General features: G+C 45.2%; 1 protein-coding gene across 1 annotated transcript; it reads left to right on the top strand.

Annotated features, from left to right (window-relative positions):
* Nucleotides 1–17,877: 17,877 nt before the first annotated feature.
* Nucleotides 17,878–67,214, top strand: KTN1 (kinectin 1; the record flags this gene model as incomplete). The annotated part of the gene is made up of 43 exons (XM_079537495.1): nt 17,878–18,400; nt 20,167–20,304; nt 22,418–22,585; nt 24,999–25,129; nt 26,578–26,694; nt 29,047–29,187; nt 31,422–31,528; nt 33,031–33,163; nt 34,109–34,196; nt 34,495–34,661; nt 35,064–35,132; nt 35,944–35,981; nt 36,521–36,611; nt 36,914–36,982; nt 37,709–37,746; nt 37,850–37,940; nt 39,622–39,690; nt 40,825–40,859; nt 40,993–41,083; nt 41,857–41,925; nt 42,775–42,812; nt 43,462–43,552; nt 43,720–43,788; nt 45,342–45,379; nt 46,065–46,155; nt 46,264–46,341; nt 46,900–46,937; nt 48,047–48,137; nt 48,236–48,304; nt 48,732–48,769; nt 49,706–49,796; nt 51,685–51,771; nt 53,715–53,804; nt 54,734–54,814; nt 55,537–55,626; nt 55,711–55,803; nt 56,820–56,891; nt 57,406–57,489; nt 57,687–57,770; nt 60,222–60,305; nt 61,698–61,790; nt 66,527–66,650; nt 67,177–67,214. The coding sequence occupies 43 exons, from the start codon at nt 17,878–17,880 to the stop codon at nt 67,212–67,214; spliced, it is 4,125 nt and encodes a 1,374-aa protein (XP_079393621.1).
* Nucleotides 67,215–70,330: the final 3,116 nt, after the last annotated feature.

Genomic DNA, 70,330 nt, shown 5'->3' with positions numbered 1-70,330 from the left:
TTAGTGTGTAGGAAACATCTGTGTTGTGAGTGCTGCTTGTAATATAACTGCTTTTGGGGTAAACTTGATCAGTTTAGTCTACGCCGACACCTCAGGAAAGCTGCTCCAGAGCCTCCTGTAGGTCTCAGAACAATTGCTGTGCTGCCAGCCTAATGCAGTTTATGGCTGGTTTGTATAATTTGTGTTTGTTCTAGCAGTGCCATTTGGTTTAAGCAGTTGTTTTCCCTCCCTGAGGCAATTAGAAGGAGCAGTTGTATCCCCTCAGAGCTGCTTGCTCTGATAGGGTAAATGAGTCAAAGTCTTTATGTTCCTTCCTATCCTCTCATCAATATTCTTCTTGTTTCCTTCCTGATAAAAATCTTTTACCCATCAAAAGCTTTTTACTAGAAAGGGAGTTTGATACATCTGTATTTAGTTCTTAAGCACCCCGCTCAGCTGTGTTGGCAAATCAAGCATGGTTGGACTATTCTTAACAAAAGGAGAGGTTTGGGGGCCTGCTCCCTGTCGTAAGCTCCCAAACATTCTGGTGTTCCTCGGGTGATGATTTCGGGCTGATGACACAGGGGCTAAATCTGTGCCAGGCAGATCACTTCTTGTCAATGACTGTGCACCAACTGCACAGATGATAGATTGGAGTGCTGCCTGATTGTGACTTGCAGGACAGTCTGTTTCTCCTCTTGTCATTATATGAGATGGCCAAACAGATAGAACGCAGGATGTCTTTAACTATATATGTATTTGTATTGTAGAAGCTGAAAATTCTTTCCCTGTTTGCAAGTCTCAACTCCAGCTGGCTGCAGAGAGATGGCTGCTTCTGAGTGTTGAAAACTTAGCAGCTCTTGCCAGGGTGAAGCCTTCAAAGTAATGTTTTATAAAATGTGGACTTGTTGACACTTCTTGAAGGTTGCCTCTGCTCTCTGACTTGGGAATGCTGTGCCTTCTGTGAGCATTGGCTGAGAGCAATGGGATGTTTGCTCCACAGCGCTTAATTGTATCTTTTATTTCCAGTTAGTTTGGAGTGGGAGCAGTGATGGTTGCATTGATACGTGCCTGTGCTGAGCCAGGCTGCTGCAGCCTGCAGCCCATGCGGTCAGGATCTGCAATTCCTCTGCAAGGTTTTTCACACAGGAGCAGGAGCAACTTGTGGCCGTTGAGCTGCCTGCGCCTCAGCTTTGTCCTCCCTTGGTTGCCACACTGCTGCCTGTGCGCAGGAGCGCTGCTCTTTAATTAGATTATGTTAGAATGAATAAGTGAATTTGAATAAATGAGCTTATGGAGGCACTCTCGGGTCAGCTTAGGCCCTAAAAATAGGTGCCGGGCACAGGACAGGCTTGGTGCAGTGTCTGTCAGTACAACGACATTGAATGGAGATCGCCTGTGAATGCAGAAATTCTGCTGTCTTTCTGGCCAGGATGCTCCGGCGCCTCGTTGGTATGAGAAATGTCAGAACGTGCTCAAATGTGGGCGTTCTTTAATGGCAGCTTGGTGGGATGCTGGAAGGGGAAATAACGGCTGTGGAAACTGTACTAATCCGAGGTGCTGAAGAATGCAAATCTCATGATCCTTTTTAATGCTTCCCATCTAGCTGAAAAGGTGATTTTTAGTAAGGCTTTTAGATGCTGCTGAAACAGGGGAAAAAGAGAAAAGGTCTCTGTTAGAAGTATGTACGTGAGAGCTCTGGGAGGCTCCTTCTGGCTCTTCCTAACACAAATATGAAGAATATTGTTTCTATGTGATGCAAAGAAGTAGCTCAGGAATGTTGAGCCTTCGGTTTTGCTGTGCAGCGTCTGGGGGATGGGAGGGAAGGAGGAGCAGGAAGGATGAGATTTTTGGGTTAATCACAAGCAAAAGAACTACTTTCTTTGCAGTTCTCCCCCTTGTTTTATGTAACGTGCTTTGTTTTTGTTAGTGCTTCATGTCCTACCTCGCTTATCAACGTTCACAGCTCTAAATTCCTCTTGCTGAGCAAAATTAGCTGCAGTTTGTTCCTCTTGTCTTTCAAAGACTTACGTGGAAGAGGAGCAGCGTTCTCACTTTTCAAGTTGAACTTCATCTCAGCTTGCTCTGAGGCTGCATAATAACTCAGAGAAAGTGTCTGTAAATTAGCAGCGTTGGCAAGCTACTCATTTTCCTGCCTTAATGATCCCTATTACAAATAGCACTGTTCTCCACCAGCGGTACCAGCAAACTGTTGCTCTCACTGTCAGCTGCACAGGACTTTCACATCCCATGCAAGCAAAACAGTAAACTCTGCAAAGTGACACTTATCACAGGGTTCTCCCAGCAGTGGAGGCAAAGTGCTGCTGCAAAGTCCAAGCGTTCACAGTGATCTTATCTTTAGGCAAGGTCCCAGTACTGGAAGCAGTGTGCAGGCTGGCACCTTCCTGTGCCAGACTGCTGACCCTGCTGTCTGCTCTGCACTGTGCTGGCTGGAGCTGCTCAGGGCTGGGTGATGCTGCAGATGACTCTGGAGCCCAGGCACGTTGCTACCTGCTGCCCTTCTGAGGGAAACAGCTCTGTGCTGTGGAATCGAGGATCTGGAACAGAGCTGCTGGTTTTCTTCAGGTTGAACGATGAGTTGAGCATCAGGGAAAGCTTTTTTGCTGTGTCAGAAGAGGTGTTTTAGTGTTGCTCAGCAAAACGTGACTCCTCATTTTTGGGCTACACGTATTAATTGAATGGCTGACCTCAGGCTGACTGATGTCCAGCTCATGCAGCGTTTACGAATGACCCAGGAGAATGAAGCTTTGGGATTACGTGGGTGTTGAAGGCTTTTAAGGATGGTGTATTTATGCCCATGATTCACGATGCTTCCAAACGTGATCCAGCTCCCATCCTGCAGAGGGGAAGTCCCTCGGTCCGGTGTCTGTAAGCTCTCACTGAGCTGTGTCACAGCTACAGCAATATCAACCCAGCCTGGTTATTTTGGGCTCCTCATTCTCTTACATCCAGATTCCGATCCCCACCACGAACATTTCTTACAGCAGAAATGCTGGCTTCATTCTCCATTGCTCCTGGTTACTTTCTCCTACGTGGACTTAAAATGGCAGGTGGGATATTCTAGGGCAGAGGCAAATTCTAGCACATCCTGCTCCTGCCACTGCGTGCAAACGTGTCTTAGGTCTGCCTGCATCCTGTGTGAAGGAAGCTGCTCAGCCTGGGAGATGAAAGCATCTCCTCCTTGAGCTGTCTGGTGGTGGAGGCTGTGCCATGCACGATTCCAGTGCTGTCTCTCCCTGAGGGGTGTTGCAAGGAGACTGCTGCTGGCAGGGGCACTGGGAAGGACTTGTAATCCATTTGCAAGTGCGTAGCTGTCGAGGCAGATGATGACTAAGCTATTGCACAAGGTTCAGCTCTTTGGGGAGAGTGCCAGGATTGGGACAAATCATGACTGACTGATAAGAGAGCCTGTAATGTCAGGCAGCTGATAACTGTGTTGTTCCTGGTTTAATCTGACCACTGCCTACGACTATTTTTATTTTTATTTCCCCTCAGCCTGTTCACTGGGGAGTTCTGAGTTGAAAATCTTCATTCAGTGAGGCCAAAACTGGCGCAGCCCGGTTCGTGGGAGGAAGTGAGCAGTTCCCAAGCTCTCAAGGCGAGTGCCCGGTGGCAGAAGTATTTCAGGGCTGTGACTCAGCTGCACTCCTCTCTCTGGGTCGGGTGGATTTCTTCCTGCTGGGAATCCAAACCTGCCCACTGCAGCTCTGTCTGAGCGCCCTGGCACACTCAGGGAGGTTGGAGGTTCCTGCCTTCCTGTGTAACAGAAGGGAAAGTAAGGTTAGTGCCTGTGATTTTACATGTGGTGGAGTCCCATTTTCGGAAGGAAGCCCTGTGAGCAGGGATGTGGACCATGTTGCAGTATCACTTCTGCCCTTCTCGGTCTCATCAGCAGGCACAAGGATTACAGCAGGTTACGCACAGCCTTTCAAAGGGCACTTTCAGTTCTGAGTTGAGCAGTGCTGTGGCAGAGGGGCTTTTCCTCCTGGGGCTGGAAGGGAACTTCTCTGCCTCATTAAACCCAGGGAGGAGGGCTCAGCCCATCCTCCTGGCTGACCAGGAGGTGTCTGTGGTTCTCAGTGGGGGTGATGTTGGGAAGCTGCTAGCAAATGGAGCATGTGAGTGAACGTTGTATCCCAGCTCACACCTACTGACCTTTGCTTGGGTAAATACCTGTCAGGAGTATGTGCAGCTTATACTGAGATGAATTGATTAAAAACTGATGCTTTTTCAACATTACCCATGCTGCCTCATTTTTGTATGGCAAAGATCCACCAGAGCTTCACTTCTCCATATTCAGACTGACTGGAGAAGAGTTCTTGGCCCAATGTTTGCTGGGAAAGTGTCCTTGCCAATGACAAGCATTGCCCAAAAGAGAGACAGAGGCAGTATCTCAAAGCCTTGGAAACTGCTGGGCTTCAGGGAGGATTTGTGGAGTGTGTTAGGATTTCTGCTTGCTAGGCACTACCTTCAGTCCTCGCTTGTTACCTTCCTTTAAGGTCACTTCCATATCCACAACCCTTGCTACACTGCTGCTAGGATTGGGTTGCGTGCTAAATTTAGTAAACCTCTTTACAGCTTAGTGTGCATGTGTGTATATGTAAAAACACATTTATTTTTGTTTGAAGTAGCTTTTAATGGGTTAGAGCCTGGTACAAAATGCACAACGGCGCGAGGCTTTCCCTGCATGGGTGGGAGCTCACAGGGTGGTTATAGGGTGATAGGTTGGCTCCCGTCTCCTCCTTGATGCACTTACACACGTGGATTGGTGGGAGGGTTGCTGAGGCATGATTACAGCTTGCCTGTGTGGGCTGCAGGCTGAGCCATGCACCGAGTGCCAGCTGATGGGTTCTGCTTCAAAAGTTGTAAAAGCCAATGAAAATTCTGGATGAGGTGTTTTCATGCCTCAGCCCCCTGGTTTCCTCTGTTTTTTTTCTTTTTTTTTTTTTTTTTTTCCCCTCCATTCTTCCAAAGGAAGAATTTCATGGCTGTGTGTCTGGCATGCCTATTTCTTAATTGATTTCTTAATCCCCCCTCTCCATTTCAGGCTGCGGCAGCAATAGGGGTGTAACCAAAGTTGGAGGCAATTAAGTTTGCATCTGTGTGGTTGCTGTGAAATATTTATTAAATCCTTGCATGCCAAAAGAGGAGCAGACTGTGGGGCAGTAAAGCAAGGAGAGCGAGAACCCACAGAAGCATGAAGGAAATGACCTAAATTACTCTGCATTTCTTTTGCTGAGCATACTAGGGTTTTTTTTTTTTCTTCATTATTTAAAGCAACCTGGCATGTTCTTAAGCCTACATGTTCATGGAAGCTGTAGTTCACATCTGAGCATGCTGATCAGTTCTGCTGATTGCTTTGGAGTGTTATGAGACTGTTTGTAGGGGACGTTTCCAGGGTGTTGGGGTATTGATTTGAGCTCAGATCTCTGATAATGACGATGAAATGCAGCTTTGTGATCACTCTTAGTCCTTATGGTCACAAGTGGAGGAAATCAGCAAACCTGTGGAGATGCACTGTGAACTCATCTGCTGTGGTTCTTGTTTGCTGGTAAGCCCCCAGTGCTAGGCTGCATCATGCAGTGAACTGGTGTGGGTACTGGGAACAGTATGCTAATGCTCAGAGCAATGCCAGCATTGCTCATCTATGGAATCAACACCCATAGGGGGAAGATGGTCAAAGGGAGCTTCACAGCATGGCTCAGCCATAATTAAAGGGCATGAGGAAGGTGTGGAGGAGCCTTTCCTCTGGTGCTGGAGGGCAGCTGACTGCTCTGCTGCAGATCTTTAAGACCGTGTGCTGGAATGCTGTGCTGCTTCCTGCATGCATTGCTGTGCAGGAGTGATCTGAGAGCTAACAGAATGGTGTCTTGGTGCAGCTGTAGCAGTGAGGTGCCTGCAGTAGCATGGTAGGTGTTTGGGCTGAGTGATGATGTGAGCCTGCAGTGCCACCCTTTGATAAATGGATTGCCTCCTGTCTTGAAGGAGAAACCCCAGTGCTTCACTGTCTCAGTAGAGAAATCACCCCAGTTCAGCAGCAGTTCCTTAAGCTTCACATTGCTTTGAAATAGAGTTGAAAGTTCCACCTTATAATGCAATTTACACGTTGAATTACGCTGGAGTAATTTGTATGCTGCTGATGCTGTGTGTAAGGATTGCTTGTAAAGCTTTTTGTTCCCCGACCATTCTGAAGCTTTTAACTAATATTTTCTAAGAGTATCAGCAGCTTAGCTGTGCCAGTGCTATCCTGTGCTGGGTAATGCCGTGCTTCAGGATACGTGTGGAAGGAGAGCTGTGCTGGGGAGCAGCTAACCTGGCTGAGAAGTGAGTCTTGGTGATGGGATGCTTTGGTGCAGATGTCTGCTGGCTCAGAAAGTCAAAGCAGCAGTGTTGTGGCAAACCCATCATCAGCTGCTGTGGTACAGATTCTGTCCTCAGTGTGCTTTGACCCATCCTCTGTATTTGAAGGAGTTTATGAATACAGCACGGGGTTTTGATCTTGCAATTGATTTTAGATGTAACGTGCAATTTGTAATAAAATCCAGCCCGCTCTTGCAGGTGTCGTTATTAACAATGTAACCAGGAATTAAAACTCACTGATTGCTGCTAGCAAAGGACTGCTGGAGGCCTCTTGTCACAGCACATCCCCTGCAATCCTGGGCTCTGCTTTGCCTCTGGCTGAGCTGGGAGCAGGAGGCTGCTGTGGGACCTGTGACGTAAAGGCTGCAGGCAATGCTGCTGCCACACCGAGCAGCTCGTTGCCTTGATGACTGAAAGCATATTTCCAACTTGCAGTTAAAAATGGCTAACAACAGGCCACAGATGCATTTGTTCCCATGCCAGCATTGTTCTCTGGCTTCAGCCCCACCCTGCGAGGTAAGAGTGGAGGAAGCTGGCGGCTGGGTATGGCACTGGGGGAGCTTGGAGCAGGGAGAGCAAGCAATGCCAGCCCAGGTTGTATGAATCCTACTGCAGTTTTGTGTCTTCCTCAACCATGGCTGTGGGATGTGGTACTGAAGGCAAAAATAGCTGTGCTGATGGAGGGCTTCCCCAGCTGTGTGCAGCAGTGCGAGGCTGAGGGACTCGCAGCCCCTAGTTTGGAAGCTGTGCTCTGCGTGTTGATGGTGCCTCTATTTAGATGCCTCTGCCAACTTGCAGGAGCTCTGACTTCTGTATCTCAAGTCTGCATTCCTCCCATCACCGAAGCCTAAGCTGAGCCTGCTCTTCTAAAGTCATGGGGTTGAGAACTGACTGCGTCCCCCTGACTTTTAAACTCTTGGCATGTCTGACAACTTATTACCATTCTGTGAACTTTGGTTGTTCAAGTGCTGGTAGTTTCTTTTTTCCCCCACTTTTTTCAACTTGCTCTGTGTGTTGTGAAGGGTGAAAAATGCTGGTTTCACCTGCCTGTTGAGCTGAAGAATTACCAGGACTTGAGCTGAAACATTATCAAGGGTTAGCCTGGGCGTAAGGTGTAGCAGTTGTGTTTCATTGCTGCCTCCTGATGCATTGATGTAGCTAGATCTACACCACATTTACAGTAACTTTGATGCAGCAATCACACCTTGTTTCTCTTTAGAGACAACTGAAATCCCTCAGCTGCTGAGATATTAACCTGTGCCTTGTCTCGAAACTTCAGGTAGTGAGAAGAAACCACTTGAAAGCGTCTCAGACAGATAGGATTTGCAATCGCTTAAAGGATTTGATTTCCCCAGATGAATTAACAACTCTCCTTTAACCTGTTGCTTGTTCCCAAGGCATGGCAATCGCGTTTCCCTCTAGGAACTCACATGGAGCATCTCTCTGCTGTGCCTTTTCCTTTTGTCCTCTGCTGTTCAACAAAGGGATCGTTGAGTTGCAGAAAGGTTAACGAAGTACTTTGTTTTCTTTTTGTCAGTGGTCCAGTCTCTTTGTATAGCAGACTGAACAGAAATAATGGGAAAATCTTGCTGGTGGAGTGACCGAGGTTGTCATTTTGCAACACTGGGATAAAGACCTGCGTAAGCTTTGGGATTCCAGCAGCCTGTAGGGTGGTGATTGCAAAGCCCATTGCAAGAACGTTCAGTGTTAGTTTCTCTGCTGCTTTTGCGTTTAATAGTGTCAGAGCTATGGGGATCTGAACTGTTACAGTACAGCAGTGGCTTCATTTAGAATGGTTTTATTACAATGAGCCTTCTGGGGCTTGGCAAGAAGGGGGAATTGTAGTCCTTAATTACTAAGTAGAGGAAAAACTGCAATCGGACAGACAGGCAGCAGACCAGCAGTGTTTGTGCTGTGCCATCCCAGTGCATAAATGACCAGGGCAGGCTGTTACTGCACTAATTGGCTCTGATCCCTTTGAGGAAGGGCTTGGAAAGCTCTCATTTTGGGTTATCACAAGGGTTCTTTGGGCTCCTGCCCTGTTGTGCTGAGCAGATCTATTCCCATGTATGCCCCTGAGAGCCTCCAGTGGGGGCACAGAGTGCAGGGAGCACAGGATGAAAGTTGTATGTTCTGAGCATATATACATGCAAAGCCTCGGGCTGCTTGGAGGGAGATGGAAGAAAACACGTAACTCCTTGCCTAGACTCAGTCTCTTTTTTTTTTCCCCCCTCCTTTGAGCAGCTGAGGCTACGTGGTGGCTGGCATACGTATGGAAGTGCATTCCCCTGTTGGGAATGTTAAAAATAAGCACTACAATTTTCCCTTTCCACATACCAAAATATATTAATGCGCTGTTGCTTTGATTAGTCATTTCCTTTTCCTTTGTTCTTCTTGCAGCAGGGTAGGGGACTGCAGGCACATGCTTCAGTTCAGAAATTGAATGCTAAAACGATTCTCCTGGGCTCATACCTGCCTTGGCAGAGGATGACTTCTGCTGTCATCCACTAAATACGCATTTATGTCTTGGTGAAGTTGCTTTTATGGTATTCGTACTAAAAATATCTTTGCCTGATTAATTTTCTTTATAGGGGAAAGAAATTCTAATAGGAACAAAGTTAATGCTTTTACTATGAGCGTAATAAAGCCTTGCAAGAAAACGTTGGTGACGTATTATAGGAAAACTTCCATGTTCTCTCACTTATGCTGAGGCTCCATCTGCCTTTTACCCCATTACCTGTGCTCCCCAGTTCCATGCAAGACCTTGATTGTGGTGGAGCTTTGCAGTGTGACATTGCTGGGGTGTGCACAGCCTGGCTGTGGGACTGCTTGGTTGGGTGGGGAGGGCCAAAGGTTAATTGGTTCTGCTGGAGAGAGTGCAGTGCTCAGCAGCCCTGCAGGGTCAGAGCCTCTATGTGGCTCCATCAGCACCTCTGCTTGTGGGTCCTATGGGGTGAGTGGCAGGTTGGGAACAGCACTTCTTGTGTTGGAGGAAAAGCCTGTGAGTGTGCTGACACGTCTGACTGCAATGGATGAGGGTTGAGTTAGGTTGTAATTAGGGGAATCAAGCAATAAATGAGAACTGTTCCTGTTGTGCTTGGGTTGGGGCAATCCCAGGTATGTATATCCCAGGAGAGCTCCTTGGCTTTCTGAGGGATTCCTTGAGTTGTGCAGGGCCCCCAGCATGGCAGGGATGTGGAGCTGTTGGAGCAGGTCCAGTGAAGGGCAGGAAGATGCTCAGATGGCTGCAGCACCTCTCCTACAAAGACAGGCTGAGGGAGCTGGGGGTATTCAGCCTGGAGGAGAGAAGGCTGTGGGGTGACCTCCTTGCAGCCTTCCAGTACCTAAAGGCAGCTTATATACAGAAGAGTGACCTTCAGTATGGTCTGATAGTGCTAGGATGAGGTGTTGTGGCTTTAAATTAAGAGGGGAGCTTGAAGGGAGGTGTGAAGAGGAAACTCTTCAACCAGGGGACAGTGAGGCCCTGGCACTGCTGCCCAGAGCTGTGGGTGCCCCATCCCTGGAGGTGCCTGAGGCTGTGGGGCTGTGCAGGGCCCTTGATTTGTTCACTGCTTCTGCAGTGGGCAGGTAACACACCTGGGGCTTCTCCTTCACTACTTGCACTCTCCTATATAAAAACTTGTTATTTTTTTCTTCACTTTTCTAAGTGAGCCTCCCAGTTCTTGGATTCCATTCATATTTTCACAGCAATCTGCAGAGACATTTTAAAAGGAAAAAAAAAAAGCTGAGCTGAAGACCTTTTCCACTTTTGCTTCTGCCTCCTTATTTTACATTGATTTTTTCTAAATATAAGCAGGGTATATAATGCAAGAATGTATATTTAGGTAAACTTACTGTAAGTGCTGGAAAAGGGAAGAGCTTTCTCTCAAGTTTTTTTCTCTGCAGGTTGCTGTGAGAGCACAAGTGGAATTTGGGTACCATAGAGCTGCTGCTTGTACCTGCTTTCCCCTTTTCCCCTGTGCTTGCAGAGGCTGAATTGGACGTGGAAGTAAAATGAACGTAGCAGCCTCAAATTGCTCAAGAGAGGATCTTAGGGTTTGTGTTTGTTTTTTTTAGCTTGGAATTTGAGCCTTATTTGTGACCAGAGTGAGCAGCATCATGGCTACAAGTGCTGCAGAGCTTGTTTGATCCAAGTAGAGCTCCCAGAGCCCAGCCAGGTAGGTGTGGGTGGCTCAGATGAAATACACTCTTGCTGGTACAACTTAGTGCTGTGTCAGAAGAGGATTAAAATGCATGGGTGTTAGATTGCCTGATAGCCTCCCAGCTGAGAGCTGCGTGGTTTTGGCAGAAGCGAGGGATGATGATGTTTGCATTGTGTCAGCAGATGGAGGAGGGGATGAGGAGGATGCAAGGAGAGGCCAGGTTCACCAACCTGCAGCTGCAGGGCTGTGAGCAATGGAGGTGAGTGAGCTGATGGGTATTTATACAACAGACTGGGCAGATGTCAGAAGGCCTTTGTTGAGGTGCATAATGGCTTAAAATTTGTGTAAATGGCTTTTGTGTGTAGTAAACCTGAGCTATTCTGGACTGTTGCATCAGCTTGGCTCGTACAAACCTCTGCTAACTTCTCCAACAGCTGATCAAAATAGCAGAACAGGCAGGGCTTGCTTCTCCTTCTCATCCAGATGCAGGGCACACAGATTTCAGGTGCTGACCTGAGAGTCCTGCCTTAAATCTGTGCCTGGCTCATCTTGCTAGAGGCCCCGTGATGCTGAGGATTTGCTCTTCAGGCTGGTAAAGTAAACTTTGCTTTGGCCATTAATCTGGTAGCTCAGTCTCTTATTTTCAATAGGTAATCCAGCTCTGATATGGCCGGGAAAGAGAAGGTAATATGGCACGAGAGAGAATGTAAACCCAGGTTTGTGTTGCTTGTAGAGCTAAAGCTAAGGCTTAACTCGATGTTGGATTTGTTGTGCTGGAACAGGCTGCCCAGAAAGCTGTGGGTGCATCTTTGGAGGTGCTCAAGACTGGAGCCCTGGGCAGCCTGAGTTGGTGGGGGACAACCAGCTGATGGCAGGAGATGGGGCTGGGGGGCTGTAAGGTCCTTTCCTACCTAAGCCATTCTGTGCAGCTGAGAGGTGCAGCTGGCTCAGTGTGCTTGCTGGCAGGTCTGTGGCAGCAGAGTTGCTCCTCTTATCATTGCTGTTAGTGTCACTGGCTGTGCAATTAAACTGCACAATCTGTGGCAATGCAAGTGACAGCAAACGAGAGAGATACAGCTGGGGATATTTTGGCTCTTTGGAGCTTCTGTGGTAGTGACCTTGGCTGTATTGCTGCCCAGCGTGGGACACAGCAAAACCTCAAACTGACATTAATGTTGTGTGTTAGGAGATGGAATTTCAAGGGAGAACGTGCAGCCTGGTGGGCTGAGAACGTGTTCCTTCAGTCCTGATGGCACCCCTATCAGCTGCTGATTTTTATCCCAAATCATCCCTTTGTACAAGTTGCAAGAAAACTTCTCTTTCTTAAGATTTTTTTCAGCCCTGAGTGATAACGGTGTCTATGTACTGATGTCAGCAACCCCTGAAAGCTTCACCAAAGGGGTCTGGGTGGGATTGGGGTGCTGGGACAGGAGGATTGCCAGCCCCGCAGTGTGTGTTTCTGTCTCCTTGTCAACATAAGGTTGCTCGCTCTGCTTTTGCTGAAGTTAGTTCCAAGCTGGGATGTATCTCATCAGCTGCAGGGCTGCCACTGCATTTTTCTTTTTCCAAGGTGTTGATTCTAAAGCTGTATTTAAAAAGGGTGGGAAGAAAATAAAAAGGCTTTGGTTGAAGTTACTCTTTTCTGGAATTTAATAAATCGTGTGTTTCTGTTAACTAACATCGAGCAGCTGAGAGCAGGCAGAGCCCAACAGATGGTACAAACAGCGGCACGTTTGGAATGGAAAATATTTACCTAGAGGGTATTTGAAGCACTGAGATCGTGCTCTGCAAATGGCTTAATTGTATCAGTGTAATCAAGCGAAGAAGGGAAAGATTTATTGACAAGTCTTCTCCTCTTGCTGTTAACAGTTGGGAGGGGGTTTTGAGCACTGTTGAGCTGCACTTCAATAGATCTCCTTCGCAGGTAGGAGTTACTTTAATACTCGAATGGCTTGGTGTGTAAATACTGGTGACTAAAGCTTTCCTCTGGCTGTGTAAGTCAAGCTGTCAGGGCTGTATTTAAATGAAACCCTCCAAACTTGCACTGCTGCTTGTTGTGCTCTGCGCCAGCTCTGGGTTTTGAGAGGACTTCTGCCAACAGACTGTCAAGTGTAGCTCTTGGATGCAGGGTTTAATATGAAAAAAGTGCTTGGACTTTGCCATCTGGATCAAAGCTGCAGGTCAGTTTAGATCTCTGAGTTTTCTGGGTTATGGCTGATTTATTTTTTCTTTTTTGCACTCCTTTCAACTGTGCAGCTTAAAAGGCAACCTGAAAGAAGGTGGTGTGAGCTTACTGGGAGCTGTGCCTTTCACACAGGTGGTAGGTGAGATGTATGTGTAACATCTTAGTCTGCTGCCTTTAAAATGGCATTCGGGTTTGGTCTTTTCCTCCCTCTGTTCCTGTGCTCCATTCCTCAGTCTGCTCCTCTGCAAAGCAGAGTGGTTTTGGGAGCGTGTAACCCTGGAACAGGGAGGTGGAGGACATGGCATTGCAAAGGCTCATTATCTGCTGAAATTAGTCAGGTGTTAACGAGCTTGGAGCAAGTTTGATGGACTGAAATCCCTGCCTGCTGTGATGGCCTGGCTTTCACTGCTGCCTGCTGTAGTGTCACGTTTCAGGAGCTCTCCTGGTTTCAGTGTGGTGTCTTGGTGCACAAAGAACAGGTTGTTTTTTATGTGATGTTATAGGACTGCTGTAAATAAATAAAAACACCCACCCCTGCCAAGAGAAACCCTTATGTTCTAACTCTGCAATTCAGTAGCAATGCTGACATGAAATGAATCATCTCTGGGGTTTCAGGCAGCACTTCTCCTGTGGTCTTGAGCCTTGGGGTAGATGATGTTCAGATATTACCTGAGTTGTTTGCCCCTGCTGTATGGATGAGGAGCTGAACCTTGTTGCATTTTGTTCCCTGTGTCAAATCAGGCTGAAGTTCCTTTTTCCAGCGCCCGTGTTACTTGCAGAACTCTGTGGGAGGATGAGTTTGGGAATGAAGCTGTTTTTTGGGATAATCCTCTTTGCAGCTGGCTAATATGAAGTGTGCTTGCTAACCGTGCGTGGATTAAAGGGAAACAGTGTTAGAGCGTTATCTCTGAGGAATTTACACAATGCAGCTGCTCCTCAGACTTCTTGCTGTGCTCCTGGTGACTCTTGAATGTGAGGAGTTTTACTGTGTCCTCTTGCCAGGCAGATGACTGACTTCAGTGTTGTATGCTGAGTGATGAGCATAGGAAAGCTACTTTCTGTGGTGGGCTGGGTGTCCTCTGTGCATCACGTCTTAAATCTCTGTTACAGGTCTCACAAAGCTGCTGCTGAGAAAATGCCTGGGGAGAAACCCCAGTTAAAGGAACTGCTGCCTTAGCTAAGATGTGTGTGTATCTTAAATAGCTTAGCATTCAAGCTGGGACAGGAGGTTAGGTTGGATGTTAGGAGGAAGTTTTTCAGCCAGAGGGTGGTGAGGCACTGGCACAGATTGCCCAAGGAGGCTGTGGATGCCCCATCCCTGCAGGCATTCAAGGCCAGGCTGGATGTGGCTCTGGGCAGCCTGGGCTGCTGGTTGGTGACCTGCACACAGCAGGGGGTTGGAGCTGGATGAGCACTGTGCTCCTTTGCAACCCATGCCGTTCTATGAGATGGTTCTATATTGTCCCCCCGTGTTTAATGTTATCTTTTTAGAAGCACAAATCTCTGCAGATGACATGCATCTCGAGACCCAGGCGTTGGTGGGAGCAGTGCTCGTAACGTGCTGGGGCTAAGCTACGGGTGACTCATTAGCCAGATGGAACGTAATTTATTTCTGTCTTCCCAAGTAAGTTAATCCCCTGGACCTAAACTGAATGAATATCCCTGTGAAATGCGGTGTCGGTGCCGAGTGAAACCTGAGAGTTAAATGCTGAAAGCAGAGGGTGTGTTATGAAATCCATGCCAGAGTTAACTAGCAGAGGAAGTCAGGTGCAAGCAAACACTGTGCTGGAGCTCAGGAGTAGTTTCTGCAGTGTGGGCTCTGTTCAGGGGAACAAAAGTGCAATCTTTTGTGAAATGCTGGATGGGAGCAGTAACAGAGTCTGTGTGCAGACTGGGACAGATGCTGTTTGTTCCCCTGTCCCAGAATGAGTGCTGCGTGGGCACGGGCTGACCTGCTCCATCATTTGTGCCCTATGCTCTTCCAGGTTTGGTTTAAAACACAGATGAGTGTTTAATGAGTGAATAACCTTAAGATTTAAAGCAACTCGAGGTTTCTGTGCCACTTCTCACCTCCACTGAGGGTGTGTGTGGAACCTGTGTCTTGACATCTTTGGAGCTTATGTGTGGAGGTTTTGAGGTTGTGCAGCATTCACTTTTTCCAGGTTTAACAGGAAGAACTTCTGTCCTGTTTCTCTTATTACAATATAGGATTTTTTTTCCCCTACTGATTCCTTCTGCTTCTTCCTAGGTGGCTTGTTGAGAAATATGGAAGTATAAGTGGGAATGGAGATGTTGATTTAGTGATTGGTGATTGTTGGAGGACAGCTGGCAGCTTTGCAAGGCAAACCCCTGCCCATTTATCCATAGTCACCTTGCAAAGACCTCTTGGTGAGGAGCAGGTGGTAAAGGATGTGGCTTTGGCAGCCTGCCTATGAGCCAGTATTGGTGTGCTCCAGGAGGTGATGCTTAAGAGGTTGGGTTGGAAAGGACCTTAAAGCCCACCTAGTCCCACCCCCTGCCATGAGCTGGATAACTCCCACTGGATCAGGCTGCCCAGGGTCCCATCCCCCTGGCTTTGGGCACCTCCAGGGATAGTGTGCAATTGCCTTGCTTACTCCAGGCTGGGAAGGGGAATTGGGTCTTGTTTGTTCCAGGAGGTCACATCTTTAGCTTATACTTGGTGCTCACTTTGGGCTCAGAAAAAATACAGAAGAGGTGTTAGTGTGACTGTTTAACTAATCAAGAAGATTTGGGGCTTTCCCAGCTGCGTACACACCTGTTTGGCAAATAAAACTTCACTTTTCTGGGAACAAACGTGCTTTAATTACAATTTCCAAAGCATTGTTGGTGACTGGATAAAGCATGTAGACCATCAGACTCACCTTCATTTCCTTAATAGTGTGCTGCAGCATCTTTTGGGGTTGGTGCAGCTGGGGACCTGAGTTAGCCAAGTGTCTGGGCTTTAGCATGCCAGTGTGTTGCAGCTGAGCCTGAATTAAGCTTCTGGCTTCTCTGGTCTCAGAATGATGACCATCACCTACTTACCCTTTGTTCCTCAGAGGCGGTGAGGCTCTGGCACTGCTGCCCTGTGATCTGTGGTTGCCCATCCCTGGAGATGCCCAAGGCCATGGATGGGGCTTTGAGCAGTCTGAGCTGGTGAGAGGTGTCCCTGCCCATGGCAGGGCTTGGGGCTGCACGAGCTGTAAGGTCCCTTCCCTCCTAATCCATCCCATGGTTCTTTCATCCTTGGTCCTGCCTTGCTGACCGCTATCACCATGGCCAGCCGTGTGCTTGTGTATTGATGAGACAGAGGTGGCATGTTCTGGGCTCTTTGTGGTTAGGTACTGAAATTGTGGCAGTAATGTACGGTAATGATCAACTTAATTACACTTGTGAAAAATCTGCTTAATCACATATTTACTTCAGGGATTAGTTTCTCCCATGCACATTCAATATTGACTTTGGTGGAGGCAGATTTTTCAAGATCTGTTTCCTTCAAGTGATAACTATTGTTGTAGCACTTAATGCGGAAGGCTTGTTCTATCAAATGCAGCTAACCATTCCAAAAGCTCCCTCTTAGTTTCATGCATCTGATCTCTTTCTCCCACTTGTGCAGCCCTTGTGAAACTCTGTCCTGGCTGCAGTTCCAGATGCAAACCTTTTCATCAAGCTCTGCGCGCTCAGGGAGCAAAATACACAAACTGGGAGGAGACTTAGCGTTAAGACAACTGGTGAACAATTAGAGTATTGAAGCGTTAGCTGTTTATTTTGATAACTTAATAGCTAAATTAGAGTTCCCACTCCTTGCTTTCTGTGCTGTTCAATGCACTGTACAAATATATTATCACAGCAACTCTGTTCAAAAACAATTGCTGTCACTAGAGAGCAGGGCTCAGTGTGGCCCATCTGCTCCCTATGAGGAGCTGCAGGCTGCCATGAGGCCTCCCCTCAACCTCTGCACTGGACCAGCAAACCTGGGAACCCCAGGTGCTCCTCACACTTCTTCCCCTCCAGACCCTTCCCCATCTTTATAGCTCTAAAAGGGGCTTTTGCTGGGGACCTCCGCATGTATTGGCAGTGCTAGGGCGTGCTGCAGTTGGGTGACAGAGGTTGGTTGTAGGGCACACAACTTGGGTTAGATTCCTTCAGACCCCAGTAGGTTTTTAGAATCCTAGAATGGCCTGGGTTGCAAAGGAGCACAACGCTCATCCAGCTCCAACCCCCTGCTGTGTGCAGGTCGCCAACCAGCAGCCCAGGCTGCCCAGAGCCACATCCAGCCTGGCCTTGAATGCCTGCAGGGATGGGGCATCCACAGCCTCCTTGGGCAACCTGTGCCAGTGCCTCACCACCCTCTACGTGAAAAAGTGTTGGAATGCCATTGTGAGGTCTCCCTGGAGCCTTCTCTTCTCCAAGCTAAACAATCTTCTCCTATGTCTGCTCATATCATGGAGGTTGTATGCTGTTACATGTGCAAAATAAGTAACTTCCTGCTTTCCTACGGATGTGTGGAATTTTTTGTGGGCTTAAAGCTGGGTTTTAGACTTTGAAAAGCAGTTATGGGGAAGAAAAGAAACCTGATCATGTTTGACTACAGATTACATCTGTCTCCCTTCTCCTCATTCCACTGCTGAAACTTTCATAAATCTGAGAGCGAAAATTGGAACTTAGCTCCCACTTACCATGACAACCTTAATTCAGGATGCTTGACTTAGGTGAAGAAAAATTTATTTAAAAAGAATCAGTGTTGCTCAGCATCTGTGAGTCCTTGTTTCACAGCCTCTGAAACTGTGATCTCCTGTGTTTCTGATATCAAAAGCTTTAATGTAATAAAGTGCATTTGGGAAGGGAGGTAAGGAAGATGGGTAAATGTGAGAACTGCTCTACTTTGAGATCACCAGCCTTACAACCTGCAGTGCCTTCCTATACAGGCTAATAGCTTTAAAGGAAGCGCTAAATGATTACAGAAGTTATTCATCATTGATACAGTTTGACAACGTCATCAAAAGCTGCTTTTCAGATTTTTCTGAAACAATATCAAAGTGTCATTTGTTGTTGTAATTGGCGGGGGGGGGGGGGGGAAAAGTCTTGAGGAATACATTGTGAAAAACTAATTCTTGTTTCATTTTGCCTTGCAGATTTTTTTTTTAAATATAGCTAAGGAAAAGCACAATGGAGTTTTACGAGTCTACCTACTTCATCATCCTCATTCCTTCTGTGGTTATTACAGTCATCTTTCTCTTCTTCTGGCTGTTCATGAAAGAAACATTATATGATGAAGTCCTTGCGAAGCAGAAAAGGGACCTAAAGTTTCCACCTACCAAGAGCGATAAAAAGAAGACAGAGAAGAAGAAGAACAAGAAGAAAGAAGCTCAGAATGGGAACATCCACGAATCTGACTCTGAAAGCACGCCTCGGGACTTCAAGCTCTCTGATGCCCTGGGTACAGATGAAGAGCACGTTGGTCCTGTTCCCCTGAGTGCGACTGAGGCATCTGCTGGCATCAGAGAACGGAAGAAGAAGGAGAAGAAGCAGAAGGCAGCTCAAGATGATCACGTAACTAAGGAGTCGGAAGGATCCAAGTCTTCAGGCAAGAAAGTAGAACCAGTCCCTGTTACAAAACAGCCCACTCCACCATCTGAATCAGCAGCATCTAAGAAGAAGCCTGGGCAGAAGAAGCAGAAAAATGGCATGTGTACCTTACGTTGCATACGCTTCTTGCACAGAACGCCACAACTGTGCTCTGCTTCTTGCAAGGCCACAGAGTGTCTCTCTCAGAACTGTTCTGCCTGATCTCTGTGGGGCGAAGCTCACTTCTAACTTTTTCCTTTTGATGAGCTATTGCTTTTTTTCCCGTTTTTCATCTGGCAGCAATGCTCCGGGTTTCCTTCTCCCATCCCTGCTTTCTTCCACTACAGGCTGTTGAGGGAAACAGTGTAGCATGCATCTCTCCTTTCCTCTGTGGCTTGACTACTTTGCTCTCAAGCTGTTGAAATTCTGATTAACTCAAAAGTCATTAAGTGTTTGCTCTGTGCATTCTGATGTCAAGCTATGGAAAAAAAGTGGAGTCCTAAGAGCATTTGCTCTGATAAGTCAGGACCTCTAGGGCAACCCCATACTAGAGTGTGCAAAATAAATCACTGTTTAAGTGCAGGCTTAATGTACAAAAAGATCTTTGGTGGTTGATTTGTGGAAAGAAGCACTTAAAATCATAGAATCACAGGATGACCTGGCTTGAAAAGGACCACAGTGATCATCTAGTTTCAACCCCCCTGCCGTGGGCAGGTTGCCAACCACCAGACCAGGCTGCCCAGAGCCACATCCATCCTGGGATGCAGGCTGCTTCCCACTTCTTACACCTTCCTAACCAAATGGAATGGATGTTAAACTCCCCCCCAGATTAGCCATTGCAACTGAGCAGTGGAAGCATCCAACTTAGAACAGGTGGAGAGTTGTAGTCTGAGCTGTTTGTGACCGTTTTGATCGTATGCTCAGCAGAAGTCAGCATGTCTCTGTGTAGGTGTCCATAAATGGAAGATGAGAAAAATGAGAGTGCTCAGAAATAAGTGAGAAATGAAGTATTTGCAGACAGTGTAACTGGTAATATGACAGGCTTGCTACGGGGAGTGAAGAAAAAAAAGTGACATTGCTGCTTGATGTGGTGATGTATTTTTTCTTTTTTTCTGAACAAGACCCACCCACTATCAGCAAAAAAAAAAAAAAAAAATCTTGTTTTTGGGAGCTTTCCAAAAATCTCTGTGGCGTGGTTCAAATGTGGTCTGCAACCACTGCTCTGAGGGCTGCCACAACTCTCCCCCCCCGGTGATGGGATCTAACACCATAGCCCTGTGCTGTGTCTGCTCTGCTGAGTGTACCATACAGCACCTACTGTTCAAAAGAGATGAAAAACAAAACAAAAAAAACCCAGATCCAACAACAAAACAACAAAAAACCCAACCCTCTCTGTTGAAATAACTCTTAAAAAGAACAGTTCCCTAACATGAAACACTTTATTTTCTGCTTCTCACAGTCCTGGTAGCTGTTGGAGTGTGTGTGTGTAACGTGCACGAGTGTGTTGATGGAATGGGGGGAGGGAATACTTCTTGCAGATAAGAAACTAACCCAGGTAACACGTGCTGTGTGCTCTGTTGCAGCATAACCTGCATTTGTTAAATCACTACTTTTCATTACCTGTGTTCTGCAGGTAAAAATTCCTGTCTGTCAGACCACTCAGTGCTATGGCCCTTGACTCTGCTAAAACCTTTCTTTTGCTCTGGGGTCTTATCTGATATGGGAAGTGTATGTGCTTGGGGGTGTGTTAACAGGTATCTGTGTGTAACTTTGCGTTCTCACTTAAAATACATGAGTTTCTTTTATTCTGGGAGTGATTTAGATCCACTCATTTAAAAGTAATAATGAAGAGTGTAAGGAAGAGCATGTTGTCTCACTTGTCTGTTACAGATGATCAAGATACTAAGACTGATTCTGTTGCATCTCCTGCCAAAAAGCAAGAACCTGTGCTGCTCCACCAGGAGATAAAACAAGAAAATGTATCGGGAAAGAAGAAAGTCTCTGCAAAGAAGCAGAAAGTTGATAATGGTGAGAATACTGAGGGTTTCTTATCAGTTCAGACACATCTGACTATTAAACCTTTTTTTGTCTGTACTTTTGGGAAAGAAACTGTAGAAGAATATCTTTTTTTTTTAATTAGAAAAAGTAGGAATTTCAGGTAGGAAAGATCTTGATATACAGTTCTTTGTTTTATGAACCTCTGGTACCATTGAATATGAGATAACACTGATTTTTTGGGGGGTTTTAGATCCAAACATCCACGGTAGAATTGAGGAGTAATATACTGATGCAGGGAGTAAGCTGAACAGGCTGTAAGCTGCTCTGAGCAAGGCACGTCTGCATGGCTGCAGTCATCTGCCCCAAACAAGACAGCAGTTATTTTACTCAGTTGCATTGACCACGTTCCTCTCTTACTGTCCTTTTGTTAGCTAGCTGTTGCTCCAACATAAACTGCTCATCACTGCTGTCAAGGCCTTTACTGTTCGTCATCTTTCGCTCTCTGCCAAGATGCTGTTTCTCGTCTCCTCTTGGCTCAGTCTGCCTCTGTATTCCAGCCTTTTACAATGAGTGCTGTTGTGTCTGTGGCATTTGGGAAGAGCGTGACCATGAAGTTCTCTGAGGCCACCTTGTTAGCTTCTCAAAACTGTTCTTCACTGGGACAGCTCTGAAGAAGCTGGCGGCTGGTGAGCAGCTCCTGGTGTGAGCAGCAGCACTCGCTGTGCTTCCTGTGTTTTGGTCAGGTTATCAGGGTGTGGATCATAGAATTGTTAAGGTCTAACACTAAGGTCCACTAAGATCATCAGTTCAACCATCAGCTTATCTCCAGCACACCCACCAGGCCACGTCCCTTGTGGATGTTGACTCCAGTCAGACTGACAGCACTGAGTGTCTTGCAGCTATTAGTTGGGCTTTTTAAAAGGAAGGGGTTGAAACACAGAGGGGAAGATAATAAGGAGAAACCTGAAAAAGTTGAGGATGCTAACAGGATTGGGAGGTGGATATTTCTGTTGGAGGGGGCCTCTCCTCACTCCTGTGCTTGTTGTGTGTGTGCAGGTGTTTGCTTGCTGCTTAAGAGGGGAGATACTTACAGGTTACACTGAAGGTTTGGCTGCTTTTTAAGGAGGAAAATAAGGCAGATGGAATGTGAAAGCATTTTCTAACTATCTCTCTGGCTGTCAGGAAGGCACGTTGGTGTTGTGCTGATGCCTGAAAACTTGTATCCCATCTATTTCCTTCTCTCCCCAGCCCACTGCATGGCCTCTGATCTCCATCAGCCCTTCGACTGGGCTGAGGGGATCTGTGAACCTCCTCACCACAGTGTGGCTCTGTGCAGAATGTCTTGTGTGCTGCAGGAAGCGTGCCCTGGGCAAACCCCAAGTCCAGCTCTGTTGCTGGCTGCTTCCATCATTCCTCATCTGTTGCTCTTCCTCTCCCCTTCTCTACTCTTTGTCTCAGCAGAGCAGACTGAGCAGCTCTTTGGGCAGGGGTTTTCTCACTGCATTCATACAGTGCTGTGTGCGTGGGGACTGAGGTCAGTCAGTACCTCAGGGTGTCTGAATGCTAATGGTGCCTGGAGCCTGCTCTGACAGATGAGATATCCTCATTAGGTACAGCTGAGTCTGCGTGGGAAATAAGCCTGATTGCTGCCCCTAACACACATTCTTCCTAAATGGTTGAGGTCGCTGGTGATGTAATGTGGGTGCAAGTGTTGGCAGTAAGGTACTGCATTAGGTAGCATTTAGCAGAGCAGGAGCAAAAGACATCAACGTGCTCATGTTTCAGGGTGCTGCCCCAGGCAAACCAGTCTCATGGATGCTATGTGCAGCTCTAATGAGAAAGTGAAGTGAAAGTCAAAATGTTGAGGTTCTTCTCTGCTACTTCTTATCATGCTGTAAAAACACCTTTGAAAATGTGAGTTTAATTGGAGTTATTTAATAACTGTGAATTAGAGACCTTTATTTAATGAACTTACCTAAAGAGGTTTAATGAGTTAAGCTGTGATGGATAATAGCACATAACTAAGTAACTACTGAGGTTAAATATGTGGTAATCCAACTCACTGAGGTGTTATGCTCCTTTTCCATATGTTGAAGTTAATTATTAAAAAGCTTTAACTTGTTCTGTGGACTTCTGCTTGCAGTTTTGGTGGATGAGCCTCTTATTCAGCCCACTACCTACATTCCTTTGATGGATAACTCTGATTCTGGTGCTTTGGAAAAGAGAGAAGTGGTGGAAATAGCAAAACAAAACATGAATGAAGGGATCCAGAAGAGCGGTGGCAAGAAAATGAAGAATGAAACTGATAAAGGTAAGAAGCTGATGATGTGGTTTGCTTTGTTCACACTTCTAGGCAGTCAGTGCCCAGGGAGTGAGTGTGCTTTCTGTGAGGAGAGAAATCCTTTCTTCCCAGCAAAACAGAAAGGATTTGAAGAGAATGTTTGTGGCTGCAGGACGCTGTTTGTTCTTGTCTGTGTTCACTTCTCTACTGTTTTTGGCACGGCTGAAAGGGCTTTGCTCCATCTGAATCCTTTTAATGCTGACTGTAGGCTTTTGTGTCCTCACAGTGAGCAAATGGATGATCACAGACCACACAGATGCACATGAGAGAGTGTGCTAGAATTTCTCAGAGCTTTCCCCCCACCTCCTGAGCTGTTATTCAGCAATTTGTTTTTCATGCTTGATAATTTCTGCTAGGGGCTCAGTATCGCCAGCGTTCTGTTTCCTGTTCCTAGTTATACAGCATAGTTCAGGCATCTTTAACAGTGTTGGAATCCAGAGCAAGAGGTTTCCCTGTGTGCTCTTGGGGCCTGCCTGAGCTGGGAGTGCAGGCTGTGTGCTTTCATGCTATTCTGAAGCTACTTTGGGCCAACCAGCCAGCAGATACCTGAGTGCAACACAGAAAGCAAATTGCCTATGTGAGTCTCTTGGTTTCCAGCAAGATGCTGAACTTTCCTTTCAGTGTGCTTGGAATTGGCAGAGGAGCAGGGGGGGCTTCCTTCATACTCTGCTGGGGAAGACTGATGCGACTCCTGAGCATCATGTCCCACTGAGGCTTCATGTAGGTCATGGATGTGCTCAAAGCACGACAGGCTTGCTGAGACCCTTAAATCTGTGGGCAGAAGAAGCCAAATGGCTGGGCAGTGGTTCCCTGTTCGGGCTTGTTCAGAGGACAGACTCTGCATTGCCTGCCTAGTGACTCACCACCGTTTCTGGTTTTAGACCTGTATTCAAAAATGCACACTTTGAAGTCTTCTTGGCAACTCTGTGGTACCTGAGTTGGATTCCCACTTGCCTGAGGCTCCTCTTGTGCTTCCAACTCAATGGCTGTGTATTATTGCTGTAGGGCATCAGAGCCTCCCCTGTGCACCAGTCCCTTCTCGTTTCCTTTGCAAGCCGTAACCCTTCTATGTGAGCTTCTAATTCTTCTGTGTCAGCTGGGATTTGCTCTCCCAATATAGAAATCTTCTTGTATTCTAACTGTAAGCTTCTTGCAAGGGCAAGGCTCTTCCTGTGTTCAGGGAGCACAGGGCTTGGTCTGGTCCAAGCCCAGTAGACCTTCAGCAAGCCAGACTCTGGTCTCAGGATGTTGGTATCTTCCTGGTAAAAGCATCACTGATGATGTCAGTGCATTGATGACATGATTTGAAGTCTGTGGCCAAGGCCAAGTTGGGTTTAGGACAAGGACGAGTTGTGCTGGAATTCCTCAGGGCTTCCCTCACAGCTCTCTGGACTGTTACTCAGTTATCTGTTTTCACGCTCGATAATTTTTTTCTATGGTCTTAATATTGCCAGAATTTAGTTCCCTATTTTTCATTCATATTTTATTCTCTTCTGGGGTTTGGGTTTGCCTTGTGGTTTGATATTACGTCCAGAGCTGTGGTGAGAAAGCTGGACCATGCTCCATTATCTTAGGGGCACTTTCTGAACCAAGCAACCTTTTTAAGTTTTTACTTTCTTTTTACTCCCCTCCAGTCTCTTGGCATACTTCTCTATGGTAGGGATATTGGGTGCCTCAGACTTGTGCTTCCATTTCCTTAAGTTAGGGGGCCACCTAATGACTTACTTGTGCAGCCTGTTTTTCTAATGAAAAATGCTTTTGTTTCTGTAAGAGCATGGCAGATCTGGAGTGCACTTGCTTTGTTTGTGTCTTTTTGAACACTTACAGAATCAGTGATGAAGATGGATCTCACTGATTTATCTCCCTGCTGCTGAATTCCTGCAGCAGTTCATTTCCAAACTTAGACCGATGGAATATCTTTCTGATTCCATGTATTGTAATCAGAAATGTGCCACGTAAATTCATTGCTCTGTCATCTGCATATTGCTTTTGGAGCGAGGCTGTCCTCTGAATTGGGAGCTCGGTTTGAATTACTGTCATAATATGCTGGGAAGAACTCTTCAAGTTTTCACATTTGTGCTATTTTTCCCCCCAGATCTGTGTTGTGCTTTGTCTTCTTGCTAGCAACACTATAAATGTTACCAACTGTACAAACAAAGTGATGGGATTTTTTTCCCCCAAAACTGTCAGCTGGCAGATTGTTATCAGATTTAAATCTGAGTTATGTTGTTTTAGCTGAATGCTCGTGACCTTTTGCTTCTTGGCATTTCAGACTGAAATTAAATATAATGCATAATGATACCCCATCACATGCTGTTTCAAGGCGAAATAAATAGTTCTGTACTGAGTCCAAAGCAAATATATCCTCCCTTCTGTGTTGCAGAGAATGCTGAAGTAAAATTTAAAGACTTTGTGATGGCCATGAAGAATATGATCTTCACTGAAGATGAGGCCCGTTGTGTGGTGGAGGTGTTGAAGGAAAAGCCTGGCGCAATTCACGACGTCTTACAAAAGGTGAATGTCTGTGGGTATGGGGGAGAGGAGGCTTTTAGATGGGTAGAAAGTGGAGGAGACACTGTCAAATGAGCTAATGGATGTTTTGTCGCTGTTTCTGCATTATGGCTTTGGAAGACTTTTTTCCAGCTGGTCTGTGCCTGCTTTTACATGCAGAAGGCAGTTGTCAGATATCTGCCATCTGCCAGGGCTGGCTAGACAGGCTGATAGCTCCTAACTGCTCATAAAGGGCAGCCATAACCATCAGTAGAAGCTATGTATTGTAGGGCTGTTGCAGCTGACGCAGTGTGTTGGCATGGGGGAAGGCTATCTGGTGACTTTAGCAGCCATCTCTCACAAATATGTAGGAAAAACTGTAATAGGAATTAAGGAAAAAAAGCAACAAACAGGACTCCCTCTTAGAAACCTTACACATTAAAGCGTTCTGGCTATTTTGAATGTGTTTCATAGGACCTTAGGATACCTCAGATTGGAAGGTCTGCGGTCCATTCTCTTGCTCAAAGCAGGGTCTGCTCCCTGGTCAGCCTGGGCTGCTCAGGACTTTATCCAGTCAGCCTTTAAACCATGAAGAACTGGGGCTGAGTAACTTCTCTGGACAACCCATTCCAATGCTTGGTGCTTCTTTACTCCCTAATTTCTGCAGTTCTGTATTAAGACAACAGAGTGATGACCACCAGTATCTTACAGTACTATCGAAGGCAATCTTCCAACCAAATTGAGAATGGGTTTGTGGGACTGCAACTCCCCTCTGCTTCTTTTACTAGCAGACTTTATTTAACACAGTCTGAATGTATATGTGTAGAAGGTTTGCCCCTTGTGGCAGTTATTTTGTTTTCTAAGGCCAGTGTACAAGTGGCAGGACAGCAGGGATCATTCCCCCTGCTTCTGTGTCCCACAGCATCTCTAAAACTTGTCATTCCCCCCGTAGAGATGTTACTGTTGTAGCTGGAGGCTCTCCTGAGTGGAAGGGGAGACCAGACCAGTGTTCCTTCTTTCCCTTGCAGTGAGCTTTCAGGAAATCAGGTGGTATTTCTACTCCAGGTTGGATTATGCCTGCTTTGAGCATGGGTGGGACCAGGCGATGTTGGCAATCTCTTCCTCTCTCATTTATCGAATGATTCAGCATGGCTGTGCTGTTTTCCTTTATTTCTTTAATGACTGCTCTTTGTTTTTCCCAGTGCCACCGAAGCAGCCATCTTCCAATGTGGGAGCTCCTTAAGAGCCCATTTATTCTCTTAATTGGTTTCAGTGCATTTGAAAATGCATTTCCTGGTCCGAAAAAACCAGCGCTGCAGGATCCATTAGCAGCAGGGCTGGGTACTCGTGGTGCCATGTACGCTGTGCACACAAACCATGTGAGGACATGAGGGGGTGTTGCTTCCTTTCAGCCTCACTCTGCTGGTGTACTTCTGGCATGTATTGACCACTCGTGTGTGCTTTTGCTGCAGGCCAGCAAGGCAGAGTCGGCTGCAGCTATGCATCAGCTGCAAGAGAAGGAGAAAATGCTCGCTGCGATGAAGGAAGAGGCAGCTGTTGCAAAGGAGCAGTGCAAGCAGCTAACCCAGGTAAATGCAAAGAAGTTTGTGTGTGCAGAGAGCTTTTGGATAATTGCAGGGGCTTGGAGAATGAGCAGCAACAAATTCTGGCCTGTTGAGGTTAGTGTAAATTAAAAGCTGGAATCTCTTATATTGGGAAGGTGTTCCAAGACTCTGTGTTAGTTTTTATGATGCTATTAGTGTGTTTGTGCAGAGCTGTTTGCCAGTAGTTTTTCCAGGTAGTTCACTTACTGGCACTTTTAAACTGAGGCCATTTTCCTCTTCAAAAGGTTATTAAGAGCAAATGCTTCTTTTTTTTTCGTGAGCATTACATGGATATAAATATAAAACACCTCTTTTCCATTGCAGCTTTAATTGAGTATACATATTCCAGTATTTGGATGCTTGCTTGCTTCTAGGCACAGTAATGATCAGCTTTCTTTGAGAAAGCTGCAGCAAGTTTGAATGCTGCTTGGCCCCTTGAGTTGCAGCACTGATGGTTTTAGACTTACAGTTGCACCACTGTCGAGATAACTTCATGAAACTACATGTTGTTTTTTTTGTATTGAATATTTCAAAGGAGATCAGTTACTGTGGAAAACTGATTTATGTCAGTGTTGTAATAAATCAGAGACTTGGCAGGGGTAGGATTCTTATGTTTTGGGTAATTTGGAAGAAGAGTGATGTTAGAATCAGGAATATTGTGGGACAGGATCTGAACAGAAGGAGTGTGAGTGCCACAGCATGAGTGTGGAGGGAAACTGATGTAGTGGAAGGGGAAAAGCCATCCACAGGGTGGTGGTTGGAAAGCAAGGCAGGGTCTGCAGAGAAGAGGGGTGGTTGTTACAGTTTTACCAGTTTTGTTAGGGGGAGGAAAGGGAAGAGGAAAAATGAACAGGCATTCCTGAAAGCTGAGAGGAAGCAGGTGAAGGCAGAGCTGCTGCAGTGCTAAGTCATCAGGGTAAGCAAAGGAAAAAACTCAACAAGCTTTTATCTTTTAATTAATACATTCCTTTGAATACACTGTTGAAAGCTGTGGAGGGACTTAAAGGTGAGGTGCAGAGATGTCCCCGGGGCTGTCAGTGCAGGTGATATCTGGAGAGGATGAATGAGAGCAAGGAGTGCCTGACCTCTGTGGTGTTGAGGGTGTGAGAGCTGGTCTTGCCAGCATCTCTGGCACTGCCTTGGTGGGGTGCATGGGCTGGTGAGGGTTGTAGATGAATGGCAGAAGTTGGTGGAGGGGTAGAAGGAAGCCAGAAAATGTCATGGTGCCTCCCTCTTGTTGTAGCCTAGCAGATGGAAGACCAATGACACTTGTGTTTGAGAAGGCTTTGTGTTAAACTATCTCCTAATGTCTTTGGTTACTCTATGAACGTATGCTTGGGAGCTTATTATGGTTTATTTTTTTTTTTATTCTGAAGAAGACAGCTTCCTGAAGCCAACTCGCTGGCTCTAAAAAGAGAGAACAGCTTTTATTGAAAATGAAATGTGGACAAAGCTTATAATTACTCTGAAGAGGTGGAAGGTATTCAGGCTAGTTATTTGGAGCACTGAAATGCTGTGGCAGGGCTCTCTGTGCTGTCGGAGAGGCTGACTGCTAATGTGGGCACTTCGGATCCCTGGAGAAGCCTCTGGCACTGTGTGGAGCTACGTTGTGTGGCATAGCTGGAGGCACTTGGAGTTCGAGTGTGCAAATACTCCTGTGATCAGAGCTGCCTGAGCCCTGCACTCAATGGTTTTGCTTTCTGCAGCAAATGCACTTATATTGCAGATTAGCAGCTCTGTGGATTTCTCAGGTGTCCAGGTTGAGTTACTGGCTAATAAATGATCCAAATTGAACTGTGTATTTTCATTTGGAAGTTATAACGTGGCATGCTGGTGGAATTCAGGCCTTATTGCTGGGTGCTAGTACCCCATCTCCTATGGCAAAACTGTTTTCAGCGTTGGCTTTGCAACCTGCTATAAAGCAATTACATGCTCTGAAATGCTTTGTAGTTTTGCTGCAATTCTTTATCTAGTTTCTTTCATTTTGCTGTACCTGGGAGGAAAATCCAAGGTACGCCCTGTGCAGTATCTGTGACTTTAATCATTAGGACTCTGTATTATCTGGCTAAACTTGATAGAAATAAGACAACAGGAGGTTGTTGTTTAAAGTGGCAAACCTCTTTTCTAATACATGTGAAATTGCTGATTTAAAATCCTCAAAAGGGTGCTGGAAGCTTGGCCAGTGTAGTACTGTAATTTGTGAGTGAATGCTGGTGCTTGCTGTAGTTTGATGTATGCTTGATATGTTCCTCATAATCATAAAACATTGTGTCTGTTGGATTCTAGAAGAGAGTGGTAGGTGATTTCTTTTCTTTTTCCTTTGGTTTCCCACCCAAGGAGCTGGTTGCAGAAAAAGAGAGGAACGGCTTGCTTACAGCGAAAATGAGGGAACGCATCAACGCGCTGGAGAAGGAGCATGGCACTTTTCAGAGTAAAATACATGTTAGCTACCAGGAATCCCAGCAGATGAAGATTAAGGTAAAAGCTTTTGTAGAATCATTAAGGCTGGAAAAGATCTCGGGGATCCCCAAGTCCAAACCACCCCACCGTGCCCATTGACCACGTCCCTCAGTGCTACCTGGCTCTTGGACACCCCCAGGGATGGTGACCCCCCCCCTCCACTCCCTGGGCAGCTGTGCCACTGCATTACTACTCTTTCTGTGAAGAGCTGTTTCCTAATATCCAACCTAAACCTTCCCTGGCACAACTTGAGGCCATCACCTCTCATCCTTCACTGTTTGGGTTGAAGTTCATATACAAACAGATCAGTGCTAAGAAACCTTTATTTTAGCAAAGAGTGCAGCGTTTGTTATTTCAAGTCAGCTTCTGTGGAAGTGGTTGTTACCTGGAATCTTGAGTGCAGTGTGCTGATAGCTGCTAGTGTGACCCATGTGCATGAGGGTAGGGAAGTTCATGGCTGATTTGTAAGGCAGAGTCTTATCAAAGGTGGCTGTTTCAGTCTGCAAAAGGCCAGTGCTAGGCAGCCTGGCTTGTCTAGATACTTCTGCTTTGTGGTATTCTGAAATGTTAATCAATTGAGCATGAAACCTAATTGAAATACTCAACTTCAGGTAGACATTAATGCTGAGGATCATTTAGAAGCTGATAAATCTTGCTCTTAAATCTCAGCATGGAGAGATTAGTCAAGTTAATACACAAGAAGTATCGTTGATTAGGAAGGTGCTTTACTGAGAATATTTGAAGGGCAGCGCTTATATTTTTGTTTTTAGACCCTTGTTTGAATTTGTTATGATGTAGTGACTTCAGAAGGAGTTTTCACCAGATATTTTTAAGCAAAATGGCCCTGCCTATACCAGGCCCTGACATGTGCTTAGATATGTCGTGCTGGTGTGTTCTCCTGAAAGGTTGTCACAGCACCAAGCCTGGTTTGTGAACATCCAGTTTCAGTGATATTTCTGTTGTATCTTGGCACTCTGGAGAATGCCAGCTCTGCAGTTCTGGAGCAGACACTGTTTCACCTGAACCTACACAGGAAACTGCAAAGTGAGAGGATCTTCCTGGGGGAGGTGGAGGAGGTCTGGGGACCAAAGGGTGATTTCTACCAGCTTCTATAGCAGTCAGCTGGAGGAAGGGTGTGCAGAGGTGTGCTCTGGTCCTGCTCCCCCTGCTGCTGTTTCACAGTGCTGCAGAGAAACTGAACCATAGCCATCAAAGATTCCAGATCCTCTTCATCTGTGTGGTGTTTAAAATAAAAATAATACTAAGCAAGGAACACAAAAAAACCATCACAAAACAAATACTAAAAAAAAACAACCCCAAGCTCATCAAAGCCCAGAGAGAACAACTCCTTGGATGTGTTGGTGCTGAGCTGGATGTGGCTGCTCCCCAATGGACCACTCTCTTGCTGTTGTTGTTATTCAGATGTTTGGTATTCATGGTTTTTTTTGTGGACTTGTGCTTACAAGATCCTCACTGATGAGTCACTCATGGTGAAACTAGGTCTTGGAAATGGTGTCAGCTGCACCTGCAACTGGTGCTGGAAGGGGAAGAACGTGTTATGTGCTGTGCATGCTTCAGGATTTTCAGAGCAGGCTGTAGGACCAGCTGTGCTGGCATCTGGATATGCAAAGTCCGTTTGTTGTTCTTTCTTTCCCCTTTGAATCCTGTGTTTTGGTCATGTTTAAACTATTGTGAAGCAGCTTTGGGTTTTAGGGCATCTCTCAAGCACACTGAAATGTAACTGAAGCATAATTTTACCTAAAGAAAAAGGTCTTTGTAGTCTCAACTTCAGGATGTTAGATCTGGACAAGCCTTTTTGCAGTTTACATGCTACAATCTGTGTATCTTTGGTTATTTCCAACTTTTCTGCTTCATTTACAGGCTTTGTAAACCTCTGGCATTAATCCAGTGAATTTATTTCTTCCTTGGAAAGGGAGATAGGTACCCAATTATCGATAACTCAACTGTGCAACTGTAGATAGTTATCAATATCCTGAGTAATATTTGTGTGCTATTTGAAATGTGGCCTTGATAGAGTGGTGTAAAAGGAAACTGATGTTTTATTCAAGCAAGTAGAGCTGAGCTGCATCAATTTAGTGGAGGACTGGTATGAGGAAGGGAAGTAAAGCTGTCCTTTTGCCTAGAAAAACACTGAATATTGTTACCTTTAACTGTTGTATAGTTGCATTTGCTGAGATATTTTGGTGATTTCTGATTTCTCTTTTACTGTAATCTTTTTCTCCCCTCTTCAGTTCCAGCAACGCTGTGAGCAGATGGAGGCAGAAATAAGCCACCTGAAGCAGGAGAATGGTATCCTGAGAGATGCTGTCAGCACTTCTACCAATCAAATGGAGAGCAAGTATGTTAGCAGCTGCTTGGAGCTCTGCATATTTTTAAGCTTTGCCTGAAGAACTCTGGCTTCTGCTCCTTTCATTTCCATTTCCTTGGCTGTCTTTGCATTTGTGTTTAAACCAGGTAACTGTGATTTTGGAGCATGAAGGTACCTGTTTGTGTTTGCGTTGAGCCACAGCTGTCAAAACTGATTAGTGTCTTTCATCAGATGAAGCCTAGGCTGCTAGAGGTCTGAGGTCTGACAGGAAGAACTGCAGGAGTGCTCAATCATAGCCAGTGTATTTGGTAGGGTACATTTGTCCACCTGGCTTTAGGAGAAGTGCTATTGCAGATCTCTTGGGAGGACAGCAGCTCTGACCTTATAAGTTGGTCCTGCATTAAAAAGGAAAATGTCAGTGTGCTGCAGTGATGGTACCACTGGGTGACAGCCGGATTCATCCACCATCGCTTGGAGAATCAAAAAGCACCTCAAGGTGTCATCTTTTTGTGAGTTATGACTTAACTTTACAACCATACACACAGTCCTCTGTCAGCTCAGGGACAAACTGAGTGCCTGATAAGGGCTGTAGGCACATGGGTGAATTGCTGCTAGTGGCCTTCTGCCTTCAGGAAGCCAAAACCACGCTTCACATGCTCTCAGATAGCTGATTTGTTACTGTTGGAGACTGGAATGTCAGAGCCCTGTCATGGCTTGGAAATGTTGCTGTGTCTTCATTTTCTGGCTGGTCTGTTCACGCCGAGGTGCTACTTATTTATGGACCATTCTGCCAACAACTGCTGAACTGCTGAGCATGATGCAGCGGATGCACTTTCTGCTCCCTGCCCGCTTTCTGTAATGGCATAAAATAAGGGCAAGTCCTCTGATTGTAGAGATGCCCTGGTTGTAGAAATGAAGTGTTGTAATTACCAAATCTTGAAAAAAATGCTTCGTTTGGGCAAATTTTAATAACATAATGCTTTTTGTTTGCTTATACACAGAGAGGAGCCTTGCAGAATTCTTGCCTTGTGTGATACAAATGCAAATGCATCTTCACTCCCTAAGTGAGAGAGTGCATCATACACCTTCACAAGTCGAGAGTGAGTCAGGTCCATGAGGCAAAGTGTAGTCCAGAGAGATTCCCACAGTTAAGTCTTCAGTGAGTTACAGATCAAGGATCCTTCATGAGAGGAGGAACAGAATGTGAATTTGTGAGACTTTTCCGTGTGCTGACCCTTTTTGTATAAAGCCATCCAAATTATAACCATCAGCTTTCAAACATTTTGAAGGAGCTGCTGCTTGTGGCTTATTGAGTTCCCTTTTGTTTCTGGCTTTGGGTTATAGCTGCTGTGCTGACAGCCAGCATTCCAGACCTCATCCCTTTCCTAGGGCAAAACAATGTGAGTGAAACTCAGCACAGCCCTCTGGCTGCAAATACAACACTTGATGTTTGACTAGCTGTTGGTATTGCATATGCTTCTTGGAAGAGGGGAAGGAACTGAACAAGAAGCTGTAAAAATGTTTATTTCTAGGCAGGCAGCTGAACTGAACAAACTGCGTCAGGACTGTGCCAGGCTGGTGAATGAACTGGGAGAGAAGAACAGCAAGCTGCAGCAAGAGGAGCTCCAGAAGAAGAATGCAGAGCAGGCAGTGGCTCAGCTAAAGGTGACTTTGCTTTTTCTCTGCCTTGCTGAGTTGCACTTGAGGTTTTTATCTGAGCCAAGTCCTGAGCTGGGCAGGATGGAAGGAGTGTGAGAATTGCTTCTGCTGTTTCCCTGGCCACTTGTCTCTGTCCGTTGTCTTTAGATACACAAATATCAATTTGTGGATAATTTCTGAGCCAGCCTGTGGGCTTATTTAATGCTTTTATTCAGTACCTGTATTTTCAGTGATTACAGACTGTGACAACGAACTTGCCCTCCCAGGTGAATATCTTTTAAAAACCTTAATTGGTGATGTTGAACTTTGTTTTCTACAATTCAGACAAGATTTGTGTCCTGGTTTGGCCTGGTTTCCATGATACTTTGGAGCAGTTCATCCAAATAGGATTTTTTAATAATTCTTTTACTCGTTGATTGTTTCATAAAAATTATTCTTCTTTGTTTGGAAGCTCCACACTTTTGCTTCAATGCACAATTTTTTTTTAGAAGTATACTGATATTTTGATGTATCTTTATTTTCCGATGAGATCTTCAGCTCAGAAGTTCTGTCTGCCTCCAGTCCTTGCAGGTGGAGAATTGATACCTAGGGCTGAGATGTGGTTTAATTTACAGATGTGTTTTTGTGTTTTATGTGGCTAGACCAGCTCCTGCTGTTAATTCTGAACTTGCAGAGCAAAAATGCTGCACTTCCGTACTACAGAAATCATCCTGTTAAGAGCCAGTGATTAAATTCTGTTCACAATTTGCCTTTCAAATTAATGGGATAAACTGTTCTGGGAGGAGGATTACAGGGTGCTCTGTCTCTCTGATGCGCCCTAATGAAAACAAGGAACAATTTTCCTTCCTTACCATATGTTTTGGGAATAGCACTGAAGAGGTGAACTCCGAATGTTTCAAAACTAAATTAAAGATTAGACTTATTTTCGTCAATTCTGTCTTCTATGTGAAGGTCCAGCAGCAGGAAGCAGAGAGACGATGGGAAGAAATCCAGGTTTATCTCAGGAAAAGAACAGCAGAGCACGAAGCAGCACAACAAGGCATGTATCAAACAAGAAAATCCCACATAGTGCTAACTGCAGTGATCTTGCTGTATTAAAAAAAAATAATAATAATATTAATTGGCTTAAGTGTTAAATAGAGCTCAAATTGATGTCAATAGTGCTTGCACACCCTGGGGAAATCGTGTGCTGTGATACAACTTTAAATGCTGATGAGAAGAACCTTGGCTTGCTGGATCAAGGCTTCTCATCAGCTTCCCTGTTCGCAGTGCAAATTACTTCCCCCTAGAGTTCAAGTATGTACTTCTGAATTTAAATCCTGATGTTTCTGCTACAGATGTGCAGAATAAGCTTGTCGCCAAAGACAACGAAATCCAGAGCTTGCACAGCAAACTTACTGATATGATGCTGTCGAAACAGCAGCTGGAGCAGAGGATGTTGCAGCTGATTGAGAATGAGCAAAAGAGAGCTTCTAAGGAGGACTCTATGCAATTGAGGGTGCAGGTATTGCTCACAGATCTTACTTTTCTTTCCCCTTTGTGTCTGTGGAAACAGTAATAACCTTGAAATGCTGCTTTAACTAAGCTTTCCCACTGGGAGCTTGCATGCAGTGTTGGGAGGAGGACTGGAGCCGTTTGGGAGCAAGCATGTAATAATCCTTGCTGGCTGCAGGGAAACCAGCAGGTGTCTGGTGGGGTAGGGAATATTTCCTTTCAGATGAAGTGGGATGTTACACTTCCCCTCAAACCAACCTATCTCCGTGGGAGAAAGATGGCATCTCCAAAATATGTGAAAATTAAATGCTAAACTGTTCTTACTGATAGAAGCACAACTAGGAGCTAATGCCAGCAGAAGTTGACCATCTACAGATCTCAGCCTGCTTTTCTTTTTCTGCTCTCTTACTAGGAGCTGGTAGAGCAGAACGATGCTTTGAACACTCAGCTTCAGAAGCTTCATTCACAAATGGCAGCCCAGGTACAGCATGTTCCCTCTTCCCTTTCTTCTGTAGTCTTTAATTGTGAATCTTCTATAAAAGACAGATCTTTTTTTAAGCTGGATGTGAGATGAGCAATAATGAAAGTGAAGACTTGTTAGCATCCTCTTTTGTCATGTTCTCAACCTGATTTAAAACTTAAGCTTCTGCTCTCCTTTCTTTGGAGGGAAGATGTCCACCTGTCTCCTCCTGTACTGCCTTTCATTTAGAACCAGGAGTGGAATACCATTCAATTTCCTTTTTTTCTATACCTTTTCATGTGTGGGTATTCTCATGTGGTTCTTTGGTCTTTTTGCTGTCCTCCCATGAACCAACTGATAGTGTTTTTCCCCTTGTCATCAGATTGAGGAATAGTGACTTAGGTGGCTGCTGTATAAAGCTCTGTTCAGTCCACTGGGGACAGAACACCTGGCAGAAAGCCCCTTTGAGGAAGTAGGGTTGGACTGGATAGGTACCTGTGTGGACATCAGGGCTGATGAAGTGGTTTGACAGTGGGGTGTCCTGTAAGGCAGCTAAGTTTAGGAGACAAGTGCTGGTGATTCCCACTGCTTGTTTGGAATCTGACAAAGAGGATCTTCTGGTTGTGTTGCTTTGAGCAGAAAGGGAAGGGATGTTAGTATGTGCTGAGATCCTTCCTGTGTTCTGTAGCTAGGAAGTATTTGAAATCTGCCTGGGTCAGTTTGAAATAATGAGACAAATCTTACAAGTTCTATTCCTGGTTTGCTGCAGAGGTTGATTCTTTGCCTTGCTTTACTCTCAGCTGTGGTCGTTTTTTTTCTTTTTTTTCTGCAGACCTCAGCTTCAGTCCTGGCAGAAGAACTGCACAAAGTGTGAGCATTCATTTCCCCTGGTGTTTGGGAGATGTCACTGGCTGCTATCACACACCACCTTTCCTCAGTGCATGCACAGTGTGTATGGGAGGGAAGGGTGAAGGAATTGTTGTCAATGCTTTTCACTTCCTAAATGAGATTCACTTTAGAGCTGGGAAAACAGTCCCTGCAGACTTCCTTTCTGTGTCTGGTCTCAGATTTGCAGCCTGTTTATGGGGGTCTGTGCTGCACAAAAAGCAGTGCCTCCTGTTGTTTATGGGAATCAGTGCAGCAAGCAGAGATGTGCTTGACCATTTCTCCCTTTGGGAGATGGGGTAGTTTTGTTTTGGAGCTAGAAAACATCCCATAAATGTTTGGCAAGCAGGCAGCATTTGAAATGGAGGGAAAAGCTTTTGGACTCAAAACGTGCTGTCAGCAGAAATGTGGGTAGGACCTGGACTGAAGGGCTAGCATGTATTTTGTGTTTAGCTTCCTGTTTCATGGGCAACTTTCATTCTAGGCCTTCCAGTACTGATATGTCATCACTCTCATTTATACAGCATTGCAGAAAAGGACAAACAGCTAAAGCAGATGGAGGACTCATTAGGCAATGAACACGCCAATTTAACAAGCAAGGAAGAAGAGCTCAAGGTATAATAAAAGCACATGTAAATGCCAGCTGGTGGAGGGATGGGCTCATTGGGTGTGCATATGAAATGAAGCCTGTGAGGTGGTTGCTGTCATTAGATCTAGAACCAGCTCCTTTGACTGTAAGGCAGCTGATCTAGCCAGGATTGGTGTGTGATGAAAGCTGATGACAGATGTTAGGGGTTTCCCTTGCAATCACCTCTAGTCTATGACAAAAAACAACCAGGGATATTTTACAATGAAAAGTGGACTTAGCTGAAAGTCCATCTATGTGCAAAATGCAAATGTGTTTTTTCTTCCTTCAGGTCTTGCAGAATATGAACCTGTCCCTGAAATCAGAAATACAGAAGTTACAGGCTCTGACAAATGAACAGGTAAAATAACGGATTCATTAATAAGGCTTCATTTTTGGTATCTTCCCATTGCCTGTTTTGTCCTAAATGCAAAGGCAGATCTGTTGGTGTAAGCGAGCTAGGCACCACTAACAGTGTGAGGTTGTGTGAGGTTACAGAATCAGGTTAATATGCGATTCCCTGGAGGTTTTGTTTTTGGTCAGAGATCTGCTCTTAACCTCCCTTCTTCGCTGGCCGAATCTGTTTCTTACTAAGATAGCCAAGTGACTGAAGCATTTGCTGGTTGGGTTTATCTAGATTTGCTGATGTCCTAAGGACATTGCACAGGGGAGAACACAACTGTTGTTAAATATGCAGCCCCGGCATCTAAGAAAGTAAAAAACCAAGAATATACAGAAAAACCTACCTGACAACAGATGTATTTTTAAAACCAAACAAATGCTTTCTCCTCTGCTATTACTGTGTGGCCAGTGCATTACAGAGGTGGAAGTGCTCTGATTAATTACTGAAAATCCTGGTTGTTAAATGAATCCTTTCAAGATCTTCTTTCTTCTTGTAATTGCATGCTTGCCTGGTATGTATTGGTGTTTTACAAGTGCATAATGACAAGCTTATCCCTTTCTTTCTTGCTGGTGTCATGTGTTGAGAGGCCAAACGCCTTGTTCTAGCTTTTTAATATTGTGGAATGAAAGGTTGATTGAATCATGTGATGTATCTTAAGTCTGTGTTAATCCTCTTTATATCTAGGCTGCTGCTGCACATGAGCTGGAAAGGATGCAGAAAAGGTAAATAGATCTGGCATTCAATAAACAATTTTTATCAGTCTTTTATGTTCTTTTGAATTGATGCTTTTTGTAAGATGAATGTAACTCTTCTATTGTGTCTCAGCATTCACATCAAAGATGACAAAATAAGAACTCTTGAGGAGCAGCTTCGAGAAGAACTTGCTCAGTCTGTGAACACAAAAGAAGAATTTAAGGTAAGATGCAGAACAACTATCCTTGTGCTTAACCACATCAGGTTTTCCAGGCTTCTGAGGTTGTGGAATAGTTTAGACAATTGAATGTTGGTTTGTAAAACAGAGCAGACTTCCAGGTGTTAAGCTGTGTTACAGCATTCTTTTTTTACAAGGCAAGGGTAAGGTGGGATATCAGAGTAATAACAACAGATGGTGAGAGATGTGGGGTAACTCAAGTCAAGTGTAGCGTCTACAGTTGCAAAGAGTGATGTCTTTGAAATGTGGAGGAGAAGGCTGTTCAGTAAAAACTATTGCAGTTTTGTTGCATTCTACATTTGAATGCAACTTCCAAGGCCTTGGTGGGAGCCCTTGCTTGGGTTATCATGCTGTCAATCCTTTTTTTTTTTCTTCCTCTTTTTATTTTTCTGCCAAGGTAGGTATAAAAATGTTTATTTCCCTCCTGCCAGCTTCCAAATTGTTTCTCATAAGGAAGCAGCTAAATTTCCAAAGCTTTTAGTTCTGTGATCTGGGGTCTGCACTGCAGAGTTGGTGCTTGTTTTTAAGTGGTGTTGCTGAAGATCAACCTAACTCAGTCTGAGCTTTGCAATACCATGTTGGTAGGTTTGCTGGTGATGAACAGAGCAGGTGGGTAGGCTGCATAGCTTCTCTAAGAGAGGCCATGCCCTATGGATCTCCTAGAGCTCTTGCAACTGTTACCAAGTAGTGAATGCAGTTCACTTATGAAAATTGCATTTTTGAATAGATTTTGGTGGCAAAACCCCAAAGTTTCTCTAAGGTCTCAAAGAACAACAGGTAATGGTTCCCTCAGTTAATAGCTGGTTAGTAGGACTTTAGGTGGTTGTTCTTCACAATAAGCTATTAGCTGAACCTTCAGGGAGGTGTGGAAGGTGAGCGTGAAGAAGTGACAGCTGTATTATGCATTTGATTACTTTGTGTGGTCTGACTCTCAAGAATCACAGGGGGCTTTCTAGGTGGTGCAGTGTTTTAAGAAAGAAGTGGTGAAAGTGAATGTGATAAGGAATAATGTGAATTTAGAGTAGAAGAAGACTTTAGAGGCGTTACGGGGTGGTTATGGGCTGAAATCAGCAAGGTACTTTGTGTCCAAAAATCACCTGGAGGCAATTTGGCAGTTCTCAGGAAGTGAGCAGGGACCCGAGTGCAAAGGGTCGTTCTTGTGATAGTGTGGAAATCCACAGTGTACTCAGCATGAATGTTTTGTGCCCTTGGAATTTCTTTGATCCCAAACCTAAGTCTGCCCCGAATGCTTCTACCTGAGCAAGTGCTCCTTTCTTCCCACGCACATGGAAGAGGGAAAAACCAGGCTCAAAACAGCAATTCTTCAGTCCTCACCTTTGCTGTCCCTTCCTGCTGTCAAATCTTGAGATGCTGCTGATGCTCCTTGAGGAGGAAAATGCAGTTTCTCTTGCCTGTGTACTTGGCACTGACTGATCCTCTGCCAGGGAATGAGGATGGTAACAGCTGAATTTCTCATGGGAACATAAGGACAGAAGTATTAGCCATCTTTCTTGCTTCCCTGTACTAAAGGACTCTTTGTAGTCTTGTAGCTTCCTAAGAACTGTCTGTAACAGCTTCTGTGGTATTTAATTACCTTGTTGCCACTGTGAAAATGTTGTAGTTTGGGTGTGCAGTTCTGAGCTGATAAATGTGAATTTCCTTTCAGATTCTCAAGGATCAGAACAAAACTTTGCAAGCTGAAGTGCAGAAGCTGCAGACTCTCCTATCTGAACCAGTACAGCCAACATTTGAGGTTGTATCAAACGTCCTCTAATTCTTTTGGATTTCTTAGGGTGTTTTCTTTTAAGTGGGCTATGGGGTGAGCAAAATCTGTTGCTTTTTAGGTACACGTGGAAAGTCCAAGTCATGCAGCTTCTAGATCTGGCAAAGAGTATCCATACAAAATGTGTATTTTTTTCCTCCCCTAGAGAATGCTAGCTTAATGCAAGCAAGAACTTTTCTGCAGTCTCTCCCACTTTAAATGATAAATTTCTGAGTAGAAAAACCCCACGAGCAACCAGCCCTCCTAGGAGAAAGATCTCTTATTGGTCTGGGGAGAGACCAGAGTAAGATCTTCATGCTGCTTGTTTTCATTCTGTCTGAGAGTGAGTTCTCAAACCAGTACTAATCAAAGAACAGACTCGCTTATGGTGGTTTTTCCTATTGCTCTCTTTTTCTTTCTTCCTCTTCTTCCATGTTTTTTGCAATGGCATCAGTCTGAGTGCTCATGCAGGATACTGTAGGATAAGAGCTATTCTGCCCAGTTTCAAAGCCTGAGACAGCTCTGAATACCCAACTTCATGCTCCTGTAAAGTGAGAAAACTTTCTGAAATGCTGGAGAAAGCCTTGCAGGACAGGAAACTTTCCTTTCTAGTCCCATGCTGGTATCTGCTGGTCAGCAGCTCCCTGTCTTCTGGCAAATAATCAGGTTTGCAGCTCTTACTCCCCTGAGAGGGCTGGTTTGTTGTCCTGCCTGAAATAGCTGATTTTCCTTGGGGGCTGGTTTACATTTCTTGTGGGATCTCTTAAAGTGCATTACTGTTAGCCTTTGAGAAGTCATAAATGCTCTGGTGGGTGAGCTTTAAGTGGAGCTTGTGGTTTTGGTAGATACTGAAAGGACACAGATTTCTCAGGTGTTTGGGCTGGATCTGTACCTTTCTGGGAAGCCTGACATCTGTCCAGGATCAGCATTAGACCCTTGTGCGATGAGGACGTTCTCCCCAACTCTGTTACCTGCTGGATTGGTGCAGTTCAGTAACTAAACTTCTGGAGAAGCTGATGCTCTCTAATTCTTTTTGTTGTTAAAATCCCAAATTGTTATTGATCCCACTGGTGATCACCCTGTTGCTTTTTTTTTTTCTTTTAACAGGCAAACAAAGATTTGTTAGAGGAGATGGAAAGAGGGTAAGAAACCACTTTTTCTTTTGCACCAAAGGATCCCGTAGAGATCCAGTTCTGGGAGCAGGATTGCTATTGATAGCTAAGATGCTGCCAGAGGTTAACACTGCTTTCCTAATGCTCACTTCTGATTTCTCAGAATGAGAGAGAGGGATGATAAAATCAAGACGGTTGAAGAGCTGCTTGAGGCAGGACTCATACAGATGGCTAATAAAGAGGAGGAGCTGAAGGTAAAGACTCCTGTATTATCTTTTTATGGGGAAATATTGCTTAAGTGCTCTTGTGCAAAGTACATGCTGTCATGCTTATAGTGAGATCTGAGATTGTTCTCTTTGAGTAGGAGAGGCTTCTGGAGATAGGGTTAAAACCTTTTTGGTAGCACAGACTAAACACAGGCAGTAATGGTATGTGTGTGTGCTTCTCTCTGCTTAGTTTAGAGTAGGCTTTACTAGCATCTTGATGTCCTTTGGAGTAAAGGTAATACATCTGCAGAGCTGTATGTTTGGTGTAATCTGAAGCAAATCTGTCTTTAGAAAAGGGTTTTTTGTAGTAACTTGGCAGCATGAGACTATTGCATCAGTTTTACTTACTGGTAATCTGAAGGGCAGTACCAAGATCTGTTTCCTGCTGAGTTTTCTGGAATGCTCTGTTCTGTCTGTCTGGACGTATCTGAAACAATGCTCACTTTGTGTCCCTAAGCTCCAGGTGAATTACTGAGGACCCCAGGGAGAACTTGCATGCTAGCAAACTGTCAGGGTGCCAAACAGCCAAAGATGTGAGCACATCATCTTAATGTTTCCCTGGACATAAGTTTGAAGTGTTCCCGTGGATTGAAGAATAATTATTCCACTGAATAATTTGGCTCTAACTGCTGCAGAGGGGGGTCTCTTTCAGGCTTTCAAATAGTCTTTCGCTTGTTCTAAAATAAATTATTTTTCTGTCAAGCTTAACACATTTTCCCCAATAAATGAGTCTTTCATTACCTGTTTCTCTGCTTTCAAAGGTACTGCGAACAGAAAATTCATCCTTGAGAAAAGAACTTCAAAGTCTGCAAATTCAGCTATCGGAGCAGGTAGTACTTCTCATCTAAAACTTTTATTACACCTAAACTTAAATCTGAAAGGATCTTGCTGTGGTTGCAAAAGTCAAGGGAAAAAGGCGAGGATGTCTTTGAAGCCTGTTGGCAAAGGATCCTGTTTTCTTCTAGCGCTGGTCTGGAAGCTGTAATATCTGTCAAATGCTTCCTTTGCATAAGTGTCAGAAACGTGTTGGATCTCAAAGTTCCAATTCAGCAGTGGTTGTGGGTTGGTTTTATCTTGCCACGTACTGCAATGGCTGTGGGCTGTGTTTTTCTAGCAGCCTGGTGCAATAAGCATGGCTGGTAGGGAGCTCCTGTTGCATTAGCCTGAGTCTGCATATTTGAGATTTCTAGTGTTAACCCACACTTGTGCAGATGTGATTTAGCCCCCTTCTCTTTGTATCTGTGTTCTGTGACACTATCACAGTATGATGCTCGTTACTGCATTATTGTTTTTGACTCAGTGCACTCAGTGCCTATCACAGAGTACCTTGTTGGTATCCTGTTCTGTATGGGTGGCTCAGGAGAGCATTTCTGTAAAATCGTTTGAGAGAGGGGGGAAAAAAACCTCTAAATATTTATTGTTAGAATCCCTGTGGGGAGATGTACAGCAAAGCTCAGCTTCTCCTAGTAAAGCTGGAGTGTGGACTTTGTCTTGCTTTGCTGTAATTTGTTGCAGACCAGCTAATTTTGGCAGGAACAGCCAGATAGATAACATCTCTAGACTGCTATGTTCTCTTTTACCCAGTGCCAAAGGGTCCAAGCTCTTTACTCCTCACCCCTTACCATTTGCAGATAGTTTTGCTCTCTCGTTTTTCTAAGTTGAAAATCCGTTTTCAACAGGTTTCCTTCCAGTCACTGGTGGAAGAACTCCAGAAAGTGTAAGTGCCTGCACCAGTTCCATTTCTGATTGTCACTTCTGTCTGTATTCCATGACTGCTTGTTCTGCTTCCCTGAAACAGCTTAGTTTTAACTGGGTGAAGTGTGCATGTGCAGCAGGGAGCATCATTGCTTTGGAAGCATGTCAGGTCAGATGAACAGCTTTGAAAATCCACTTGTTTCTCTGCTAAGCCATTAACTTCATAAGTCTAACTGTGACTGGACGAGGGATTGCACTGAATTGTCAGACAATTGTTTCTTTGCAGTGGGTGCTCTGAAAGGACTGAGCTTGTTCAAGCTGTATATGTATGTGCATTTGAAGTTAATAAATGCTTTGCTGAAATGTTGAGTGAAGGCTGAAGTGCCTCATTCCAGAGGTATTGGTGTATTTTTTTTGCTTAAGTATGCAAATTAAGCTACCTATTTAGCATGATGAGCTACTGGTTATGTAAAGCTGGTGTGTTCTGCACTATTCTCATACACTCCTCCTGCTGGTCGCTTCTGGTTTTGGGACTGCAGTGAAAAATGGTGCCTGCAAGAGTGGAAGGTCCCACTGTGATTCCCAGAAGCTACTGATGGGATGTGAGCTGTATTTGCCCACATAGCCTCATTTGTTCAGCCAACTAATGCTATTCTTCTGCTCTTGCTAAGGATCCATGAGAAGGATGGCAAAATAAAATCAGTGGAAGAACTCCTACAAGCAGAAATCCTTAAAGTAGCAAGCAAGGAAAAGACTGTTCAGGTACCCATCTCAGTACCTTCCAACACCTTGGCTCCTTTCTGTGTCTATGCCATTGACACCGTTTATTCGTTACTGCATGGCATTCTGCAGAGATGAATTCGTAGCTTCCATTTTTGTGGTGTTCTTGTTTCCATTGTCCAATCCTGTCTTGTTTTGTCATTGAAAAGGCTTTGACACAGAAAATAGAGGCTCTGAAAGAAGAAGTAGGAAATTCCCAGCTTGAGATGGAGAAACAGGTAAAACACCTTAGCGCCAGAAGTGTGAACCAGACTTGCCTTGGATGCACTGCTCACTCATTTCTGTTTGACTGTGTTTTCTTTCACTGATGTATGTCATTAGATAAGGAAACCTTGTGATGGTAGAGCTACGCTTTTCTCTGATATGAAGCTTTAAATATGTAGTGTAACTGCTAATGCCCTGCGGAAACCATCTTTCCCTGGATGCCAAAGCTTTTTACATTTGTCACTGACTTTTGGCAAGATTTGGCATTGCTTAAAACACTGTAGCATTAGGTCTGGCTGGGCACACAGTGTGCTGGCATGTACTGTCCCTGCAGTGCAGTGGAACCCCAGGATGTCTGTTGGCTTTGTGACTTTCTGAAATCTCCAGTGCTGCTGAAATCTCTCCTTCTGTTGTTCTTTGTTACTAGAACAATAATACTGACCCAAATTTTATTTGGTTTCTGGATAAAGCTAAGGCCATTCTTTTTCCAGTGTCCAAAGAAAGCCTGTCTTGGCAGAGGGAGATTTTACTCTAGCTATCAGGAATGCAGAAATGGAGGAGTGCTGGCTTTTTTGGCATGCTGGCTGTCTAGCATCTAGGAGCCCATGTTTCCTTAGGGAGTCCATTCTGCAGGCAGCTTGATCCATTGTGCTGGCAGGAAGTTTGCTTGCTTGTTTGTGTGGGGTGCCTGCCTTTTTTAGCCTGATTTTTCAGTCTTTCTAGTGACATTCCAGTGTGTCACCTACTTTCTTCTTAGTGTTAAAGTTTTGTCCTTTCTAGGCAAAACTTCATAGAACATGTTTGGACCTTTCCTCTAGTGCAGTTTCCCAGGAACTGGAGGAATTATTTGTGTTGTTCCATCTATGGAAGTGACACAGAGCCCAGGACAAAATGCATTTTGGTGTCACTGGCCCTGCATATCACAGGGGTTGGAAGGGACCTCTGGAGATCATCCAGTTCAAGCTCCCACCTCTTCCAGAGGCAGTACATGTGCACCTCTTGGTCTCCTGCAAGTAGAAACAGAGGCTTTTGGGAATGTCTGAAGTGGGTTGGAGAGGGCTAAACTCACGGAGCTGTTTGGACAGCTGGTGTCGACACAGGTAGCAACTCTGTGCTTTGTCAGTTTTCTATACAAAATTCAAAGCAAATATCTCTACTCTGTCGTAGTTATTCAGTTCATGTCTAGTCTTGTCGTGCAAAGATGTGAATGACCAGAGGTGATCTCTGACCTGAGCTGCCCTTCCCCGTGAGGTGGTTGTCATCAGTCTCTGCTTTTTCCTTTGTTGCCTTCAGCGAACGCTGCTCTGGTTGGCCTGCATGTGTTCCCACTTGCACTCTTTTCCCTTCTGCTGTGGAAGTCCTGTTTTAAAAGTGGTGAAAGTAAATAACGGAGATCTTTCACTTCTCATCATTTATTTTCTCACAAAGACTCTGTGTTTGTGCTTACATCACTGCCTGTTTTTAATGGTGTTTAAAGTTCTTCCACCTGTTTCTCCCTAAAGCACTTTATAGCTTTCATGTGTCTTCTCAATGGCTATTGAACTGAAGTACTGATTGTTCTCTTTAGGTGTCAATTACATCCCAAGTCAAAGAACTTCAGACTCTGTAAGTACAGCTGCTAACATATTTCGTCTGCCCTATGCACTCCTCATTTCCCTGCTCTGGTCTTCAGTTTAAAGTATTCTTGCCCAAGAATATCTCTGGTTCTCATCAAGGGAGCCAAACAAGCAACACCAGACTTAGTAGATGTGCAACTTTACCGCGTTTGCCTGCAAACAAAGGGGGAAGCACTGCTTGGCTTTGTGGACCTGAATTAACTTACATGGGATGAAATCCAAGTCAGGTTGGAAGCACGTAGGCAAGGTGCTGTGGCAAGCTTACTTTAATAGAGTCTGTACTGTAGTAGGTGGGTTGGTGAATAAGAATTGAATTGCTGTGGTCATCTGTCCCTCATGTCCCCAGTTGGGACTCCCTTCCCCACTGGGAGAAGGGGAGGAATTATTTTTAGGTGAGGAGAGCACTCATTTGAAATCCCTGCAATGTGTGTTGATGCAGAACTTGACTGCTTTCGCTTAATGATCAGTACCATGATCAAGGGCTTCTCCTGCTAACCAAGTCTGATGTGGAAATGTTCTCACATTGATTTTTCAGCAGGTGAATTATGGTTATGCCTTTGATCACATAGACTGCTTCTGTTTGTTACATGCTGAAAAGCACAGTATTTCTTTTCTTTCGAGATGAATAAAAGAGCAAGGGCTTATTCTGTGTGTCTGTGTGTGTGATGGTACAGGTTGAAGGGGAAGGAAAATCAGGTGAAAACCATGGAGGCCTTACTGGAAGAGAAGGAGAAAGAGATTGTTCAGAAAGGAGAATGGCTGAAGGTAAGCTTCCTTAGTATTCTGAAGGGAAATAAATCCTGGTGCAGTGTTTCTGGATGTGGAAGGATTACATTTATACTTCTAAGCTCCTTTTTTTCTGTTTGTACAAAGGGTCAGCAAGATACAGTTGCACAATTAACCAGTAAAGTTCAGGAGTTAGAACAGCAGAACCTGCAGCAGCTCCAACAGGTATGGCTTGCAGAGTGGTGTGATTATAGAGGGTGCTTGGTTGAACTGGAAGATGTTTAGCCTCTACTCCTCTTAAAAAGTTTGTATTGGCTTCAATCTACAGAGCTGTTTTAAATTCTGTTTGATTAAACTGGTGGGGTATACTATGCAGTAAGCCTATTTCACCTGTGTTTATCCAAAGCAGATGTTAATGCAGCTGATGAGCTTGATGAGCTTTCCTTCAACTTGGATGATACTGTCCTTAATGAGCAGTCTGGAAACTTAGGAGCTCATCAGCATAGTCACAGCTGGGTGCCTCCTTGCCACACTGAAGCAGTGTCTCTGTAGGGGAAGGGGTAGCAGGGGAGCTCCTGAAGTGCTTTCCCTTGAAGTGCTGAGGCTTTGCTGTGATTTGGGATACATGGAGAAATCCACGCTTCTGAAGTTTAGATATTCTTGGAGCAACGTGCTTTGTTACGGTGCAAGCTTCTCAGTGCCTCATTGGGAGTGACTGTTAACGTAAAGACTTCTGACATGGCTTGTGCTATCAAAATGAGATTGGGAATTCTTGTTTTTCAGGTACCTGCTGCATCCCAAGTCCAGGACCTGGAGAGCCGGTGAGTGCACTTCATAGCAGCTTCTCTGCTGTAACGTGCACTCAGTGCTGGCGTCTGGCTTAAATTGGAATGTACAACTTGGTTTCAAGAATTTTATGGGCTTTGCTAAAGTAAGCTGTTAGTGCTGATGGATGCACACCAGCCAGCACGTCTGCTGCTCGTGTAATAGCAACGTCTGGTGGCCCTGCCTCGTGCATCTGAGCTGCAGCCTTCAGATGCTTTGTGAAAGTGAATGATCGCCCAGGGCTGCACTAAGTAGCGAAGCTGTTGCTGCTGCTTGTGTCTAGTGATAATTTCTCCTTCTGTTTAGCGTGTAAAATAGCGTGCGTTTAAGTACCTGCAGTTCAGTCAGTAAAAACAATGAATAGTTTTCCGTTTTCAGTCTGAGATGCAATAACTAGTTTTCCAGCTCCTGTTTTATGAAGAGACGCTGCCAGAGGTCCCTCTGTTTTCACTCTGTTTCGTCTGGCTGCTCTAATTCAGACAGGCTGCACGTTCTTGTGCCATGACTTTGTCTTAGAGACCACTAAAGAAGACCACTAAGGTCCCAAGTGCAGCCCATTCCCACCATGCCCACTGACCACATCCCTTGGTGCCACATCTCCGTGGTTCTCAAACACCTCCAGGATGGTGACTCTACCACTTCCCTTCCATGCAGCTATTGCACACTACTGCCCTCCAAGGGAGGCTCCTGTACAGCCTTCATGTGCTGCCTAGGCTCACTTTTAGGAGCCCATACTTGGCGCATCCTTCCAAGCCTGCTGGCTCGAAGGACTGGCCCAAGTAATTGCTCCTCTCCTACTTCTACTCCGAATGCTGTTGAGATCAGTCGTGACCAAACTTGTTTGCTGACTGACACATGAAGTGGTTAGCTTGCTTCAGGCCATTTCTTGGCAAGTAAGTGTTCGCAGTGCAGCTGGCACATATTTCTGTTAGTTTTCTTGGTTTGGAGCCACACTCTAATGGTTTCTTCTCCACGTGGCTGCTTATTTATATATAGTATGTGAAGATTAGTTTTTTCTGCTGCTGTGAGAACTGTTCCAGCTAATATTTGTCCCTTTTTAGTAATTTAACCCTTTTCACTTTTTTTTCCTAAAATTCCTCTGCAGGTTGAGAGGGGAAGAAGAACAAATGAGTAAGTTGAAAGCTGTATTGGAAGAAAAAGAGAGAGAAATTGCAAGCCAAGTTAAACAGCTGCAGGTAAAGTTTCAGAAGAAGTGTCTTATGTTGTAAGGGGTAGAGCATATATTGTGTAATTCTATATATGCATACAAATGTTGTCTTCTTCCTTTAAATAGGCTATGCAAAATGAAAATGAATCCTTCAAAGCTCAAATTCAAGAATTAAAGCAGGAGAACTGCAAGCAGGTACAGCTCTCAATTGCGTTGTTACTGAGCAAAGTTAATGGGGGTTGCTGTAGCCTACGTGGATGTGTGGAAAACCAAGAGTTGCATTAGCCATGCAAATCCAGGGACAACTTCAGGGTTGAATTGCACTAAGCCAGCTTCTCTTGCTGTTGCATATCCGTTCCTGCTTCCCTTTAGTGTGTGGGTTTGCAGCCTTGTGTTCTTTCTTATGTCTCCTGTGTTCTTGTCTAGCTTTCCACCCCTATCTTTACCTGCTGTGGCACAGCTAGGGTCCTTCTGGCTCAAGTAGGCTGGGCAGGAATCCTTTGAAGGCCAGGAGTGCTGCTGATGAATGTTGCAGCAAAGCCTGATTAATGAGGCACGTCATGCTTGCTGCATCACTCCTTGCTGCTGATCTGCTCTTAATGAGTTTCTGATCTGTTTGTAGGCGTCTCTGGCTGTCCAAAGTGAGGAGCTCCTGCAAGTGTGAGTACTGCCAGAGGTCGAGTGCAATAGATAAGTGCTTAATTTCAATTGCTGCTTGGAGGCTGTAGAAGATGAAATAAATGCCGAATGTACAGTAGCTGCAGTTCAAAACAAAACCCAAAAAAAGCAATAACACACAACTTCAGTATCTCATAAAACTTGAGCACAGAGATTCAGCTGATGCTAGTAATTCTTATTTTGGATCTTCTGCAGCAGTGCTTGCAGTATATGATTTGACCACAAGTAAGCAAACCACGATTGATTTAATTTTAGGTGCATGCCAACTTGGCTGCGTGTCTGAAAAGTTAAATGGTGGTGTTTGGAGTAAATTAACAAGCCTTTTTTTTCCTTAAACCTTCAGCCATATGTAGGATTCTTGTTCATATTGTGAAATTGTTTGGTAGAGATTGCTTTCCAGGCAAGGTCTTGGGGGTAGGAGAATGCTGTAACTTTGAGATGACTGAAGAACTATGTGAAAGCCAATGCCGTGCCAGCTTATGCTGCTCAACACAGATTGCCACTGTCATGCATTCTTTGCTGGCTGAAATATTTTCTTTTAAATGCTGTAAATTGTGGACTAGGTGCTCAGAAAGGAACGCTCTAATCCAGCAGACAGTGCCTGTTTTGTGGTATTGTGCTAGCGTGGGCTGGCTGAGTTATCCTCAACAAATGTGTTGCCTTTCCGTGGCCTTGATAAATGTGTGCAGATGCTTGTTGTAAGCAAACAGCAGGTTTACAATGGGCTGTGCTCTGGCAGCCCACAGTTCATAGAGCTGTTGGAAGCGAGTGGGATTGCCAAGTGGCAAGAGCAGTTTTTCAAAGAGGGTGCATTGCTAGGAGAGAAGAAAGTGAGCATATGTAATAGGGCAGCACTGCTTCAGTGAAGTCTTTTTAAATGTCTCCTGACTTGTTTATGATTCTTTTTTGCTCATTCAGGGTTGCAGGGAAAGAGAAGGAAATTGCCAGTCTGCAAAATGAGCTTGCCTGCCAGAGAAATGCTTTTGAGCAACAGAGGAAAAAGAATAATGTAAGGAAACTTTTCCACCTCTACATTCAAACAACAGCCTTCCCTGAAACCTGCATGCATGGCGTTCCTCAATTCTTAGGGCGTTCTGCTAAGAGAATATTTCTGACACTTGTTTCCCATATTGTGTCCTCTGGACGCTCTTCTTTCTTTTTTTTCTTGGGAGTGAGTAAGGATCCCTTATGTTTAGGCAGCTTTATAATTACTTGCTGAATTGATGAGAGGGCGGAGACATCCTGCAGCAGCTCTCAGCCTTGAGTTCAACCTTGTCAGCCCCGTTCAGAAGCACAGCCTTTCCCAAGGGGCTAAGGGTGGGAGGATGAAAGAAGGGCTGTGCTCTGACCGAGCGTCCTGTGGGTACATGGGAAGAGATATTACCTTCAGACTCTCAGATCTGTCACTTCCCACTCCTGGGAGCTGCTAATCCTGATCCTCTGGGGGTGGTGAGGGCAATCGGCCTCCCTTCGCATCAGCCCCTGGCAGCACCATGCAGGTTGTTTGCGGGTGGAAGTAAAGATTGCATCTTCCACTGTAGTTCTCTGAAGTACCTCCCTTAATACAATGACTTGTGAAGAGCAAGAGAATGGTGTCTTTAAGTTATATGGAGGAAAGCTGTTAAAATGCGGGATTTCTAGCTCACTTAATGGCCTATAAAACCTACTGAATGCTTACAATATGCCTCATTGCTTAAAAGTGAGACATGATAAGAATCACACATGAGGAAAACACTAAGAATGTGTTGCTTTTGAGCAAGTAGGATTGCTTAAAAGCTGAAATAAAGTAGGGGAAAGTGGTTGGGTCTTCTCAGAAAACACATGAGCTAGAGAGGTAGAATGTGTGTGTGCTTTCTACCGACTCCAGGGAAGTTGCAAGTACCCTTGGTGGTGCAGGCAGAAACTTGGTTACTGATAAGAGTGGACCGTGACTGTAAGTCCCAGCTTGCCATGCTGCAATTTTACCAATTTTGTTTTCTGAGCCGTGAAAGAGCTCTTAGGACAGACAGGCAGAGTGAGGAAGTGAGGAAATAAAGCCACTGTAGGCACATGCAAGGATTTGGATGCCTTTCTAAACCAGTCCTTTGCTGAAGCAGATTGCTCTGAGGATTGGGGGGGAAAAAAAAATGATTAAAAAAAAACTCCAAGTCCCAAGCGCTGTGATCTCCTCCCCACAAGGCCCTTTTTGTACGAGCTCTCAGCCTCGCTGTGCCTTGTTGAGTACTCATGGCAGTACACGTTTGATGACCTCGCCAAGAAAGATGCAGCACTCCGAGCCCTGCCCACCTCTGATCAAAGCCCAAAGCTTTTCAGGAGGGCACTGGTGAGCACCTCAGGATTCCTTTGGGCTCGTGCTGCGAGCTGAGGCCCCGAGCCTTGTCAGTAGGCTTAGTAGGTTTGTGCTGAGGCATTGAGATGGACGCTGTTAGATCTGGTTGCACGATTGGGAGCGTCAGTGTGTGCACTTCCATGTGTATTTGGGTCCATGCTGGGTTCTGCACTGCGACATGCCTAACACTCTGTTGTGTAATCTGTGGTTTGGTGTCTGTGTTCCTCACTACTTTTGGAAGCTTCCCTCTTTCTTCTTACAAGTGCAGTCAAAGTGTGGGGTTGCCAGCATTGCAATGCTGTGCTCTGCAGTCCGGTAGGGCTGGGATCAGTTTTTGGATATGGGGCACATTGGGCAGAAATTGGCATTTTTTTCCCCATTTTCCTTTGAACTCTTGGGTTATGACACGTGTTTTTGCTAGCGTATGTCATCCTACCCAGCAAAATCATGCAGTAACCAGCATTTAAATGCAAATGGTGGAGTGTAATGCAGAATATATCTCTGAAGTAAAAGTGGAAACGGTTTCAATATTGGCTGAACTGAAATGATTCTTTCTAAAAATGATTAGGACCTTCGGGAGAAAAACTGGAAAGCAATGGAGGCATTGGCATCAACTGAAAAATTGCTGCAGGACAAAGTGAACAAGACTGCCAAGGTTGTAATGTTAACTGCTAGAAACGATGCGTTAAGCCAGAAGCAGATCTGCAGCTGTTTATTTTTATTTTTATTTTTAAGTGGAATGGAGGCATTTAACTTTTACTGCAATTTAAGTATCGTCTGTTCTGAGTGATCATTCATACGCTCTCACCTCTGCTTCTTCCTGTCATCTTCAGGTTCCTTTTGTTCATTTTTCTCCTTAATTTGTGGGCATGCTGACTTGTGATTCGTTTGCATAATTGTTAGAGCTGTCGTGAATGGTTTGGTGAGGAGCTCCAGAACAAAACCAGGCTGGGCAGTGACCTGCTTTCATCTACAGGGCTTCTTCTGTGCTTCAATACATTGATTGGCCCCACGCAGAATTAGAACCAGATGATTATTTCAAAACCTGGGAACTTCTCAGGAAAACTGTGTCGCTGCAGCTGTGAATTTCCTCCCTGAAACTGTTTGAAGCTTGACAGAGCCTGTCAGAGCCAATCCTTAACCTGACACAAGGTCTGAATTGCCCTGGAATGAGCTTGCATTTGTTATGAGCCTGACTTGATGCTAATTGTCACTGTGCAGAATTACAAAAAGGAAACAACAACAAAAATGCATTCCAATAACCTGAAAAAACCACAAAAGTCAGGTAGCCAGAAGCAGCTGTGCTCTGGTTCAGGGCTGCCAACCTGTGTCCCGGAGATGTCACTGCTCCTTTGCTCAGCCCTGTGCTCTAAGAACTTGTGTACGTGTTTTTGCTGTGTTCTAATGCCTGCTTGCTTTCTCGTGCAGTCTGAAGGCTTCATTAAGCAGCCACGTGACACTTTGGGGTGTTTTCTAAATTGCTGAGAAATAATGCACCCAGCACAGCTTCACAACCTGTTGTGTCCGCTGTCCGTTTCTGTCTCTGGATCCCAACCTAGTAATGCTGCTGGTCTCTTGCAGCAGAGGAACTCAGAGCACTAACAGTGATGTCAAAGGGAAAGAAAAATTAAATGCTAGCAAGAGACATTTACTGGAAGCTGCCTTTGTGCAGAGTTGGGCTTCAGCATTTAACCTTCAGTGAGAGCCTGATGGGGAGCAGTGTAAGCGCTGCAAGCAAACGTCCCATGGCTGGGCACTTCTCATGGTAGATAAATTGGGAAGGAGTGATGGATCTGTGATGCCCCTTGGCTCTGTGCTTTTTTTTTTTTTTTTTTTTTTTTTTTTGAGTTTGCAAAGCAAAAAACCTGAAGGTTTTCACACAGCTCTAATAATTATTTCCCATTTCACCCAAATTGGGGAAGGAGGGTGTAAGGGTCCTCTTCTTATGTACATAAAAGTAATACTTAAATGATTCTGTGATTCTGTCCTCCGAGTTGAAAGGACCTTTAAGGATTATATGGTCCAACCTCCCTGCAATCAACAGGGAACAGTCTTGCTTTCTTGGCCTGGTTCAAATGTGCATTAACACAAAGTTTACTTTCGATTTTAATGCTCTGTTTTTGATGAGATGATGTTGATTTACAGTGTTTGTTTGTTTGTTTTGCCCCCCTCCTAAAATTGTTTGAAAAAAGTATGGTGTTCGTAAACCTTGATTGACCAAACCTCTTGGTTTTGAGATCACTCGACTTGAGTGGAAGTGTTGGTGTGATCTATGGAACCGGTCACTCAGCACAGTGTAGTTTGTGTTGTGTTGTGAACAAGTGAGTGGTGGTGTGAATACAGTGCCAACAGGCGAGGCTGGAGGAGACCTTTAAGAAAATAAAACCTTAAAAGCACAAACAAACGTGAAGGCCAAATTCTGAAGCGATTTACTGTCAATTTTTGAAGCTATTTACTGGCGATTCTAGAGACCACAGAGCCTTCCTCACTGAAAGCCACGTTTCTGGGTTAAACAAGTTACTTTGTGTGTAGGAGAGGCTACTGCCACACTAGAGGAGTGTGTTGCCCTATTTCACGTGAGCTCTTTTCTTGGTTTAGGAGAAGCAGCAGCACGTGGAAGCTGCCGAGGTGGAGACACGAGAACTGCTCCAGAAGCTGTTCCCCAATGTCTCTCTTCCCCCCGACATGGTAAGAGAAGTGGGGCTCACTGACCTGCTGGGAGCTGGGTTCCCACTGCATTGCTGCTCTGCAACGTGTCCCTGCAGTCTTTTCTCCCAAGGGTTCTCCAGTGGGAAGCGAGTGCTTCCTGCTTGTGAGATGTGTGCTTGGTAGCAGCAGAGAGGCAAAGCTTGGCTACCTCGAGAACACCATTAGTTCTGTATCCTTTCTTTTTCCTTTTAACCTCCCTGACATCTCTTTCACCTGCCTGTGCTACCCCTATTTGAGTATTCTCAGTGTCCTGATGATGACCATTCATCACAAGGCTTAAGTCTTTAAAATGGCTTTCTGCAAGGTTATAAAGGAACCTTCCTGCTGAGATCCCCAGAGTTACATGGCAAATGTCTGCTTTAGCTGTTCAAAGATCTAACAACAACAGAAGATTCTTTAGCTCTTGAAATATTTATCATAGAGCCCTGGCACTTGCAGGGAGACCTCTGTGACTCCACTGTATTTCAGTACTTGCAAACCCCCATGAGCTGTGTCTGTCATAACCCTATGCTCATGGATTGCTGTCTGTTGAGTCTGGGCTGCTTACAGTAGACTCAGAACGCTTTGAGTTGGAAGTGACCCTTAAAGGCTATCTGGTTCCACTCCCCTCCAGTGAACAGGACAATTACAGCTCCATCAGGTGCTCAGAGCCCATCCAGCCTGAGCGTGGATGTCTGCAAAAACAACAACAAAACAACTACAAAAAAACCCTTTTTCCTTATATCCAGTCTGAATTTCCCCTCAAACCTCTTAGTACTGGATGAATAACCAGCGTCAGGCTGTTGGTCAGTCTGTGGGAGCTGGGGGACTGAAATGCTGCTTCATAATACTGCAATTGAAGGACAGATGTCCTCAAGATAACTTTAGTGAGGTTGCCTGTTGCTCTAACTGAATGCATTTCCCGACAGAGCCATAGCGAGTGGATATGTGGGTTTGAGAAGATGGCTAAAGAGTATTTGAGAGGGGCTTCAGGATCTGAAGATATCAAGGTAAGCACAAGCAGTGGACAGTCCTTGTGCATGACATACTTTATTTTCTGGTACAAATCTTGCAGACTTGTGAAGTTCAAATTGGTAAACAGGTGCTGAGAGAAGTTTTTTTTATAGCTATTGGTATTATGTGTATTGGAAATATGGTTGCATCTTTGAAAAGGCCCTTGCTGAGCTGTGAAAGCACTGATTGAAATTCCTGGTTCCTTTTTCAAGTAACTGGTTTGGTTTTGGGTGAGTAGGGTTACTGCAGTCCCTTCTCTGAAGGTTGTGACTGTGTAGGTGAATGTTGTGCTTGCTATTGTAAACAGCTCTTTGCAAGGGTGGATAGTGAGAGGACAAAGGGGAATGGTTTTAAATTAAGACGGAGGTTTAGGTTAGATATTAGGAGGAAGTTTTTGAGCCAGAGGGTGGTGACACTGGCACAGGTTGCCCAAGGAGGCTATGGATGCCCCATCCCTGCAGGCATTCAAGGCCAGGCTGGATGTGGCTCTGGGCAGCCTGGGCTGCTGGTTGGCGACCTGCACACAGCAGGGGGTTGGAGCTGGATGAGCACTGTGCTCCTTTGCAACCCAGGCCATTCTAGGATTCTATGATTCTGTGATTCTGTTGGCATCCTTGCATGGGGTAGAAAGTCAGACTGGCCAATATCGAATGCTATTTGAAGTAAGGTAGCTAGTAGAACTCAAAGCTGCAATGTGACTTCTGGTTGTCTTTGACAGGTTATGGAGCAGAAGTTGAAGGAGGCTGAGGAGCTGCACATACTGTTACAACTGGAGTGTGAGAAATACAAATCGGTTCTGGCGGAGACGGTAAGCGGGATGCTGCTCCTTATGTCCTGTGTGCTGCACGCTGCCTTTCTTCTGCTGAAAGCTTTCAAACCATGCTCTTTCTAGGAGGGGATTTTACAGAGGCTACAGAGGAGCGTGGAAGAGGAAGAAAGCAAGTGGAAGATAAAAGTTGAAGAATCACAGAAGGAGCTCAAACAGGTATGTCTGAAGATCTGCTTTTTATTTAGTCAGGCAGCTTCTGCTTGAAGTAGAGAGGGTGTTTGAGAGCTGCAGAGACTGTGTAGAACAGCCCTAGCTGCATGGTTTGTTCTGTGCGTGACCAGGGATGAAAAAGGTGAAGTCTGCAAATAATAGAATAGAAGTGTATGCGTCCCATTAGAGTGCCCAGGAATGTACGTTTTCTTATCAGGGCAGCTCAAACTGTGTTTCTGTTGGGTGCCTGTTGTTTTCCAAGTCCATTTGTAAGCAGATGCAGATTCCTGGTGCTAAGGTTTGAATATCATATAATGATAAGCAAGATGCTTTTGTTTTGTTTCTTTGAAGCACTTAATCCATTATGGCCAGCTAATTACACTTGAGATTGCCTCCGAAGCTTGCCTTTTTAGGAAAGCTCTGTTGCTTGCACGAGTGGCAAGAAGTAAGCCTTTTATGTTTCTTTCCTTATCTAGAGTAAAAGTAGGTCAAACTGTGTTTTTTTTTCCTTTGCAAGAAATTATTTCTGAAAAGTATTTCTGTTTAGCAAATTTGAGTGTGAGAGTATGAGCCTGAAGCATGCATGTAGATAATTTATAAACCTCTTGTTTGGGGGGCTTATAAAAGGCTGTCAGATCTCGAGCTGTAGATGTGCCACCATCTGCTGCGCTTATACAGACCTTAGTAAGGCTAAATATGCTGGCTTTAGCTGTGTATAGCTCGTGAATGGAGACTGCTCTCCCTGTTAGGTGACTGGGAAAGGTGTTTCCCTTACTGATGGACAACTGGTTTAGTCCTTACACTCCAAATCTTTTGGGCATCTGGCTGTAAATATGCACTGCAACTTCTCCTGCTGGGGGAAAGCAGAAGTGTTATAATAGAGGCTCAGTATGTTGAGTTACTGGAGTGAGCACCTGCTTTGATTCAGCCACTGATTTTTCATCATCCCTAACATTTTTAAATGTGTACATGGAAAATTTGTCTTAGGCCAACACAACCAAATGATGTGTTTATCTCTGCAGATGCGCTCATCGGTCGCCTCTTTGGAGCACGAGGTGGAGAGGTTAAAAGAAGAGATCAAAGAAGTGGAAACTGTACGTGCAAGTGTTTTTCTCTTTTTGTTGCTTTTGGTTACTCAAAACGTAATTTAATCCTGTGCTGTAAATCTGAGTATCCTGGGATTTCTCTTCTGTAAGCAGTGTGCATCTTGCCTTGTAGTTAAAGCTGAACCTCTTGGCACATGCTTTTGAGAAGCTGAGGTGCAGAGTTCTAGAAACTGTTCTGAATTTAATTTCAGTACTCATCCACTGGATTGAGTCTCTGGAAAGTGGGGCCCTTTTCTTGGGAGACCAAGCAGTTTGCCAACAAGCAGATATATCAAAGTAATCTTGGGTTTGATTCTTTGTTTTGTTTTATGATCTTATTTTTGTTTTAATCTTTTTGAAGTCTAACAGTTTAAATCTGTGCGAGGCAGTCACTGGATTTGAAATGCTCTCTAAATGTCATGGAATACTTGATAGAAATTTGTAGCTAATAATAAATTAAGAAAATGATGCTGCAAGGAAGACATTGAAAACATTTGTTTTAACTCTGTTTTTCTGTTTCTAGCTTAAAAAAGAGAGAGAACATTTGGAAAGTGAACTAGAAAAGGCAGAAATAGAGCGATCTACTTATGTTTCAGAAGTCAGAGAGGTAAACATGATTGACCAAGCTGTCCTTTTTCCTTTGTTTGGTTTCCACCTGGCTGGCAAACTAATCTAATGCTTAGCCCCTATGGCTGAGGAATTTGTATGCTTGTGACCTTAGGGTAGAGCGGCACACTAATAATGAGCAGAAGAAAAGTGGGCATCCTAAGGAGACAAATCCTAAAACTCTAAACTTCATTTCAGCTCAAAGATCTGTTGACTGAATTGCAGAAAAAACTTGATGATTCATATTCTGAAGCAGTAAGACAGAATGAAGAGTTAAATTTGGTAAGAAGCTTGTTCTCTGCTGGGCACAACGTAGGCTCCCAGCATTACTTATGAAGCAGAGACTTTATTCCAAGTCCTGTCTGTTCTGCTAACCTCTTCAGCTTGATATTTTTGTCCATTTCGGTCATTTGTGTAGTCTGACTTCTACAATTTGTCTCTTTCTCTGCTGCTAACAACGGCATGTCTGGTTCTTAAGACTTTCCAAAGTCTTTATGTCTTTGATACCCGAGCCTTCTTGAGAGTCAATGCTATACAGTGTAGACATATGCAGATATAACATCCTTGGAGCAACAGACGTGCTCCCATCACTTCAATTTGAGGAATATTCTCTGGTTGTTTTTTTTTTTTTTTTTTTTTTCCAAAGCTCTTGAGGATGCACCTGTGATATCCGTGCTCTGACTGGGCAGAGGCTTTTCCATCCTTCTCTGTACATACACAGATGGATCCAAAGCAATATTGAATTAATTCTGAGTATCCAGCCATTCTGCAGCTGGTGTTTTGATGTGGCTGAATAACTCTTCTGGCTTGTGGCAGACACCACGTGCAGCATGCTTGGCTAGAAGCACTATCCAGCCAATAATGCTCTTGTTGCAGGTTTTCTCAAGAAGCAGTTGGATTACCCGAGGCCAGACCTGTAGACCCCTTAGATGCATGGTTCTCCAATCTGAGTCCTTTCATTTGTTTCAGTGTCTTTTTTTTCCTTCCCGTGGTTGTGTTTGAACTTTCTTTGTGCTTTCGAGCCAGGATCAAGAGAAGGTTGTTTCTGCCACTGTGTCTTCGGTGGGTTTTGGAGTTATAGAACCTGTTATAGAAGCATATTGTAGAATGGCTGAGCTTGGAAGAGACCTTAAAGAACATTAAGCCTCACCCCCTGCCATGGGCTGGGTGTCCCCCATCAGATCAGGTTGCCCAGGGCTCCATCCATGGCCTTGGGCACCTCCACAAATGTGGCTAAAATAGTCAATTTAAGAAAAAATAAATAAAAATTCACACACTACTTGAGTGTAATCACATGCTTGGCAAGTCTAATACAGCACTCATTAGCATCCTTCCTCAGCAACCAAAGCCTCCTGTTTTGAAAGCAAGGGAAATGGGAATTGAATGCATATCTTAAAGTTAATCAGCAAACGCCAACCTCTTGAATATAGGAGGCAACAATCTATTATGTTCTGTAACAACAGAAGCTTAAAAAGCTGAGCTCCCTGCTAGGGCAGCTTGACTTGGCAGTGTGGTGATGCTGTGCTATTTGGAGGAGGTAGTAAACAAGTACCTGTGTGCAAATGGCTCAGGAGCAGCCTCCAGTGCACAGGAGGGTTTTTTTTCCCCTCTTTATTTTGTTTTTGGCAGTGGGCAGGAGGCTAAGCAATAGGAATTGGTGGGATTTTGTAAGGCTTTCCATTTATTTGTGGGTTGAGCATGGAGAGAAGCAGGCACCACTGCAGAGTGCTTCCCCAAAATGTGGAAACCAGCATCCACTGGTACACGTGCTCCAAAGGGGGAAGCCTTCTGTGCATGAGATAAATGTGTATTGCAGAGGTTTGGAACCAGGGAGAATCTGGCTGTCTGTGTAGCCCATTGTTGGATGCTTTAATCCCCTGCTGGCTCCCAAGAAGATTGACAGCAGGAATAGTGGACGTTAGTGCAGTGCACTTCAGAGTCACAAATCCTACAAAATTGCCACTCAAGCTTCTTATTAGTTTTCCTATTTGAGGCTCCAGTCTGAAGTGCTGTGGCTGCTTGTGTGTGCTGCCTTGAAGAGCAATCGAAATATCTTTAAAAAAAAAAAAAAAAAAAGTTTACTTCCTTTCTTTGGAAGGCTGTGTTTTAAGGGCAAGCAGTGCAAAGTATTCATCCCTCTTGGTGGAAATAGTTTCACTTTTTGGACTGAATCTAAACACAATCGACAACTTAATACACCCCTGCCAGTGATTCATTCCCTGATCTGACATTAGCAGACTGATTCAGTCAACAGAGTTGTAACAAGTGGTGCTTTATTAAGATGACAAGCAGGGTTTTTTTTTAATTTATTCAGCAGTGAAGTGACAGTTTAGCCTGAATTAGGAAGATGACAGTCTACATTTTGGGGTATTTGCTATGAATTGATTTGAAGCTGGGACTGGCTTGTGATAGGAGTGCTAGAGAGGCTTATGTACACTCAATATTGCTAATGGTCTTATTGGCAGTATAGTTGAGATCACTTGTAGTTAATCTGATTCCAACTGCATCTTTTCTTCTGTAGCTTCCATTCCTGACACTTATCTTTACAGATGGACTCTCTCTTCTTTGACTGTCTTTGTAAACCTCACCATACGTGTTCACTAATCCAATGTGTGCAGTAATCGTTAGCAATCTTACTCCTGTTGCAGTGTGCACTAGGGCAAGCTAGGGGAGAGACAAATTGCATCTGTTTGTACGTGGGGGAAACTGATTTTCTTTGTTACTGTTTTGCAGCTGAAAACGAAGTTAAGTGAAACACTGTCGAAACTCAAAGTTGATCAAAACGAGAGGCAGAAGGTAGCTGGTGACTTGCCCAAGGTAAGCAGAGACCCTTAACAGTTACAGATGTAAATACAGCTGAAGCCCTTTCAATCTGTAGTTTTACAGTGCTGGAAAATGTGGTGTTTCCAACTGCCTGCCTGCTGGGGTGTTACTGCACTCACTGCTTTCCCAGGTGGCTGAGGCTGTGGGTATAAGAGCTTGTGCATGATACCTGTGGGTCTTTTGAAATGATAAAAATGCAACAAGCAGCTTTGTTTCATTACCCACAAGTGTCTCTTGTCCATGATAATTTTATGCCAACAGGTGATTTGAGGCTGACAAATAATTATTTTAAGAAACCCAGCCTAATAAAACCCCATCTTACATCCCTACACCCACATCACAGCCTTTTAAAGCTTTTAAATCCAGGCTCAAATGGTGATGGTTACAAGTTGGCTCACAAGCCATCTGCCCATTTGCACGTGGTTACAAGTTGGCTGTAGCCCAGGAGACTGCAAGTCTTTCAAGTTAGCTCAACACAAGCTCAGTGAGACAAGCAGGTGGGTTACCTCTGCTTTTCTGCGTTGGTTGCTCTTGCAAGATGGATTGGAGTGGAATATCTTTAAGGATGTGAGGTCTCAGTGCTGTCACTCCTGGGAGGAACCTCTCATGGGAGAACTGATAAATGGAGGGAGACAAGAATAGCCTGTGGAGTAGCTGAAGCCAGGCTCTAGGCTCCACAACACTTTGTTCCTTCTGTGATGCTGTCTTCTCAGCCACGAGTACGAGATGAAGCTGGGAAGGAATGTAGAAGCCTTAAATAAAGGTTGCTAGTGGTCTGGGGTTAACAGCAGTTCTTCCAGGCGTCTTCTACAGCTGTCCTGCCTCTTGAGGTACTCTAAGACCTGTCAGTGATGGGCCAGTGGGGTTGACAGAGTCACTAAAGCACTGCCAGGAGGTGAGAAGACGAAGGAGATCTGCTATGATAAAGTGTTTAAAACCTTTTGCTTGGGACAGTTATGCTGGGTGTGTACAAATGAAGGGAGCTCTACTGATGCCTGCGGTTTGTGGCGTGCTCAGTATAAATACAGATCAGCAATCAGGCTTCTGGAGACCTGCCTGTGCAGCTACTCTAACATGAAATGAAAAAAAATATGCAATTTTTTTATGTAGTAACTTGATGTAAGACTATTAGAGTTTCCCCCATAGAATTGCTTTAAAATGCAGGCAGGCTGACACACGACGTACTGATTGTAAGGAGACATGTCAATCTTGGCAAATGTATTGGTCCCCTGAGCAAATCTGGCATAAAACACATTTCCTGCTGAACAATGATTTCCTGTGTCTCTAATGCTGCCCCTGGAGAGATGGGGGGAAGGGGGGCTTCAGTTCTCAGCCTTTGCTAATTGTTGCCTCCTCTGTTTTGTTTTGTGTTTTCCCACCCTGCAGGCCCAGGAGTCCTTGGCATCTCTTGAGAGAGAAATTGGAAAAGTTGTTGGGGATGCCAATGTTATTGAAAACAGCGACGTTCGCACAGAGTCGGTGAGTGTTTCTCTTGTGCTCAGAGCAGCACAAATCTCATGCACAGTATCAAGTTTGGGAAGTTAGGTGCAACTTAGGCATGATTTTGATGGGGAGATAAAAGCTTGATGAAACTTCCTGTCTCATAGCTTGTCACAGTGCTTTCTTTCTAAGCATTGGGTGTTCCACTGTCATCTGGGTTATGTGGGTCTGTGGGTCAAATTTGCAAGAAGGAAGGGAAAAGATTCTGGATGTGAGATCTGGGCTTCCAGCGGCTGTTGGTTTGAGCAGAAGTGGGAAGAGAAAAGTTAAGGGAAAATCCCCAAACTTGTCCCTTCAAGAAGAGATGCTATAAGTAAATCTGCTGATTACTAAGTAAGCTTAAAATATTGACAGTTGGGTTGCTGTAAGTAATACCAAAGGAAGAGGGCAATCTTGAGTGTCCTGGGAAAATCTCTTGCCAGAACCTTGAGCCTTTTGGTTCTCTGCAGCTGTGGGCAGGAGCCTGCCATTAGCTACAGATAGGTGCTTAAATGCAACTTCAGCTGGCCTCTGCCCCATTCTGTGCTGACCTTGGTGTGGTCCTGCAGCAAGGTCATGCTAGTCTTTGTCAGTAAGCAGCCAACTCAAGTGCTGCTTTGTTCTGTGAGTACAGAACTCTGCAGACTGACTGGTTTTAGGTCCTCTGGTAATTGGATTGCAGTTGCAAGATCTGGAATTGAAGGACTCTAAAGTGGCTTTTTCTCATGTTGATGAGTAATTGCCTGAGCCTGTAGGTTACTGTTTGCATGGAAGATTGCTGAGCTGTTTCTGCAGCTGGTAATCCCAGAGAGCTGGCCCTCACCGCTAGCACAGGTGCCTGAGTCCTGGTGTCATAACAGGACTTCCCTATCTCTGGAAACAAAAGCATTCTCGTCAGCTTCAAAATGGCTTCAGAAGAGCTTTCCAGTAGGCAGCTGGGATGGGTAAAGCAGATGTCTTCCCAGCATGTTTTACACAGCTAAACAGCGTCGCTGAAACTCATTACCCGTTTTCATCTGATGGATAGAGTGGTAGGAAATGCTGCCATTTGAGGAGGAAAGGAGCACTTGCTGGTAGGATGAGTAATTCATATCGACTCCTTTTAGCCACTAAAAATATGTGGCTTCATCAGTTGAGACAGGAAGCTAGGAGTCCTCTAAGGAGCACAGTATTAAAGCTTTTGTAGTCATTAGCAGGAAAGAGATGGCTTTTTTCAGAGTGATTGTTCATGGATGCTGATCGACCCACGTGGTGTGGGCTTCCTACCTCAGGGCCAGAGCTGCAGCTGGGCTTGGGAAACCACTGATGTCCCAACCCTCTGAGCTGCTTTCCTGGAAGGGTTGTTGGGTCTGCTGAGCCCTCTCCTGTGCTGACAGCAGAAGCCAGATGGTGACAATTGGGTGCTCCATGTCCCTTCTGCAGCAGGATGGAAAAAAGCAGCCCTCTTTAAGTCAGTGACAAACTGCTTGTTTTCTGCTATGCCCGTCTGGCCTTCCTTTGGGCTTGATGCCAGGGGCTGCCCAATTTGCTGAAAAGGCAAGTGCAGGGTTTGGGGCAGGGCTAACAGCACAAGCTGACCACCAGAGGAATCCATTGTCCTGCCTATTCCTCCTGCTTGCAGTGCTCAGAGTCAGCCAGGCCGTGATGCTGTCAGCCATGGCATTTCATGGCTGGTAATGCTGGCCAGGTGTCCTTAGATGTTCCCTGCTATGGCCAAACCCTGTCTGTTTGGGCTCTCGCCACCTCAGCCTGGCAGAACCCCTCTGCTTTATGTATTGCTCCACTCTGGCTGTGTGGGAGCATTGCGGGGCCCTATCCAGTTTTCCTGTAGTATATCTGTTGCTTTATTCTTAGGAGTGTGGAAAAACAGTCCTAATGAACCTGTAATTAAGCCTTCATTAGTATTAAAAAAAAAAAAAAGTTAATTGTCTAAACACTGCTGTAAACAGGTAGCCATTGGCAGAGGCTGAAATTAGAACATTATCTCCTTCCTTATGCCTTTTTTGCTGCTGCTTTTTTTTTTTCCAGAACAAAAAAACCAGCAAAGCTGTCTCCCCAGAAGCCTCAAACCCCAGCTTAAAATAGCTGTTAGATTAAAAAAAGAAAGTCTTCCAGCCACTTCCACCTAGCAACAAGGGACTTTTTATTTTTTGTTAAGAAGGACCTGAAAACACATGCTTGCAAATGAGCATATTTGTTCCTTCTGGGTACTGGAACCAACCCACAAAATTGAGAAATGCTGCTTGCACAAACCCTCAAACACATTCTGTGTGTTTTCGTTAGACTCCTTTTCTTTCTATTTAAAAATAGACCATTTGGGCTTTCTAATTAGCTTGCTTCCTTGTCACTTATGGGACTAGATGATGACTAAAGGCTGCCTTTTAGTATGCTTTAAGGAAGTCGTTTATATTCAGCAGCTCTCTTAGGCAGTAAACTTATTTTGAGGATTATATGCAATCTAATGGGCTTTCTTCCCTGAATCTGTGTGAAACACTCCATCCTTGAAAACTGAGAATGCCATACATGTGGAGCACAGCAGGGGTGAATCTGTCAGCTCAGTGCCTGTCAGATGGAACACCTGATCGGGGACGTACCCAGGAGGGAATAAAATCATTCAGGTTCTGAGAGGCTCCTATGGCCACCCCGCTGCCTCTCTACTTCCCCACATCCCAAAGGTGTTCTCCCCCAAGCCCCAGAACTATGGGGCCAGAGTGCAGCACCAGCCCCATAATGCAGCTGTGGGCTAACAGAAGCTGCTGTGTGCCTGAGTTGAGCCCATGCCCGTTGAAGACTGGTCAGGATTTGACTCAGTGAAAGCTGAGGATATGTCTGTAATTCATTGGTAAGCAAGGCTGGGCTGGATGGAGTCCTGGGCAGCTTGATCTGATGGGGGGCAACGGCCCATGGTGGGGTTGTGGGGGAGGGGGGGGGGGTGCCTTAGCTTCTCTTCTGACCCCAAAATTGTGATTCTACGATTAGTAAAGCCACAAAATAGAAGGGAGGAGGAGGCAAATATAGGTGAGAAGGGCACTTCCTTGAGGTGAGGGCTGGGGGGGAAATGAAGGGCTCCTCCATTGTTTCTGCTTGTGGTGGTTCCTATGCTAACGTGTGTGCATTCCCAGTGCTGTTGGTCAGTGCCGTGGTCCATTCATTAGCTGATACGCTAATTGCACTCGCCTCTCCACTTTAATCAATCCTTAGGAGATTGCTGTGTGAATTCTCACCCTTGACAGAGTTGCTTTTCTACTTCAGTAAGGGTAAAATGGGTTAAAGCTACTGTACAATGCCAATGGTTTTTAGAGTAGAAAAATGTTTACCAGTTGCACGCAAGCAAAGAGCTCTGCAATATATTGCTTTGTTCTCTTGCCTGAGCCCAGAGTAGTTTCTGTAATGGTGCAGGTGGTTGAGTTTGATTTACTGCCCTCTCTGCGTTACAGCAAGTCTAGCCGCGTTGCGAGCCAAATGGGAGCTGGGAAAGTGGCCCTCTCTGAACTTGCTCTAATTTCCCTTAAACCCCAGGGAGAGATTTGCAGCAGCATTATGCATCAGTCTTGTTCTGTTAGGAGAGCTGCTTTCAGCTGGAGTGCAGTTGGCTGATGCTGAGCGCTCGCAAACGCTGCCGTGTTCATGTTGGGGATTGGGTGCCGCTGTAGCGCTGGCACCGAGGCAGGTTTGCTTATTTTTAGCTGATGGAATTGCAAGGGGAAGCTCTCCTGCAGGTCTGTCTGCACGTCTGTCTTGGGAGCTGAATGAGGAGCGGTTCTGATGCGGAGTTCTTGGTGCCTCTCTGAAGGAGGCAATCAATAAAGGTAATCAAACAGGGATTATAGCGCCGTTAGCGCAGCACGCCTGACCTGGGGAGAAGGGCGGGCAGGAGGGGAAGAGTCCACTTTGGAGCTGCAGGACTTCCCTTTAATATGAAGCTGTTGGACTCCTTTTAATAAAGAAAAAGGGGAGAAAAAAGTGAGCTGGGTGTTTCCATTGCAGGGCAGCTCTGTCACCGTGTGCCCAGCAGCGCCGGTGCAGGGGATGAAGGGTTGGATGTCCAGTCAGATATCCCCAAAAGATTTCTCTGGGTTGCTGACTGAAGCTCAGTTACTCAATAGTGCTGAGGACACGATCCCCCAGAGGGCAGCAGACCAGAAAATGAAAGGCTTCAGTGGCTTTTAGGCTTTGAGTTCCTTGAAAAAAGACACGGGACAAAAAACCACAACCTGGGGACGCCATTCACCCATCTATTCTGCTGACCTCAGCTCATGGTGCACTGAAATCACCAACAGCTCCAAGCAGCTGTCCCTTTCCCACCCTATCAGACGAGCCCTTGGTGGTCCTGCAGCCTCATTCCTCCAGCAGCAGGCTCAGAAACCATCCTACAGAATGACACGTGCACTCTGTGGTTTGTAGTGAGGCTTGCAGGGCCGTGGCTTGGCACTGCTGTCTGGGTCTGGCTTAGCTGCAGTTGAAGCAGCACAGCTCCTGGAAGCAGGGAGCACGTGTGATCCTTCTGGAGCCACGGGGCAGCGATGCTGTGTGCAGGTGATTCCTTGGAATGGGAAATGGCTTCTTGACTTTGAACAGTGTTCCCTTTAAATGTGGCTGTAACCCTCTGACTTACAGAAATTGTTCCCATCTGTGTGAGGAGCTGTAATTTTATACAGATGAGCTAATTCTAGACTTTCTTGGTAATTAGATTGTAAATGAGTTTTTAATGATTTTTTTTTTTCTTCTTCTTCCAGGAATTGACTGATAAAAGACTAAATGTGGCGGTGAATCTTAACCAGGATGTAGGTCATCTCAAGAAGCTGCTCGTGTCAGTAAGCCAAATGCTGTCAAAGGGACGAGAACATTACCAGCTAGTAGGTGGGTGTGCAGGGCTGGGGTGCTGCCCCGTGATGGTGTGGGATTTGGTTTGGGTCTGACAAGACAGGTGTTAAAACCTGAAGCTTCCTATCTGGAGGCATTCAAGGCCAGTCTGGATGTGGCTCTGGGCAGCCTGGGCTGCTGGTTTGTGACCCTGCACACAGCAGGGGGTTGGAACTGGATGAGCACTGTGCTCCTTTGCAACCCAGGCCATTCTATGGTTCTGTGATCTCTGTTGCTGTGCTCTCAGACATAAGCTTTTGGGTGTTTTGGGTGGCCCTGTGTGAAGCCAGGAGTTGGACTTGGTCCGTATGGATCCCTTCCAACTTGAGATATTCTGCAGTCTGCACTGCATTAAAAGCAGTATTGGTAGGCACCAGGTTTCTTCCTCTCCGGGGCCAGGTTTCACTCAACTGGGACTGACCTCACATCCGTGACCCTCTCAGTTCAGGCACACAACTCTTTATCCCTTGCAAAGTTTTGTTCCCACAGTGCCTGTGCCTTGTTTCCTTCTTCCCTGTTACAGGAGCCAAGTGTCTGTACTTGAAGTGTCTGTACTTGTAAGCTCTGATTGCTTTGGGACTGGGGATGTAATGTAACCCCCCTGGGCTTCCCTGAGTTAGCAGTAGTGGTGTGCTGTGGTCACAGGGATATGAATACCTAAAGCATCAGCCTGGCATGAACTCTTGATCCGCTTACAGACGCACCAACAGGGCTTTTATTTTAATATTCAGCCAGCTTTGAGACCTGGGCTTTGGTGGTTGACTGCATCATGAAGTTCTGAAATGGCCCAAAGTGAGCCAAGGGTTGGCAGAGGTCATCCCAGGGCCAGCAGTGGGTGAGGCCAACGTGTCAGGAACTGCTGGGCTCACGTGGCGTTGTGTCTTTCTCTTGCAGAATGAAGTCACGGGGAATCACTGATCTGAGGATAGCAGAAGGCATTGTATTATATTTTGCCAAATTAAAGCCTTATTTATGTTTTCACCCTTTCTACTTCGTCAGAGACACTGAACAGCGTTTTGTCTTTTCTAATCCTTGTTAGACTACTGATTTAAAGAAAAAAAAACCCGACTCTGTAGACACCTCCAGAGTTTAGTTTTATAATAACAAGAAAACCTGTTTGGATAATTAGACCTTTACATTCCTGGAGAGACAGTAAACACGTAATCTTTTGTCTTCTTTTGCTCAGTAAAACTTGTTCAGAAAACTCCAATGTGGCAAAGTCACCAATGGGATATAACATTTTAATACTGATGTTGTACACTGTTTTACTTAAATACATTTTTGGGATTAGCTGCCTCTGACTTCAACCTCAAGTAAACACTCCTTTTTTTTTTTTTTTGTTGGTTTTTTTTTTTTTGTTGCTAATGTAATCAGTTTTTGTAATGGTGTCAGCAAATAAAGGGATGCTATTATTTGTGCTGTTTCTGTTCTTGGTGTTGGACACGCTGGGCTCAGGTGAGATTGCCAGCTCTGTTTGGAGACCTTCCTTCCAGATGGGGGTCGGGGGGGGACAGGGATTTCTCTGGGTGTGTGGGAGCTCAGGTGCTTTTCCTTTCTGGGATGGTTCAGTCTGGAGAAGAGGAGGTTCAGGGGAGATCTTACTGCTGTCTACAACTGCCTGAAGGGGAACAGTCAACCTCTGGTCCCAGGTAACAGCGATAGCACAGAGGCGATGGCCTCACATTGTGACAGGAGGTTCAGGTTGGTATTAGGAAACATTTCCTACTTTATGAAACATTAGGAGTGGTGAGCAGGCACAGCTGCCCAGGGTGGTCACCATCCCTGGAGGTGTTCAAGAATCACAGAGATGTGGCACTGAGGGATGTGGGCATGGTGGGGTGGGGTTGAGCTGGGGGATCTCTGGAAGCCTTCTCCAGCTTGAGTGATTCCATGCATGTCTGAGAACTCCTCTTCAGCTCTGCATGATGTTGTTCTTGCTGAGATGTTCTTGCTGAGCTTTGGCTAATACTTAAGGATACGAATATTTGAAGAGAGGCAGTAAAACAGAATGGGGGGCAAAGTGGAGTAACTGTAGAGGTGAAATGGTTGAAACTGTTCCCTTTGAGCTTTCTGTTACTTTTGTGGGGTTTTTTTTTTTTTCATTCTCATATGTTTTGTTCTTTTTGGGACTCGGAGAGCCAGATGGGAGAGCAAGAAGCCTCAATGTTGCACCACCCAGGAAACCAGTGAGTTTCTCACAAGTCCTGCCACAATAGCTCCGAATTGGGAAAGAAAAGCTAAAGTCTGTGTTTCTGTGCAGAGGTTGCCTTTCATGTCTGCAGTTAAGTAAAGCAGTGTTGCTTAGATATGTTATGTCACTGAGTACAACTTAGACTGCTTGTTGGTTCTTTGAAGCGCTAAGCCTTTCTAGTGCCACGGTTGTTCCTTACTGGATCTGAGGGGAAGCCAAGCCCTGGAAGGTCTCCAGGTTCTGGCCAGGTGCTGATCCTTCAGCAGGCAGCTGGAGGCCTGTTTTTGTGGGTAGGCAGCAGCCGAATCACAGAACCACAAGATGGTTTGGGTTGGAAGGGACCTTAAAGCCCATCCGATCCCAACCCCTGCTGTGGGCTGGGTGCCACAGATGCAGCATCCAGAGGAGCAGGAGCAGTGTGGGAGCACGTTCTCCAGGTCCTTGAACTTCTCCTCTAGGTTAAGCTGCAGAGCTCAGTTTCAAAGGGGTGAGAACTGCAGCGTCATTCCCTTTCCTCTTGGCAAAAGTCCTCCCTGGAGAGGACGTGCAATTTATTCATTGTAATAAATTTCAGTGCAGGTTTTCTGCTTTGCTTTAGGAGGGATGTCCCAAGGTGTTAAAGGCAGCTGCAAGAGCCCGGCTGAGCAAAGCCCAATGCCCTCTCTGGAGTGCTGGGATAGCCCCGGGGCTGCTTTCATCTTGGTGTCCTCCCCAGTCCTTGAGCACTGCAGCCTCTGGCAGCTGTCTCTCCAATCTGGAAGGTGGTTTGGTCACTAGGAAAGCCGTGCCCTGGGCATCTGCTACAATAAAACACGAGGGCTTAAAAATCAATTGGAAGGAGCTCGGTCATCACTGCCAAGTCTCCCAGCTGCAGCCCCGAGTCGTAGGCCTGCGCTAGAGGGAGACAATGGCTGATGGATGCTGAGCTGGAGAAAGGCCAGCCCTGGGATGCTCAGATGCCAGCGATGGGTTTTTAATTGCAATTTGCTCCCAGAGAAATCGCGTGCATCGCGGTGCTGTGAGCTTCCCAGCTTCAGAGCGGGTTTCTTAATCGACCTCTGAGAAACGGGAAGGAGAAAGGCAGGGGAAGGCCCTCTGTGTCCCCACTGCAGCTCCAGGAGCTGTGCATCCTCATAGTCCCCAAGTGTGACTCCCCCTCCTCCTCCTCCTCCTCCCCCCCACTTCCCCTGCTCATCTTCCTGGAGCTGCTGCTGGCTTTTCTTGGCCCGTGACTCACTCAGCTATTTGTTACTGCGATTAAAAAAAGAAATCTCGTGCAACTTTCATTCGCCCTCAAATGATTTTTGCCATTAAAGCAGTTTGTGGTGGTGCTGCTGTGTTTTCTCCCCAGGGCTGTTGGTGCTCTGGGCCACTCACGTCCCATGTTTCCCTCACTCAGTGTTTTCTTTTACTGCATCGGGCTCTGTTTTTAAAGGAGAAGCCAGCTGAGAGCAGTAGTAAATGAAAAATGGCTCTGCCAAAAGGG

This window comes from Tetrao urogallus (assembly GCF_951394365.1).
Source record: "Tetrao urogallus genome assembly, chromosome: 6".
Taxonomy (NCBI): Eukaryota; Metazoa; Chordata; class Aves; order Galliformes; family Phasianidae; genus Tetrao; species Tetrao urogallus.
The sequence above is the reverse complement of the archived record's forward strand: the minus strand, read 5'-3'. Positions and strand labels throughout refer to the sequence as shown.